Source organism: Heloderma suspectum, chromosome 6, assembly GCF_057233095.1.
Source record: "Heloderma suspectum isolate Gila_16-S chromosome 6, 16-S_ref, whole genome shotgun sequence".
Taxonomy (NCBI): domain Eukaryota; kingdom Metazoa; phylum Chordata; class Lepidosauria; order Squamata; family Helodermatidae; genus Heloderma; species Heloderma suspectum.
In genome coordinates this window covers 119,189,294-119,261,005 of record NC_139463.1, presented here as the reverse complement: position 1 = coordinate 119,261,005, position 71,712 = coordinate 119,189,294, and the positions used below count along the sequence as shown (strand labels likewise).

The window sequence follows — 71,712 nt, the reverse complement described above, 5'->3', positions numbered from 1 at the left end:
TCCTTTCATCCAATTTGTCTCTTGAATCTGTCTTTCTGATCTTTCTGGTCCTGCATTTCTTACATTCCCCATCTGGTTCCAGAATCTGAATAATTACCATGATATGATCTTCTACCAGGTTTGGAAGTGTCGTAAAATTGACAATGCAAATCAATGTCTGATTCTTTACAGAGTAATTACATGGTCATGGAATAGTGGAAATGTGAAGATCATTGACATTTCAAGGAGTTACTGCTGAACAAGAATTGCTCCTTTCCATGCCTAGACCTCTGGCTGTGTCTTCATCTTTAAGCAGCCAGAGCCACCTAACGATTTGAGATGGTACAACTTGAGAGGCTATTATTTACCTTTAGATAGTCCTTGGAAAGACTTTGATGTCCACCACTGAGTACAAACAGGCAGGAGTGTCCGTGATGGTCATATAGCTATGTATGCTGTCTGCTTGCCACTTGCTAGATCTCATCCTTTCGCTTTTCATGAGTGTCTAGTTCTCAAAGTCACTGGAGTATGGCCAGGACATGGCTGGGATTACTATGTGCATAATATTATATATATGAGTCTCTGAGATACTCCCAGGGGGAAATCTCAATGCAAGTTGACCCGAAAAAGTTGATGTATACCAAGCTGTTCTTGGAGTCCATCCATTGCAATTCTAAGGGGGTTCACAGTAAGAGTAAGTACATACACCTTACAATCTTGCTCTGTAGTTTTTTTCTACAAATATTGCTCTGTAGTGTTTTGCTTTCTTGCTGTATTAGTTTGTTTCTTTAAAAAAAAAAGTTAGCCTTCACCCCTCGGTATGTCGATCTTTTCTGAATAATAATGAGAACCACTGCCTCTTGGCAGCTCCATCTTCCAAAATGGTATTGCAGTATTAAGCCTATTTGCTGGAATATTTGGTGCATTACATCCCCTACCTGTTTGGTTTGAAATCTTCCCTTCTGGACATGGATTACAATCATAGCAACAAAACTTCTCCCCTTCCTTTTTTGTCTTCTCATAACCAGGTTGACAAGAGTCACTACAGACAGAAAGGGGCTGGACCTATCCATAAATAAATATGAAGAGTGTTGAAGATGAGAGATACTAGGGGGGAAAAAAACCTTCAGCTAGTATAGAAATAAACACGTGGTCATTTGACATGGAATAATGTAGAACATGGTGCATGCAACTATCTGTTAGATAATTCTTGAACATGGCAGAGCTTTTTTTTGAATACAGTATGTTGGCTCGCTGAGGAATATTTGGGGACTGAAGAAATGAAATGGCTGACTCAGCTGAGTGTTTCAATCCACAAAGGTAACGATTAGGGATGTTAGAGTGTTCCGCCACGGATCCCATGGGGGCGAATTCCAGTGAATTCAGCCCCCCGGAATCCATGGTGGAATGGAGCAACCCGCCCCAACACCCCTCAAAAGCCCTGTGAAACGGAGCCTACCTGACTGCGGCTCCAGCTGAGGCTTCGGCTCCGATGGCGGATCTGATGGCGGAGGTGGCTCCAGCTGCTTTCGGGCTGCTGCAGACGCAAATGGCATCCTGAGTAGGGGTCGCCATTTGCATCCCTATGGTAGCCCGTGATAGGCAACGTAAATATTTAGGTAGCCTATCACGGCTAAAGCGGGAACGCAAATACTGTCCCCTACGCCATTTGCGTGGCTGCCTTTACCGTGATAGGCTACATAAATACTTACATAGCCTATCACGGAAAGAGCAGCGGTGCAAACGGCATAGCGCCTGCCATTTGCGTCCCTGCTCTTTGCCATGATAGGCTACGTAAATACTTACATAGCCTATCACGGCAGCCTGGCAGGACGCAAATGGCGGCTGTTACGGCAGCCGCCATTTGTATCTGCAGCAGCCCGGCCACAGCCGGGACTCCGGCTGTGGAGTGCCCTGCCCGGCGGCTCCGCAGAGCTGCCGCAGAGCAGAACCGGCCAGGGAGGATTCTGGGGGGAGGGATGTAGTGCCTCCCCCCCACCGCGAATCACACCTGCGAAAAGGTAAGTGACTTTTGTACATTCCTAGTCCCAAGTATGTCAATTCAGGAATTTTCACCAAGGACTAACACAGGCCTTCAACACAGTAACAATACTAGGACTCAGGCCTACACAAATACATTATAGCCTTTCAGAGGTTACACAGAAAATTCAAATTTTACACAACATCAGCAGTCATTTATTTACATACATTTCTTCATATGGATTATAGCTTAATTGACAGTTATGGCTTCATTTGAGGGGTCTCTTTGTCATTCCCCCTTTTCTTGAGGGCTAATTGCAGTGCTGAGACCACAGCCTTCATTTCTTAAGAATGTCTCAGAGACCCACATGAAGGGAAGAGACATTGATGGGAAATGGAGATGACTGTGGCTAGACCTATTGATTTCACTGTGAAGTAATCCCAGCTGCCAGTAAGAAAATACATTATTTGAAATCAGAAGGGGAAGGGTGCTTGGGAAGAAGCAAGGAAGGTGCCTTGGGCTGCATTGGTGCCATATTGGGACCACCTGGCCTACTTGTAGCAGCACAGTATTTCTTAAGAACTATTGGGTCCAGGGTAGATCTCCTTTGGAGTGGCCAGCTCACTACCTCCTTATGGGGTCCAGGCACCAGTCCCCCACTTAAAGACGCGTTCAGCACAGAACTGACCTACTCTGTCATTCCGCTAGCTTTATTGAGGTATTTGGGGAAGAATCATTTGAGCTCATGGTTGGATGCATTACTGCAGGGGTAGGGCACATGGGCATATTTGTATTTGGGAGGGGGGTTCCATGGGCACATTTGTAATTTTGGAAGCAGAGATTCCCTCCCATCATGCCCCTTTGCCTGGGTTTTTATCCTACCAACACTTGGAATCTCTCAGTTTTCACACACACGCGTGCAGAGAGGGAGAGAGAGAGAGAGGTAATTAGAGGATGCAATGGAAACAACAAAATAAGCCTTCTTTGCTTCCCTCATTGCCATGCAATAGGTGCAATTATGTGCTCTACCATGTGTTCGCTCAGCTTCAAAGTGGATCTTGCACCGTTGGTGCTTTAGTCCTTGCCCAGCTCATTTCATTGTTCACACCTTCCTGGGATGCCAGGAGATGAACGGGCCCCACAATGTCAGGTAGGGCACTCAGAAGTTATCTTCTTGGTAGCTCTGTTTATCTCACCATTCCATAGTGACACCAGGGCATCAAGTGGATTGCCAGCACGGTCCAATGGAAACTTGTCCAGCACACTCAGGGATCTGTCGGTTCCATTAGTCTCTGGAGGAAGAACACCCAAGCTGGTCCACCACCCCTGCAGAGCATGCAAACGGGAATAATGGGTCCAAAGACCACCTGAAAACGGTCTGACCAGAACAAAGGGATTATTTGGACCCCTCCCCCTTTCCCGACCATCCATGTCACAACATGGGGCAAATACAAAACTGAAGGTATGTCCTGGTCTGTGAGCAGGGCTGACAACAATTGAGGCACCCCCATGGTTGCCATGGGGGCCATGAAGTCCCAAGATAATCCCCTAGAAGCAGCCCAGATGTGAATGTTGAAATCCACCAGGATCACTCTCCTGGGTTCCTCCGGCATCAAGGCAGAGAACACCTCAGCTTACAGAGGGAGGGATGCTGCTGGTGTACCACCCATCCTGATGCCCAGCAGCCTCCCTAACTGTATCTTCGACCTAGCACCGCATATAGGCCTTTCAGTCTATCCACGAAACAGTGGTATGCTAGAGAGGAAAATGGAACTACTATGGATGATGGCAACACCCCCTGTTCAAACAATCTCACCTGAACTGATGTCACAAGGAGCACCCAGGACAGTGGGAAAGGCTCGGTAAGCCGAAGTCCACACAGCTCAGCCACCAAGTCTCAGAAATATTCAACTGGTCAATTCCTTCCCCACAGCTAAATCATGGATGGCCAAGAATGAATTATGAACTGCAAGGAATTCAGATATTTGGGATGTTAATGTTGCATCTCCCTTTGTTTTGGGATGTGAAGATGGCTATGGCCTCATTACATAGCCTAGTCACCCATGATGATAGGGTCGGCTTAGTCATGAAAGGATGTTTCTGAGTGCTGACTCATAATGATGTGCCCACCACAGGGATGTATGAGGATTAGGGATGGTGGAGAATTTCTCCCCGAATCTTCGGGGGGCCGAGCGCCAACGCATTCGGCCCCCAAAAATTGGTGGTGAAATTCTCCGCCACCCCCTGCCAACCCCCGCCCCCCCCCGGGATGGGACTTACCGTAGCCGAATGTCCCTCCCGGAGGCGGGTCTCGGCGGTGGTTCGGCGGGCTTTCGGTGGGGGCGGGGGCTGCCGCTGCCGCCATTACAGCTGAAGTAAAAAACAACAACAACCATGTGATAGGCTACATAACGATTAATGTAGCCTATCACGGCTAGATCTCCAAAGTCAGCTGTGATAGGCTACGTTAATCGTTACATAGCCTATCACGGGTGACTTTGAAAAAAAAAAAAAAGCGCGTACGCAAATGGTGGCCCCCATGGAGCGCCACCATTTGCGTTCCTTATTTGGTCCCTGTAGTCTACGTAAAGATTTACGTAGACTATGGTGAAAATAAGGGCAACGCAAATAGCGTTGCCCTTATTTTTGCCGTAGTCTACGTTAATCTTTACGTAGACTACCGGGACCAAATAAGGAACGCAAATGGCAGCTCCCCATGGGGGCCGCCATTTGCGTACATGCTTTTTTTTTTTTCAAAGTCACCTATGATAGGCTACATAACGATTAACATCGCCTATCACGGTTGACTGTGCAAATCTAGCCGTGATAGGCTGCGTAAATCGTTACGTAGCCTATCACGGGGACTTTTCTTTCTTTTTTTTACTTTCATAGTTCGCAGCCGGGGAGACAGGGCGATTCTCCCTGGCCTGAATTTCGGCCGGGGCAAGGCGGCAAGCCTCCCCCCCCTGGCCTGAATTTTAGCCGGGCGAGGCAGGACGGCTCCCCCCCCTCGCCTGAACTTCGGGGGGAGAAGCGAACCGCCTCCCCCCCACCGCGAAGCAAGCTGCGAGACCAGGTAAGTGACTTTCGTACATCCCTAATGAGGATTCCATTTTGAGGGTGAAATCTCAAGGGATCTTACCAGTTCAGTCCTGGCAAATTTCATTCCATTTCCTCTTGCTGGCATTGACTTCATCTGTAGTCAGTCAATCCAAGATGCAGATTTTCGATCTTGTTTTAATGGTGATGGAAATCAGTGCAAATGGGATCACATTTTGTTGTTATTGTTGTTAAATGTGGGTTTTTAAATTTGCACCAATGGAGGTGCATATATATGTATAATAGAATCCCAGAATAGTAGGATTGTAAGGGACCTACAAGGCCATCGTGTCCAACCCCCTGATCCATGCAGGAGTCCAAGTCAGAGCATCTCTGACAGATGGCTGTCCAGCCTTGTCTTGAATGCCTCCAGTGTGGGAGAGCCCACTACCTCCCTAGGTAATTGGTTCCATTGTCGTATTGCTCTAACAATCAGAAATTTTTTCCTGACATTCAGCCGGAATCTGGCTTCCTGTCACTTGAGCCCATTATTCCATGGCCTGCACTCTGGGATGATCGAGAAGAAATCCTGGCCTTCCTCTCTGTGACAACCTTTCAAGGACTTGAAGAGCACTATCATATCTCCCCTCAGTCTTCTCTTTTCAAGGCTAAACATGCCCAGTTCTTTCAGTCTCTCTTGATAGGGCTTTGTTTCCAGTCCCCTGATCATCTTTGTTGCCCTCCTCTGAACCCTCTCCAGTCTGCCTGCATCCTTCTTAAAGTGTGGTACCAAGACATCTCTTTCTCTCTCTCTCTCTCTCTCTCTCTCTCTCTCTCTCTCTCTCTCACTCACTCTGTCTATCTTGCACAAGTCTGCCTATCTGCTATGCATTCCTACTATAAGCATCCTTGATTTTTTAATCCTCAGCACACACTATTTCTTTTAGGCCAGCGGAGCCATTTTCCATACTTGTTGAAGAACTTGTCAGTTTCATCCACCACTTTGGCCCTCCCCACTTCAATTCCATTGAATCCACACCTGATTATAGCCCCTATGCCAAACAATCATATCTTCATTAATGCTGAATAATTTCCCTTCCAGAGCATTGGGATCTACCCATCCAATCTTCACTTTAAGGAACGACTTGTTTCGAAATGTAACCAAGTTCATTATATCAAATCCACCTTCCATTTCCCTGTTATCATTCAAAGATACTTTTTCTCCAGCAGAGTTGTTAAATGAAATGCCTTGAAGAAATGGATGGAGCTAGTTAAACAAAACAAAAAAAAGTGGGGGGGAGAAAAAAAAAGAGAGAAAAAAAGAGAAACAATAATAATGTTGAACACTTGATACCAGAAATCAATCAAAATGTCTTAACCTGGTAATATGGGGTTGGATCCAGACTTAGACACTGATAGAATAAGCCTACTAAAAACAATGGGACCAGTTGGGCAGGACTAACACATCCCATTGGTATTACTCACTCTACTTTTAGGTTGACTATTACTGGATTCTCTCTCTCCCCCCCACCATTATTTTATGCAAATTTATCTAACAAAGTTCCAGTCTGAAGCATAGTTTTGAGTGACAAACTGATAATAGTTTGCTGTTTCCTATTTTGTAGGCTCAAAGGGCAGAGAGAGCCCATAATGATGAATGCCTGTGACCTCATTCAACAATAATTTGGGGAACAAAAAGTTAGATGCTGCCTAAGTTTGGGCTTATCTATTCATTTAAATAAAGTCATTTCATTGTGAAGATGTTACCTCCCAAGGCTGTAGTTCCTGAAGTTCACCATTTTTGCCTCCCATCATTGTTCTGCGACTGGATCTAGATGAGTACCGGGCATGTAAAGCGTGCGCCACAGCATAGACGGCATTATAAATACTGTAGCTGTGGCCAGTCATGCGCATTTCAAAAGAATGCCCAAGGAGGGTGTCCAGCCTCTCTTCCCCAGTACATCTTCCAGCAACCTTGTACGGCACCAGGGGATCTGGAACCGAACAGCCAAATGCTTGCTCCCAGAACTCTTCCAGAAAATCATCTGCTTGTGTCCAATCTGGTTTTAGGATCTGAAGATATTTCTGGAACCCGATAGGTTCATTTGAGTGAATCGAGAAGTAAATGGCACCTTGGAATACTTGCAAATCGGAGTCCCGGCTTATGCCTCCTAGTATAAAATCAATCTGGGCTGTTATAATCCACACCTTTCCAACAAATGTATTTTTCTTATGTTCAGGAATTCCGATACCATGTGTAAAAAACCACAGATACATAAATGTAAAAGTTTCACCATAGATGACAAATATTCTGGATTTCCTAAAATTGATAAGTTGATAGATATTATGGGCCATAACATTCACTTCATGTGTAGGATGCAAACGCTCTTGCCTGGGGATTCGTTCTATGAAGTCTGAACAGATTCTGTTCTTAGAAAGCAATGGCTCCAGGGCCTGCATGAAACGTTCTCCCTGATCATCATCCACCACAAAGAGCCCAATCCATACCCATCCAAAATGCTTAAGTAGGCTGATAATTCCCATATACTGATGGGCTTCATTTGGGACCATGCGATAAACAGAAGGGAGCTGCATCATCTCATACACTGCTGGTGAATTGAACCATATGAGAGCTGAAAGAATAAAATGATAAAATATTATGAAGTGTTTGGAAGAAAATGCTAAATTCAATAAATCTTCAGATATCTTTTATGTAACACAAACACTGGGAGATAAGTTAGAATCATTAATCTACACACAGTATTAGTTACCAAATGACAAAAGCATGTTATTTTATTTATTTAATTGTAGGACTCTTATATACAAGCTATTTACCCATAATAGCATTCAAACAATAGATTTGCAGGTTTCTGACTCTGATCCCCAGAAAGTCAGTGGCAGCAAAGTGTCAGCGGTGAGGGTCAGTTGTCCATCAGTGTCCCATCTCTTTCCCATCAGCTTTCCCTGCTGCCACAACTACTGCTAATGAAAGCTTGTAGAGATGTTGATTGGCCCCCGTGCAATTTTCCTACCTGTGGAATCTTGAAGGTATTTAAGATTGTTGCCATGTACAGTGTAGTATCAAAGCCAAGTGCCCCAATGACAGCTATTTGTTTTCTGTGGGTATCACATTCATAGTTGAGGACAAATCTAGATGATCTGAAGAGAAGATCCAGGGTGTTACGATAAGTCATCAGTGCATCATTGTAGCTGTCATAGATGTGGAATCCAAGTGTGACATTCAGTAAGACCTTAGGATTTTCATTGATCTCATTGACAGCAAAAGCCAAGGCCAAGATGTGCTGGTAGAATTTTGTCACAACGCTGCAAATAACCATCAACTGTTATTGGAGAATTCAACAACCCACACAGTTTTTGTATCACGATATTGGTCTCTTCTCCTCCATTTTAGATGCCTTATTGTAAGAATACCCCTCTGTCTCTTACTTGGAAGTAATATATAGGTCACCTTCTTATGTGTAATTCCAATTTTCCCATGCATTGTCCCAACGCCTCAGTGCATCTCCGTGCCCCCCCTTGCTCCTTCTGCTTGAGGCAAGTGTCACACTCTGACTAACAGTAGGGGTACCCCTGAATAGAGCCTAACCATTTTGCTACATCATCATTGGTATATTGTAGTACGGAACCTAAGCTTCAGGCTCATCCACACCAGGATTTTATTCTGGTTCTGCTCCGTACCCAAGTCAGTCATGTGAGATGGCACCCCCCCTCCCCATAGCTAATGCAGCATTTCTTGCCCTACATCTTTGTGTATGTGTGTTGGTCTGTGTGCATTTAAACTCTATTGTTGTGGGGTTTCCAGTCACGGTGGCTTCAGTGCAGTTTGGGAGTCTGTGGGAGCTCACTTGGCTTCAGCGCGGGCTGGTGGAAGTGGCACTGATCTGTCGAAGGGAAGCGTTGCATGGGGCGGGGGCTTATGCCTACCTGGAAGTAACTAATTGTCTTGGGGATGGGAGTCAGCCTTGCTGCGTTGAAAAGACTCTGTTTTGACCCTGCACTCAATTGCTGCCTGTCCTTTTAAATATTCGCAGAGTGCAGGAGTGGGGAGGGGAGCATAACGAGGCTGTTACATATGGAAATGCTAAGGTATGCAGAGCCTTACTGACTTTAAAAGCTTCACTGAGTGCAGGGGCAGCCGGGGAGAAGGGGCAGAGAGCAAGCCTCCTCTCTTCCTGCACCTCCCATCTGACCACGTTCAGTTCTACTCATTTGCCCCAGGCAAACATTTGTTTTTCAATGTATACACTGCATTACAGGCTACCATTGGGCACGGGAGGCGCTAACCCAATTTTATGAAAATCCATACTTAAACAGAACCACCTCAAAACCCACTTCCATGTAGGTTAGCTCTGTGTCACAGAGTTTTGATGCAGTGCCAGAAATCATTCTCCCCTTTCTGGTCTTCTTGAAAATACATCAGTTTCATACAGCATCTTTACATATTTACTCCTGGGAGGGAGAATGTGTGGATTTCCATATATTGTTGGGCTACAACTACATTATCCCTAAGCATTTGCCATTCTGGCTGGGGATGATGGGAGTTAGAGATTAACAATGTCTTGAGGGACACAGCTCCCCCTCTCATGCTTCAGTGTCTGTGCATCAAATCCATGCAGCCATGCAGAGGTACGCATAAAAAATAATGCCTATGCCCTTGTTCCAGTTGTCCTTTAACCATGAAATCAGGTGTGTGTGTGTATGTCTCTGTGTGTGTGTATGATCATTGTCAATATTAAGATCACAGAAAGTGGACAAGATGCAATTTTCAGTACAAAGATATTATGAGAACATTATGCCAACGAGTGGGAAAGTAGCACAAAAAAATAAATAACTTGAGGCCAAATGCCAAAAACATGAGCTTCCATTCTATCTAAAATGCTGGAGAAAATATTAAAGTGTCCCAGCAGCAGAGATAAAACTGCCATGAAGACTGTGAAGGAAGGAGCAAGAGAGAGAAAGTGCACAGTCATGCCAGAGGAGAAAGGGTGCAGAAGTTAGCCTGGTGAGAAAAAGGTCTGGATTTGTGCACACAGTTGAAAAGAGAATAATGGCTGAATCAAGGAAAAGGCATAGGAATACTTTCTACAGTCTAAATGCATTGCTGGAGCTGTGTTTTTAATCTCTATAAGTAGTTATTGAATAACTAGTGGTCCTCATTCTGTACATCAGTTGTGTCCCATTAAATCCTGCTCTGTTTTCAGGTCACTGACATGCATGAAAAAAGCCAAAACAAAAGACAAGTATAGTACTCTGCGAGTCTGCTACCAGCGGGAACCTCCCATTCTTTGGCAGTAACGTTTGTCATTTGGAGAAACAATTGGTCCCTGTGATAAAACACTGCAGTGTCCTCTCACCTCCTAGCAGGAGTGTTCCAGTTCAGTAAGGAACCTTGCCCTCCTCAAGAGTACTGTAAAATGTAAGAATCTCAAGCAGGCATTATCATCTATCCCCACCCCACCAGCTTTTTTCCCTGTTCTTTTTTCCAGGGGATACTTGACATGCCAAGTGAACACACATAGTCCTCATTGGGCTTCGGTGTTTCCCCCCCCCCTTAGAATTTCTGTATTTAAGGTTCTGGGTACTTCTGCAAACCTTGGTGCTCTGCTCTCCCTACTATGCTATCTCCTCTAGACTTTTCTCAGTAGCAAGCACCACATTGGCTCCATTTCTGTCAGCATACTTTTCTGTTTAGTATGAAAGGGATTGGTTTTCCTCCTGGCCAGTATCAACCTTGGGGTTTCTTTGCTCTCCCCCACCCCCATTTCAACATGGTTTGAAACTTCTGTATAAACTTCTCCTTTATACCTCATTAACCTGGTAACTAAGGTGAAGGCGTACGAATGACACCATCACTTGAGATAAGATAATAAAAAATAACAGGCTTGTATTGGAATTATTTTCATAAAGTAATAAGGTTCCTCTTTTGTAATGATAGCTTATGATGGCTTCACTTACTGAGTTACTGAGTTGTTTTCTGTATGAAGAAGCAGGCCTTACTGGTTCTTTATAGGAACAACATTATTAATGAACAAGGACAGTTTGCAGTTACTGTGCCGCATGAAGCAGGGCTGGGATCTCCTTCCCTGGAACTACCCATACCTGGTCTTCTGACGAGTCTGAACCAGGTCCTTGTGAACATCACTAGATACATTACAAGCCTTAAAGAGATAGTGCACTATTCCCACAGTTACCATTCTGAATAAGAGTGACTTCCCTGCTAATGAACTCTATCAAGCTTTTCCCTCAGATCAGATTTCCCTAAACTCCAACCCAGTGAAACCCTCACAGCCAAGAACAGATGCTGTACAACAGCCGTCCTCTGCCTCCTCTTCATGTTCTTTCTGGCTTCTAGAAGGATATTAGTTTCAAAGACTCTCACTGATGATCCCTCTGGCCAGACCTCAAACTCAATCCTTCTGGTGCTCAGCTCAGCTACCTGCTTGGGGCTGACCACTGCCTACCTGCATGGCCTCCTTCTCCACAGCAATGGGGATGTACTACAAAGAAAGACACTGAATGGCCATTGAAATGCATTGGTTCATTCTGAATCTTTGGAAGAGGTTAGGGATCATCTTCAAATCAAAATACCTAAAAGTGATAAACGTCTATTTTTCATAGAAAACAACTCAGAATCAAAATAGTTACGAACAGAGTGGTTTTGGGGAACAACTCCTATGACCCCAAACACAGCAGTTCCTGGGGATCATCTCCAAATACAGAAAGAAAGTGAATGCAATAAAGAGAAGGGGACTGCAGTCTCACATAATGATCTGTAAGCACCAGTTTCAAATGACCTTAACAAGTGGTGTGGTGGTGGTGGTTTCCCAAAAAAACTGCTGAACATTATTTCAGTGCTTGCATATCCCCCCACCCCCCGGCAACCTCCTCTTACAACAGGCTTGTATTGCCGAATGGCTATAGGAATACAACAGAATTATAAGAGAAAAACTGGAGGCTAACATGTCGGGGTCCCTGGTATTGGATACCTAGGAACCCTTATTTAAACAGCCTCAGCTTGGCCCTGATGTTGTAGGTGAGGTTCCTTTGGGGACTGAGACAGAATTCAGATTCACTCAGATTTATTGAAATTCTACAAATAAGGACTAGAACAATGGCATAAGATAAATTCATTTATTAAAGAAAGATAAAGAAAGATAAAGTTTAACGAACACACAAGCCTTCCACTTAGCTGTATGCCTACCACTCACACTGGTATTTACCAGCAAGGGGATTCTCCTTTTTCTGGCAAAGATTTTGAAGTTTCTTTACAAACAGGATCCCCCCACCCCCCTCATGCACACACACAAACACTGGAGGCCCTATAACCAGGAGAAAGACACTCCTGTCCCATTCTGCATGGACTTAAATACTCTTTGAATCATAGAACAGTAGGGTTGGGAGGGGCCTATAAGACCATTGAGTCCAGCCCTCTGCTCAGTGCAGGAACCTTCCAAACTTGGTGAACTCTTTCTTCTTACACGTTCTAAAATCTTTGTATCTATTGGTCTATGTTACATTATAGGTCATCCTATTCCCAGAAAAGCCACCCTTTTGTCCTCAAAACCACTTCTGTCCTTACCGTAAGGTGCTGACTACAAAACAGGTGTAAGTTTTCCTTTTATGTGGTCAACAGTTCCTTTTTTTCTTCCTTTTATCTCCAGACAGGGGAATCCCCAAACCGCAACGTGTTCTTATCTATGACCGCTTACTTTTTACCCAAGTTTCTTATATGGAAGAGGAGTTGGTAAGGTTGGAAGGTTATCAAAACATGTCTTGTCAGCATCTAGCAAGCCTCTAAGACAGTGGATTTTGCTCCCCTACTTGCCCCATCACACATTAGCATTAACCCCCTATATACACCGTCTCTTATCCCTCAAACTCTAAACTCACTAGACCCCATATGTACCCAAATGTAAATTGCAAGGCCCAAGAAAATCATCATCATCATCATCATTTTTATTTATTTGTTTATTTCATTTCTATACAGCCCAATAGCCGAAGCTCTCTGGGCAGTGCACAAAAAAAATGAATAAAACCAAAAGCCTATACAGGCCAATATCCTCGACTTCTTTCCTAAAACAAAACAAAACAAAACAAAACAAAACAAAATGCAGGAAATCTGATCAGGGCTGTTCCGATTTCACACCTTCGTTGTTGTCGCTGAAATGGAAGAGCCCATGCGTTGGGAACTAGGCCCACATTTAGGAAGCTGTGTAAGATCCGTCTTTCCAACCGGCCTTTATTTTCTGCTCTCCTTCTGTTGCCACCTTTGTCATTGGACTGATCTCAGTCAAATGCTCTTTTACTGAGTACACGCCAATTACTTGTATCCTATTTACCGTGGGTTCAGTGTCCTGTCTTTTTTTTTCCAATGTGAAAGGAGCTTTAAAGGCAGGTGGATGTTTTAAAATAAATACATCTGTGTTTTCTGAACCTGCTGTAAGGGTACCAGCGGTCTACGCTCTGCTGCCGAGGCACATGATTTCCTCAGGTCCAGACACTGTTCCCTTGGAAGAACAGGCGCAGGCAGGGAGCCCTTCATCGCCTCCCTCCATGGACTGCCCTATTCTGGCAAGGACGTTCCAGGCAACGAGACCCCCCTGCACTGTCCACCAAGGCACATCCGCCCAAGTGTACGCAAGGGGGAGTGTCTGGGCTGCTGCCGTCTGCAGCCTCCTGCTCCTGCCTGTCTGGCGCGGACAACCACTGCGGGGCCGGGCTGTGGGATGCCACCTCATTCCTTGCATGTAGCTGGGAAGGAGGGGCCGCGGCGGCGGCACTTGATCCTCTTCTGTGGGTGCAATCAAGGGCACGTGTAAACACTCTGAACAGCTGCCGTGGGGTTCCGATGAGGGTTAGCTATGGGTCAAGATCCCCTTTTGTTTTGGCATTCTGGCGGGGTGTGTGTGTGTGCGTGTGTGTGTGTGTGTTGGGGGGTGGTCAAGCCTATTGATGCCTGAGGACATTAATAGGGATCTCTTCTCCAGCCGCTTCCATTTCAAGCCAGCTTCCTCCTTTTGCACCCGCCTACTGGCTTGTAGTTATATCCCGGGACGGGCTCCCATGTAAGAGCGGGAGAAGGCTGCAGCTGGATCGTGACATACTTACTTGCAATGAGCTTCGGGGGACTTGCGTTCAAGTAAGAGTTGTGCATTCCAACCCCTTTCAAGGGTGCGCCATGCGTTGATCTTCTCTGTGCTGGTAGAACTTCGTTACCACACTGAAAATAAAGATAAATAGTCTTTCACTGGAACATTCTACAACACACAAAGTTGTATCACAGTCTTGGCCTGTTCTGCTCCATTTCAGTTGCATGATTTTAAGAATAGCCTTCTATTTCTTACTCTGAAATAATATTAGGGACTTATATGCAAAAAGTGCCATGATGAATCTTGAGTATTTGGGCAATTCACAGCACTTTTTGCATACAGGTCTATGTGTGCACATTGACATGTAAGCAAAAAGTGCTGTGAATCGCCCAAGCAGGAGAAGGAGGTGAGGTGGACGTCTCTGCCATTCGTTAGCTGTCTCCTCCTCACGAGCAGGAGATGGCCAGCAGCAGGGGACACCTCCTCTTCTCTCCTCAGCTGTCAAGGACAGCCAATCAGCAGTGCAACACCCCCCCCCCCCGCAGCTTGCTAGAGGTCTCCTCCTTGTGAGCAGGAGACACCTACCAGTCTTTGGGGGTGTTTCCATCAGCATTTACCCCCTCAATTGCCAAGGCACAGCACCCCTTCATTATAGAGATCCTGAGGTTAAAATGGGGGCTGGTTTCCCTCTTTGTGTTGGAAGAAAGTAAAACAAGGATCCATGAAATCAAAAAGGGACCCTCATGATTTCATGTGATTATTAAAGGGAAGACTCCCCAAACCACCATCCAATCACAGAGCACATCTGCCTCCACAGACTGATCCTGAAAAATCATGGATCTGCCATTCATGGGTGGAGGCACTGCACAAAAACAGGGATTCAGGGCAGGGATCTTCCTGATTTCACATGTTTTTCTTCACACCGTTTATGAGGTGAAGCAGCAGGACTGGGATTCTTAGTGTGCATACTTGGACATAGATGAGTTCTGTGCTTTGATATGTGGGGGGGGGGAGGTTGGGCAGGCAGGACCCAATGTAAAAATTAAGTGAACCCATATTAAGTGGACCCATATTGAATCTTATACATTGGTTTGTAACATGAAGTGCTAAGAAGCCCCCAAATCTATGTTGTATGTCACTGGGTCCATGGGCATAGATATGTAGGGATGTACGAAAGTTCCGCCACGGATCTCGGGGAGGCCGAATGCCCGTGCATTCTGCCCCCTGAAATTGGTGGTGGAATGGCCTGCCCCCCCGCCCCCCCGGGACGAGACTTACCTTGGGTGGATCTTCCTGGCAGCGGCAGCTCCGGTGGCAGCTCCAGCGGCGGCAGCAGCTGCGGAGGCCGGTCTTCCGACCGGCTGCCGCTGCCACCATTTCCAGCAAAAAAAAAAAAATGTGATAGGCTACCTAAAGATTAGGGATGGATGAAAGGGACTTACCTGGTCCTGCAGCTTGCTTCGCAGTGGGGGGGAGGTGCTTCGGTTCTCCCCCCAAAGTTCAGGCGAGGGGAGGGAGGCGCCCCGCCTTGCCTGGCTGAAATTCAGGCCCGGAGGGAGGCGCCCCATCCCTCACCACCAAAATTCAGGCCGGGGAGGAGCGCCCCGTCTACGCGGCCGTGAAAAAAGAAAGTAAAGTAAAAAACACACACACACACACCCGTGATAGGCTACGTAATGATTTACGTAGCCTATCACGGCTAGATTTCCAAAGTCAGCCGTGATAGGCTATGTAAATCATCACGTAGCCTATCACGGGTGACTTTGAAAAAAAAAAAAGTGCGTACGCAAATGGCAGCGCCCATGGGGCGCCACCATTTGCGTTCCTTAGTTTGGCATGTCTAGTCTACGTAAAGATTTACGTAGACTACGGTGAAAATAAGGGAACGCTATTCGTGGAGAAATTATCCGACATCCCTAATATATCATGACAACTGAAAATGTTATGGCCATTTGTGTTTCCCCATGCAAGTCTATGTCCAAATCTCACTTTGGATCTGGAACCGAGTCAGAACAGAGGGACTCTGAATTGGTCTGAGTCAAAGCGGGGCTGATTTGGAGGGTCCATAGTGGCATCCAAAGCAAAGCAGGGTCTCCATGCACAGCCATAATTAAAACAAAAAGGTGCAGCATAAAACAATATAAAATATGAAACCTTAAAACAGAAGCCTCAATACTTCTCACAGCTGACAGAGGGAGTATCTCTAAAGGCCCCAAGTGTCATGATTCCATTCCCTTTCCATAGTGATAACCTCTCCATGTTTATGGCCATGATATTCAAATGTCTTTCTGAATGGCCATAGGAATGCCCTGGGTTGAAACAAGAAGTCCAAGTCCCACAGGAAGAAGCGGGAGCCCCAAAATTATCCATGGGTGATTGATGCAATGTCGTATAGCCAGGAGATCACTAGGATTGACTGGCTGCCCTAACTTCGAAGCTTCAGATGTTCGCTTGGAAGTGACTGTTCTTTAGCACCACCCAGGAGACACGTGTGACTTAAGGAATGTCACGGACGCGAACAGTCATTGTCCCCCTCCACGGGTGATGATGACGTTAGTACGCCAAACATCCTAAGAGTCTCTGCGTGATGCATGCTCCATAGGAATGGCCCTTACTTCTGCATGACCATGACAATCAGGTGTCCTTCAGAATGGCCGTGGGAATGCATTGGACTGGGACAAGCAGCCTAACCTGCTACTGGAATGCAGTCCTTGAAAGCTTCTCCAAACTGAAATGCAGCTCTTGGGCTGAAAGAGGTTCTGCAGCTTTCCATGATGCAGCAAACCTACCAAGAGCTAAGAGGGAGCGGGATCCCTGCTGTTATCTTCAAATACTGATGGGAGATAAAGGTGGGGGTTCCTCTGTGCAGCGTGTCCCCTCCCAGTTTGGGTGGGCACTGGCACACAGCCTCCTGGGGCCCATGGGAGGGATGGCTGTGGGGGTCATCCGGCTCGTCAACCAAGCCAAGTGCCCCATTCCTGCCTTATTGTAACCTCTTGTCTTGCTAAGCTGCTGCAGGCATTGATTTGCAGGCTTTTCATAACTTATGCCTTATATTTCTATTTCTATACTAAACTCAGTCTATGCTACACGGGCGGGGGGGAGGAGTATATATTTATCTAATACATAAATTCCATGGACGATAATGCACATACACTAGAAAACATGAATTCAAATGCACAGAAGCCACATTCTCCCATCAGACCTAGGTCAGTTTCTGGTGAAACAGATCAGTTTACCTTAAGAATTTGACTGCTTTGTTAATTTGAATTCAGGGTAATAAGGAACCTGGCAATCTTCGGCTTGCTCTCACCCACTCCAGATAAAGCAGGAAGATGCAACCATGGACATGGGTTAAGATTCATCACCATATTCAAGATATGGGAAGCTGAAGAGAAAAAAATCTCCAACCTGACTAAACTGGGACTTTAAGTTTCTTTAAAATGATGGTCATCAATCCTAAAAGATGGATTGCACTTTGTAAATATATTCCATGGCTTTCTCCAGGATCTCCTGTTCCTTTTGCTTTGATTCCACTTCCAGAGTGGGGTGAAGGACTACATACTAGGCTGCTGCCTCCCCCAAGCAACATCATTGCTTTCAGAAAGGAGTAAAGATCTTGAACAGGAATTCCTGTACTGAACTGCGGTAACTACCATGAGATTTTCTTCACTGTGTCTAGTAGGGTGTCTGCGCATCTGTACATGAAGGCCATCATGGCTGTAAATCACGTAGGGATGGACGAAAGTCCCTTACCTGATCCCGAAGCTTGCTTTGCGGTGGGGGGGAGGCGCCCCGTCCCTTCCCGCCGAAATTCTGGCCGGGGGGGAGGTGCCCCGTCCCTCCCTGCCGAAATTCTGGCCGGGAGGGAGGCGCCCCGTCCCACCGGCCGTGAAACCTCGTCTCCTGCTGGGACGCAAATGGCGGCGGCCATAGCCACCACCGTTTGCATCCCTGCAGTCAGCCGTGATAGGCTACATAAATGTTTATGTAGCCTATCACGGCTGACTTTGGAAAAAAAAAAAGCGCGTACATAAATGGTGGCGCCCATGGGCGTTTCTTGTTTTGGCATGTGTAGTCTACGTAAACATTTACATAGACTACGGCGAAAATAAGGGCAACGCTATTTGCATACGCGCTTTTTTTTTTTTTTCAAAGTAAGCCGTGATAGGCTACGTGAACATTTACGTAGCCTATCACGGTGTTATTTAAAAATCTAGCTGTGATAGGCTACGTAAATCTTTACGTAGCCTATCATGTTTGTTTTACTTGGAAATGGCAGCAGAGGCAGCTGCTGAACCACCGCCGAACCGCCGCTGGAGCCGCTGCTGCCAGGGACATTCAAGCAAGCTAAGTCCCGTCCCGGGGGGGCGGGGGGGCAGACCGTTTCTCCACCAATTTTGGGGGGCCGAATGTGCTGGCATTCTGAGGTTGCTATTTGGTATGTAAATGATGAGCAGTTACATAAATAGCAGGATTTGGGGGAATCAATCTCTAAATGACTAGATCAGGTAAGAAGGTGAAAAGTAAAAGTAAAGTCAGATTAGGGATGTACAAAAACCCCTTACCTGGAGTCCGCTGGGGGTTCTGTCAGAGGGGAGGCAATCCGGTCCTCCCCCCCAGAATGCTCCCCGGCCAGCTCCTCTCCACGGCGACTCAGTGGAGCCGACAACAGTGGGCCAGCCGCAGCCGGACTTCCAGCCTCAGCTGGTATTTGGACACGATTGGCGTCCGGACTAGAGGACGCCATTTGTGTCCCTTCCCTTTCCCGTGATAGGCTACGTAAATCTTTACGTAGCCTATCACGGGAAGGGGAAGGGACACAAATGGTACCCACTAGGCAGGATGCCATTCGCATCCGAAGACCGGCCGCAAATGGGCCCGGCCGGACGCGCACCCAGCGGTGCCAAGTAGGATCCGGCCGGGTTGACTTTGCGGGATGGCAGGGTGGGGTGGTCCATTCCACCACGGACTCTGGGGGGGGGCAGATTCCAAGAATCCGCTGCCCCGGAGTCTGTAGCGGAATTCTCCGCCATCCCTACTAGATCAATGGAAAAGGTCTTGGTGTCTCACCTCTCCCTATGATGATACACAGAGATGATATGTGAAAAAACAGCATGATAGCAATGTCTGGTTTCTTAAACTGATAATTCATTAGAGTAATCTCATGATCTCTATGGAACGAATACATTTAATTGGACAGATTGATGCTTTAATTCTTTCTCCTTATGAGCTGTTCCCTGCTGTTCAGCTCAGGCTTGAAAAGAATAATGTAACATTTGGGGGGAAAGATGCAGCCTAACAATCCAGCACTGGACGCTAAGATAGAGAAAATCTCCACAGCTACCATGTATTTGCCCTTGGTGCTTAAATAGGCCGGAACAAAAGACAACCAAACACTGCAAAACGTCAGCATGCTGAAGGTGATATACTTGGCTTCATTAAAACTGTCAGGCAACTTCCTGGCAAGGAAAGCCACCAAGAAGCTAATGATAGACAGAAGTCCAATGTACCCCAGGACAAAATAAAGCATGATGGCAGACCCTGCATTACATTGCACAGTGATTTCTTCAGTGACTGAGTGCATGTCTACGTCTGGGAATGGGGGAGAGGTTTTGACCCACACAACACAAACACCAGCTTGAGTAAGGGAGCAAGAAAGGACAATGGAGGTGGCCAGCCTTTGTCCAACCCACTTCCTGATGCTGGACCCTGGCTTGGTGGCCATGAAAGCGACAACCACAGTGATGGTTTTGGCTAACACACAAGAAACAGCCACTGAGAAAATCAAACCAAACATTGGTTGTTGGAGAAGGCAGCTCAGTTTCCCAGGCTGTCCAACGAATAACAGAGAAGAGAGGAAGCAGAGCAGGAGAGAGATGACGAGAGTGTAGGTGAGGCCCCGATTGTTGGCTTTGACTATGGGGGTATCTCTGTGCTTAATAAATGTTTGCAGCACCAAGGCTGTGATCAATGAAAAAGAAAGGGCAACTGAAGTTAAACCTTTCCCCAATGGTTCTTCATAGGACAGAAAGCTTATAACTTTAGGGATGCATCTGTCATGGCCCTTATTTGGATAATGAACTTCTGGGCATTTCAAACAGTCATCAGTGTCTGAAAAAAGGAAGAAAGAGTGCTCATCACAATGGGACGTTCTATGTGAACTGGAACCATTTCCACAACTAACTTGAAAAACTGACTGCTTCTGCTGACGACTATCTTGTAGTTTCAAATTTGGAGTTTGTCTTGTGAGAAGACAGCTTGATATACCAGAGGGATACTACAAACTCTCCTTTCATCCAATTTGTCTCTTGAATCTGTCTTTCTGACCTTTCTAGGGATGGCAGAGAATTCCGCCATGGATCACGGGGAACTCCCTGAACTCCATGGCGGAAAGGCCTGCCCCCCTCCCCCCCCGCGGATCCCTCCCAGGACGAGACTCACCTGGGGCAGATCTTCCTGGTGGTGGCGGCGGTGGCTGGGTATTCTGGCCGGGGGGGGGGAGATTTTTTTTTTTTTTAACCCAGAGTCCTCCATGGCTAGAAATCCAGCTGCGGACGGCTCTGGCCTAGCTGGGCCTGGCCGGCTGCTCCACGGAGCTGCCGTGGAGCACAGCCGGCTGTGGAGTATTCCAAGGGGGAGGAACGGAGCGCCTCCCCCCCCAGTCGAGGATTCCGGATGGAGGGGCAGAACGCCTCCCCCCACGCATCAACATAATCCGCGAACAGGTAAGTGACTTTCGTACATCCCTAGATCTTTCTGGCCCTGCATTTCTTACATTCCCCATCTGGTTCCAGAATCTGAATAATTACCATGGTATGATCTTCTACCAGGTTTGGAAGTGTCATAAAATTGACAATGCAAATCAATGTCTGATTCTTTACAGAGTAATTACATGGTCATGGAATAGTGGAAATGTGGAAGATCATTGTCATTTCAAGGAGTTACTGCTGAACAAGAATGGCTCCTTTCTGTGCCTAGACCTCTGGCTGTGTCTTCATCTTTAAGCAGCCAGAGCCACCTAACGATTTGAGATGGTACAACTTGAGAGGCTATTACTTACCTTTAGATAGCCCTTGGAAAGACTTCGAGGTCCACCACTGAGTACGGGCAGGAGTGTCCCTGATGGTCATATAGCTATGTATGCTGTCTGCTTGCCACTTGCTAGATCTCATCCTTTCACTTTGCAAGAGTGTCTAAACATTCGCAAAGTCACTGGAGTATGGCTAGGACATGGCTGGGATTAATATGTGCATAATATTATATATGAGTCTCTGAGATACTCCCAGGGGGAAATCTCAATGCAAGTTGACCCAAAAAAGTTGCTGCATACCAAGCTGTTCTTGGAGTCCATCCATTGCAATTCTAAGGGGGTTTACAGCAAGAGTAGGTACATAGGCCTTATAAGCTTGCTCAGTAGTTTTTTTCTACAATGATTGATCTGCACTAAACCATTCAGGTATGACCTAAATCATATCCCTTATAAATATACAGTGGAGGTGACTAATAGTTTTAAAGGATTAGACCTGATAGACAGAGTGCCTGAGGAGCAATGGATGTAGGTCCGTAACATTGTTCAGGAGGCAGCAACTAAATCCATCCCAAAGAAAAAGAAATGCAAGAAAGCAAAGTGGCTCCTCTGATGAGGCTTTACAAGTAGCTGAGGAAAGAAGGGAAGTGAAAAGCCAGGGAGAAAGGGGAAGATATATCCAACTGAATGCAGATTTCCAGAGAATTGCAAGGAGAGACAAGAAGGCCTTCTTAAATGAACAATGCAAAGAAATCGAGGAAAACAATAGAATGGGTAAGACCAGAGATCTCTTCAAGAAAATTGGAGCTATCAAGGGAACGTTTTGTGCAAAGACGGGCATGATAAAGGACAAAGCAGGCAGGGACCTAACAGAACCAGATGAGATTAAGAAGAGGTGGAAAGAATACACAGAAGAACTATACAGGGAAGATCCTAATGTCCCTGATAGCCATGATAGTGTGGTCACTGAACTTGAGCCGGACGTCCTCAAGAGTGAAGTCAAGTGGGCCTTAGGAAGCATTATTAACAACAAAGCTAGCGGAAATGACAGTAGAGATGTACGAAAGTGACTTACCTTTCGGGGATTATGCTGATGGTGCAGGGGGAGGTGTTCCATCCCTCCCCCCGGAACCCTGGCCAGGGGGGAGGCGCTCCGTTCCTCCCCCCCAGATTCCTGGCCGGCCGGCTGTGCTCCACAGCGATTCTGTGGAGCCTCTGGCCGGCTCTGCCAGCAGCCGGACATCCGGCCGCTGGCTAGCAGGGAGGCAAATGGCAGCGGCCGTAGCTGCCGCCATTTGTGTCCCTGTAGTCAGCCGTGATAGGTTACGTAAATCTTTACGTAGCCTATCACAGCTGATTAAAACAAAAACAAAAACACGCGTACGCAAATGTCATACGCAAATGCGTTCTTTATTTTGGCACGTCTTAGTCTACGTAAACATTTACATAGACTAAGACGGCGAAAATAACGGGAACACAAATAGCGTAGCATCTACGCTATTTGCGTTCCACTTTTTTTTGCCGTCTTAGTCTACATAAATGTTTACATAGACTAAGACGTGCCAAAATAAGGAACGTAAATGACGGGGGCCATGGCCGCCGCCATTTGCGTACGCGCATTTTTTGAGTTTTTTTTTTTAAGTCAGCCGTGATAGGCTGCGTAAACATTTACGTAGCCTATCATGGTGTTTTTTTAAAATCTAGCCAAGATAGGCTACATAAAGATTTTAAATCTACGTTAATATTTACGTAGCCTATCAAGTTTGTTTGTTTGTTTGTTTGTTTTAACTGGAAATGGCAGCGGCGGCAGCCAGTCAGAAGACGGGCCGCCTCACCTCCGCCGGAGCCGCCGCCACCGCCAGGAAGATCCACCCAAGATAAGTCCCATCCCAGTGAGGGGTGCGGGGGTGCGGTCCGTTCCGTCACCAAATTCGTGGGGCCGAATGTGCTGGCATTTGGCCTACCCGAGATCCGTGGCAGAATTCTCTGCCATCCCTAGATGACAGTATTCCAGCTGACCTATTTAAAATCCTAAAAGATGATGCTGTTAAAGTGCTGCACTCAAAACACATTTGGAACACTCAACGGTGGCCACAAGACTGGAAAAGGTCAGTTGACATTCCAATTCCAAAGAAGGGCAATGCAAAGAGTGTTCAAACTACCATACAATTGCTCTCATTTAACATGCCAGCAAGGTTATGCTCAAAATCCTACAAGCTAGGCTTCAGCAGTATGTGAACTGAGAACTACCTAGGGATGGGGGAGAATTCCTCCCCGAAACTTCGGGGGGCCGAGTGCCAACGCACTCGGTCTTCTGAAGGTTCAGGGAGAAATTCTCTGCCACCACACCGCCACCCCCCCGGGATGGGACTTACCTTTTACGAATGTCGCTCCTGGCAGCGGGTCCCAGCGGCGGTTCGGCAGGTCTTCGTCAGGGGCGGGGATGGCAGCCAGTCTTTCGACCGGCTGCCACCGCCGCCATTACAAGAAAACTTAAAAAAAAAAAAAACACGTCCCTGTGATAGGCTACGTAACGATTAACGTAGCCTATCATGGCTAGATTTGCAAAGTCAGCCATGATAGGCTACGTTAATCGTCATGTAGCCTATCACGGGTCACTCTAAAAAAAAAAAAAAAAAAGGGAGTACGCAGATGGCGGCCCCCATAGGGAGCCGCCATTCGCGTTCCTTATTTGGTCCCTGTAGTCTACGTAAAGATTTACGTAGACTACGGTGAAAATAAGGGCAACGCAAATAACGTTGCCCTTATTTTCGCCATAGTCTACGTAAATCTTTACATAGACTACAGGGACCAAATAAGGAATGCGAATGGCAGCTCCCTATGGGAGCCGCCATTTGCGTACGGGTTTTTTTTTTTAAAGTCACCCATGATAGGCTACGTGAAGATTAACGTAGCCTATCATGGCTAGGGGTGCACGAAAGTCACTTACCTGGTCTCGCAGCTTGCTTCGTGGTGCAGAGGAGGCGCTTCGCTGCTCCCCCCGAAGTTTAGGCGGGGGGGAGGCTTCCCTCCTCGCCCAGCCCAAATTCAGGCCGGGGGGGAGGCTTCCTGCCTCGCCCGGCCGAAATTCAGGCCGGGGAGGCGGCGCCTCGCCTAGCCCGGCCACAAAATAAAAAGTTAAAAAAAAATAAAAAGTTAAAAAAAAAATAAAAAGTTAAAAAAATCTTTACGTAGACTACGGCGAAAATAAGGGCAACGCAAATAGCGTTGCCCTTATTTTCGCTGTAGTCTACGTAATCTTTACATAGACTACAGCGACCAAATAAGGAACGCGAATGGCGGCTCCCTATGGGGGCCGCCATTATCCGTACGTGCTTTTTTTTTTTTTAAAGTCACCTGTGATAGGCTACATGACGATTAACGTAGCCTATCACGGCTGACTTTGCAGATCTAGATGTGACAGGCTACGTTAATTGTCACGTAGCCTATCACGGGGGCGTTGGTTTTTTTTTCTTTTATTGGAATGGCGGCTGGACCCACCGGCTGGACCCGCCGGCTGGACCCGCCTCTGGGAGGGACATTCGGCAAAGGTAAGTCCCGTCCCGGGGGGAGTGCGGGGGGCGGGGGGGCGGAGAATTTCTCCCCGAAACTTGTTCGGGGGGCCGAACACATTGGCGCTCGGCCCCCCGAAGTTTCGGGGAGAAATTCTCCGCCATCCCTATACCAGACCACCTTAACTGTCTACTGAGAAACCTGTATGAGGGTCAAGAAGCAACAGTAAGAACCAGAAATAGAACAACCGATTGGTTCCAAATTGGGAAAGGAGTACAGCCAGGCTGTATATTGTCACCCTGCTTATTTAATTTGCATGCAGAGTACATCGTGAGCAACGCTGGGTTGGTTGAATCACAGGTCGGAATTAAGATTGCCGGCAGAATTATCAACAATCTCAGATACGCACACGATACCACTCTAATGGCAGAAAGCAAAGAGGATCTAAAGAGTCTCTTGTTGAGGGTGAAAGTGGAGAGTGCAAAAGCTGGTTTGAAACTCACCATTAAAAAACAAAGATCATGGCATCTGGCCCCATCACTTCCTGGCATATAGAAGGGGAAGAAATGGAAGCAGTGACAGATTTTATTTTCTTTGGCTCCAAGATCACTGCAGATGTACGGATGTATGAAAATCACTTACCTTGTCCCGCAGCTTGCTTCACAGTGGGGGGGAGGTGCTTCGGTTCTCCCCCTGAAGTTCAGGCTGGGGGGGAGGCGCCCCGCCTCGCCCGGCCAAAATTCATGCCGGGAAGAAGCGCCCCATCTCCCTGGCCGCGAAATACAAAAGTGAAAAAAAAACCACCCGTTGCCCTTATTTTTGCCATAGTCTACATAAATCTTTAGGTAGACTACCCGGGACCAAATATGGAACGCAAATGGCAGCGCCCATGGGCGCCGCGCTGCTGCCATTTGCATACGCACTTTTTTTTTTTCCAAAGTCACCCGTGATAGGCTATGTAATGATTTACGTAGCCTATCATGGCTGACTTTGGAAATCTAGCCATGATAGGCTATGTAAATCGTTACGAAGCCTATCACGTGTTTTTTTTTTTTACTTTATTTTGTAATGGAGGCGGCGGCAACTGGTAGGAAGACCGGCCGCCACCCCCGCCGAACCGCCGCCGAACCGGCACCGGGACCTGCCGCCGAGAGGGACATTCGAGGGAGGTAAGTCCCATCCCGGGTGGGGGGGGAGCAGAGAATTTCACAGCCAATTTCGGGGGGCCGAATGCGTTGGCATTCGGCCTCCCCAAGTTTCGTGGAGAAATTCTCCGCCATCCCTACGCAGATGGTGACTGCAGCCATGAAATTAAAAGATACTTGCTCCTTGGGAGGAAAGCTATGGCAAACCTAGACAGCACAGTAAGAAGCAGAGATGTCACCTTGCTGACAAAGGTCCGCATAATCAAAGCTATGGTTTTTCCAGTAGTAATGTATGGCTGTGAGAGCTGGACTATAAGGAATGCTGAGCGCCAAAGAACTGATGCTTTCAAACTGTGGTGCTGCAGAAGACTCTTAAGAGTCCCCTTAACTGCAAGGAGGTCAAATCAGTCAATCCTAAAGGAAATCAACCCGACTGCTCATTGGAAGGACAGATACTGAAGCTGAAGCTCAAATATTTTGGCCACCTAATGTGAAGAGAAAACTCCCTGGAAAAGACCCTGATGCTGGTAAAGATTGAAGGCAAAAGGAGAAGGGGACAGCAAAGGATGGGATGGCTAGATAGCATTACCGATGCAATGAATATGAACTTGAGCACACTCCGGGAGAGAGTGGAGGACAGGAAAGCTTGGCATGCTATGGTCCATGGGGTCACGAAGAGTCGAACACGACTTAATGACTGAAGAACAACATACAAACTATTTACTCATAAAAAAAGGTAAAGGTGTCCCCAACCAGTCATGTCTGACTCTAGGGTGTGGTGCTCATCTCCATTTCTAAGCCGAAGAGCCAGCGCTGTCTAAAGATGCTTCCATGGTCATATGACCGGCATGACTGAACACCGAGCTGCATGGAACACTGTTACCTTTCCTGCCGAAGCAGTACCTATTTATTTAACTGCAATTTCTTGCTTTCGAACTGCTAGGTTGGCAGGAGCTGGGATTGAAGACCGGAGCTCACTCCGTCACATGGCACTCGGGTCTCGAACTGCTGTCCTGCTGATCTTCCAGTCTGCAATTCAACGTCTTAACCACTAAGCCACCGTAGCCCCCAAATTTACCCATAACAACATTCAAACAATAGATTTGCAGGTTCCTGACTGCTCCCCAGAAAATCAGTGGCAGCAAAATGTCAGGGGTGAAGGGCAATTGTCCATCAGAGTCCCATCTCTTTCCCATCAGCTTTCCCTGCTTCCACAACTACTGCTATTGATAGCTTGTAGAGATGTTGATTGGCCCCCGTGCAATTTTCCTACCTGTGGAATCTTGAAGGTATTTAAGACTGTTGCCATGTACAGTGTAGTATCAAAGCCAAGTGCCCCAATGACAGCTATTTGTTTTCTGTGGGTATCACATTCATAGTTGAGGACAAATCTAGATGATCTGAAGAGAAGATCCAGGGTGTTACGATAAGTCCTCAGTGCATCATTATAGCTGTCATAGATGTGGAATCCAAGTGTGACATTCAGCAAGACCTTAGGATATTTGTTGATCTCATTTACAGCAAAAGCCAAGGCCAAGATGTGCTGGTACTATTTTGTCACGACGCTACAAATAACGATCAACTGTTATTGGAGAATTCGACAACCCACACAGTTTTTGTATCACGGTATTGGTCTCTTCTGCTCCATTTTAGATGCCTTCTTGTAAGAATGCCCCTCTGTCTCTTACTCTAAAGTAATATATAGGTCTCCTTCTTATGTCTAATTCCAATTTTCCCATGCATTGTCCCAACGCCTCACTGAATCTCCATGCCCCCCCCCCGCCCGCTTCTTCTGCTTGAAGCAAGTGTCACGCTCTGACTAATGGTAGGGCTACCCCTGAACAGAACCTAACCATTTTGCTACATCATCATTAGTGTATTGTAGTTGGGAACCTAAGCTGCGGGCTCATCCACACCAGGATTTTATTCTGGTTCTGCTCCTTCCCCAAGTCAGTCATGTCAGATGACACCCCCCCCTCCCCATAGCTAATGCAGCATTTCTTGCCCTACATCTGTGTGTATGTGTGTTGGTCTGTGTGCATTCAAACTCTATTGTTGTGGGGTTTCCAGTCACAGTGGCTTCAGTGCAGTTTGGGAGTCCATGGGAGCTCACTTGGCTTCAGCGCGGGTTGGTGGAAGTGGCACTGATCCGTCGAAGGGAAGCGTTGCATGGGGCAGGGGCTTATGCCTACCTGGAAGTAACTAATTGTCTTGGGGATGGGAGTCAGCCTTGCTGCGTTGAAAAGACTCTGTTTTGACCCTGCGTTCAATCGCTGCCTGTCCTTTTAAATATTCGCAGAGTGCAGGAGTGGGGAGGGGAGCATAACGAGGCTGTTACATATGGAAATGCTAAGGTATGCAGAGCCTTACTGACTTTAAAAGCTTCACTGAGTGCAGGGGCAGCCGGGGAGAAGGGGCAGAGAGCAAGCCTCCTCTCTTCCTGCACCTCCCATCTGACCACGTTCAGTTCTACTCATTTGCCCCAGGCAAACATTTGTTTTTCAAAGTATACACTGCATTACAGGCTACCATTGTGCACAGGAGGTGCTGACCCAATTTTATGAAAATCCATACTTAAACAGAACCACCTCAAAACCCGCTTCAATGTAGGTTAGCTCTGTGTCACAGAGTTTTGATGCAGTTTCAGAAATCATTCTCCCCTTTCTGGTCTTCTTGAAAATACATCAGTTTCATACAGCATCTTTACATATTTACTCCTGGGAGGGAGAATGTGTGGAGGGAGAATGTGTGTATAAGGTGCTGACTACAAAACAGGTGTAAATTTTCCTTTTTTGTGGTCAACAGTTTCTTTTTTTCTTCCTTTTATCTCCAGACAGGGGAATCCCCAAACCGCAACGTGTTCTTATCTATGACCGCTTACTTTTTACCCAGGTTTCTTATATGGAAGAGGCAGTTGGTAAGGTTGGAAGGTTATCAAAACATGTCTTATCAGCATCTAGCAAGCCTCTAAGACAGTGGATTTTGCTCCCCTACTTGCCCCATCACACATTAGCATTAACCCCCTAGAAACACCATCTCTTACCCCTTAAACTCTAAACTCACTAGACCCCATATTTACCCAAATGTAAATTGCAAGGCCCAAGAAAATCATCATCATTATTTTTTTGTTTGTTTGTTTATTTCATTTCTGTACAGCCCAATAGCCGAAGCTCTCTGGGCGGTGCACAAAAAAAATGGATAAAACCAAAAGCCTATCCAGGCCAGTATCCCCGACTTCTTTCCCAAAACAAATCAAAACAAAACGCAGGAAATCTGATCAGGGCTGTTCCGATTTCACACCTTCATTGTTGTTGCTGAAATGGAAGAGCCCATGCATTGGGAACTAGGCCTACATTTAGGAAGCTGTGTAAGATCCGTCTTTCCAACTGGCCTTCATTTGCTGCTCTCCTTCTGGCTCACAACCTTATGGGGCCCATGGGAGGGATGGCTGTGTGGGTCATCCAGCTCCTCAACCAAGTTAAGTGACCCATTCCTGCCATATTGTAACCTCTTGTCTTGCTTAGCTACTGCAGACACTGATTTGCAGGCTTTTCATAACCTATGCCTTATATTTCTGTTTCTACACTAAACTCATTCTATCATACACAGGGCAGGAGGGAGGAGTATATATTTGTCTAATACATAAATTCCATGGAAGATAAGGCACATACACTAGAAAACATGAATGCAAATGCACGCAAGCCACATTGTCCCATCAGACCTAGGTCAGTTTCTGGTAAAACAGATAAGTTTATCTTAAGAATTTGACTGCTTTGTTAATTTGAGTTCATGGTAATAAGTAATAAGTAACCTATTTCTGCTTCATTGACTACGCTAAAACCTTTGATAGTGTAGATCACAGCAAACTGTGGCAAATTCTTAAATAGATAGGAGTACCAGACCACCTTACCTGTCTCCTGAGAAACCTGTACAAGGGTCAAGATGCAACAGTAAGAACCGGACATGGAACAACCGATTGGTTCAAAACTGGGAAAGGAGTACGACAAGGCTGTATATTGTCACCCTCCTTATTTAATTTATATGCAGAGTACATGATAAGAAACGCCGGGTTGGATGAATCACAGGTCAGAATTAAGATTGTCGGGAGAATTATCAACAACCTCAGATACGCAGACGATACCACCCTAATGGCAGAAAGCAAAGAGGATCCAAAGAGCCTCTGGTTGAGGGTGAAAGTGGAGACTGCAAAAGCTGGTTTGAAACTCAACATTAAAAAAAATGAAGATCATGGCATCTGGCCCCACCACTACCTGGTATATAGAAGGGGAAGAAATGGAAGCAGTGACAGATTTTATTTTCTTGGCCTCCAAGATCACCGCAGACGGTGACTGTAGCCATGAAATTAAAAGACGCTTGCTCCTTGGGAGGAAAGCTATGGCCAACCTAGACAGCATAGTAAGAAGCAGAGACATCACCTTGCCGACAAAGGTCCGTATAATCAAAGCTATGGTTTTCCCAGTAGCAGCATATGGCTGTGAGAGCTGGACTGTAGGGAAGGCTGAGCACTGAAGAATTGATGCTTTTGAACTGTGGTGCTGGAGAAGACTCTTACGAGTCCCCTGGACTGCAAGGAGGTCAAATCAGTCCATCCTAAAGGAAATCAACCCTGACTGCTCAATGGAAGGACAGATACTGAAGCTGAAGCTGAAATATTTTGGCCACCGGATGCGAAGAGAAAACTCCCTGGAAAAGACCCTGATGCTGGAAAAGATTGAAGTCAAAAGGAGATGGGGACGGCAGAGGATGAGATGGCTAGATAGCATCACTGATGCAATGAATATGAACTTGAGCACACTCCAGGAGAGAGCGCAGGACAGGACGGCCTGGCATGCTATGGTCCATGGGGTCACGAAGAGTCGGACACGACTGAACGACTGAACAACAACAAAATAAGTAACCTGGCAATCTTCGGCTTGATCTCACCCACTCCAGATAAAGCAGGAAGATGCAATCATGGATGTGGGTTAAGATTCATCATCACATTCAAGGTATGGGAAGCTGAAGAGAAAAAAATCTTCAACCTGACTAAACTGGGACTTTAAGTTCCTTTAAAATGATGATCATCAATTCTAAAAGATGGATTGCACTTTGTAAATATATTCCATGACTTTCTCAAGGATCTCCTGATACTTTTTTTTTTTTTTTAGGGGTATACGAAACCCCACTTGCCTGGCTCCGCTGGGGTCCGCAGGTGGGGGGAGGCGATCTGTTCCTCCCCCCCCCCAGAATCCTGCCTGGCTGGCTCCGTTCCATGGCCAGTCTCGGAGCCGCCAGCTGGTGTGACCCTCAGCGGGACCTCCACCCACTGCCAGGCTGCTGTGGACGCAAATGGCGTCCTGCGTAGGGGACACCATTTGCGTCCCTGCTTTAGCCGTGATAGGCTAGGTAAATATATACATAGCCTATCATGGGCTAGCGTAGGGACGCAAATGGCGGCTGCTACGATGGCCACCATTTGTGGCCACAGTAACCTGGCAGCGGCCAGAGCCGCCGCCGCCGCCACTTCAGCCGCTGCCAGAGCCGCCGCTGGAGCCGCCACATCCGTCACCAGGTAGGTCCATCCTGGGGGATTCCGCGGGGTGGCAGGGGGAGAGGCCATTCCGCCACGGACTCCAGAGGGACTCACTGGAGTCCATGGAGGAATTCTCCGCCATCCCTACTTTTGCTTTGATTCCAGAGTTGGGTGAAGGACTACCTACTAGGCTGCTGCCTCCCCCAGGCAACATCATCCCTTTCATAAAGGAGTAAAGATCTTGAAGAGGAATTCATGTCCTGAACTGTAGTAACTCTACCCTGACATTTTCTTCACCATGTCTAGTAGGGTGACTGCACATCTGTACATGAAGGCCATCATGGCAGGAAATGATAGAAACGGCCTGAATGTAGTATTTTTAGAAAGATTTTTATCACATGCACAATCTCAGATGAATACACAGATCCAAAAATGTGCTGTGGTTGCTATTTGGTATGTAAATGATGAGCAGTTACATAAATAGCAGGATTTGGGGGAATCTCTAAATGACTAGATCAGGTAAGAAGGTGAAAAGTAAAAGTAAAGCCAGATCAATGGAAAAGGTCTTGGTGTCTCACCTCTCCCTATGATGATACACAGAGATGATATGTGAAAAAACGGCATGATAGCAATGTCTGGTTTCTTAAACTGATAATTCATTAGAGCAATCCCACTATCTCTATGGAATGAATACAATTAATTGGACAGATTGGTGCTTTAATTCTTTCTCCTTATGAGCTGCTCCCTGCTGTTCAGCTCAGGCTTGAAAAGAATAATGTAACATTTGGGGGGAAAGATGCAGCCTAACAATCCAGCACTGGAGGCTAAGATGGAAAAGATCTCCACAGCTACCATGTATTTGCCCTTGGTGCTTAAATAGGCCGGAACAAAAGACAACCAAACACTGCAAAACATCAGCATGCTGAAGGTGATATACTTGGCTTCATTAAAACTGTCAGGCAACTTCCTGGCAAGGAAAGCCACCAAGAAGCTAATGATAGACAGAAGTCCAATGTACCCCAGGACAAAATAAAGCATGATGACAGACCCTGCATTACATTGCACAGTGATTTCTTCAGTGACTGAGTGCATGTCTACGTCTGGGAATGGGGGAGAGGTTTTGACCCACACAACACAAACGCCAGCTTGAGTGAGGGAGCAAGAAAGGACAATGGAGGCGGCCAGCCTTTGTCCAACCCACTTCCTGATGCTGGACCCTGGCTTGGTGGCCATGAAAGCGACAACCACAGTGATGGTTTTGGCTAACACACAAGAAACAGCCACTGAGAAAATCAAACCAAACATTGGTTGTTGGAGAAGGCAGCTCAGTTTCCCAGGCTGTCCAACGAACAACAGAGAAGAGAGGAAGCAGAGCAGGAGAGAGATGAGGAGAGTGTAGGTGAGGCCCCGATTGTTGGCTTTGACTATGGGGGTGTCTCTGTGCTTAATAAATGTTTGCAGCACCAAGGCTGTGATCAATGAAAAGGAAAGAGCAACTGAAGCTAAACCTTTCCCCAATGGTTCTTCATAGGACAGAAAGCTTATAACTTTAGGGATGCATCTGTCATGGTCCTTATTTGGATACTGATCTTCTGGGCATTTCAAACAGTCATCAGTGTCTGAAAAAAGAAAGAAAGAGTGCTCATCACAATGGGACGTTCTATGTGAACTGGAACCATTTCCACAACTAACTTGAAAAACTGACTGCTTCTGCTGACGACTATCTTGTAGTTTCAAATTTGGAGTTTGTCTTGTGAGAAGACAGCTTGATATACCAGAGGGATACTACAAACTCTCCTTTCATCCAATTTGTCTCTTGAATCTGTCTTTCTGATCTTTCTGGTCCTGCATTTCTTACATTCCCCATCTGGTTCCAGAATCTGAATAATTACCATGATATGATCTTCTACCAGGTTTGGAAGTGTCGTAAAATTGACAATGCAAATCAATGTCTGATTCTTTACAGAGTAATTACATGGTCATGGAATAGTGGAAATGTGAAGATCATTGACATTTCAAGGAGTTACTGCTGAACAAGAATTGCTCCTTTCCATGCCTAGACCTCTGGCTGTGTCTTCATCTTTAAGCAGCCAGAGCCACCTAACGATTTGAGATGGTACAACTTGAGAGGCTATTATTTACCTTTAGATAGTCCTTGGAAAGACTTTGATGTCCACCACTGAGTACAAACAGGCAGGAGTGTCCGTGATGGTCATATAGCTATGTATGCTGTCTGCTTGCCACTTGCTAGATCTCATCCTTTCGCTTTTCATGAGTGTCTAGTTCTCAAAGTCACTGGAGTATGGCCAGGACATGGCTGGGATTACTATGTGCATAATATTATATATATGAGTCTCTGAGATACTCCCAGGGGGAAATCTCAATGCAAGTTGACCCGAAAAAGTTGATGTATACCAAGCTGTTCTTGGAGTCCATCCATTGCAATTCTAAGGGGGTTCACAGTAAGAGTAAGTACATACACCTTACAATCTTGCTCTGTAGTTTTTTTCTACAAATATTGCTCTGTAGTGTTTTGCTTTCTTGCTGTATTAGTTTGTTTCTTTAAAAAAAAAAGTTAGCCTTCACCCCTCGGTATGTTGATCTTTTCTGAATAATAATGAGAACCATTGCCTCTTGGCAGCTCCATCTTCCAAAATGGTATTGCAGTATTAAGCCTATTTGCTGGAATATTTGGTGCATTACATCACCTACCTGTTTGGTTTGAAATCTTCCCTTCTGGACATGGATTACAATCATAGCAACAAAACTTCTCCCCTTCCTTTTTTGTCTTCTCATAACCAGGTTGACAAGAGTCACTACAGACAGAAAGGGGCTGGACCTATCCATAAATAAATATGAAGAGTGTTGAAGAAGGGAGATACTAGGGGGGGGGAAACCTTCAGCTAGTATACAAATAAACACGTGGTCATCTGACATGGAATAATGTAGAACATGGTGCATGCAACTATCTGTTAGATAATTCTTGAACATGGCAGAGCTTTTTTTGATCTATATATTGAACTATATATATTAATGTTCTATATATTTTAAATTGTTTTATTGTGTGTTGTTTGGTTTTAATTTTTGTGAACCACCCAGAGAGCTTCGGCTATTGGGCAGTATAGAAATAAATAAATGAAAGAATAAATAAATAAATAAATTTTTTTTTGAATACAGTATGCTGGCTCGCTGAGGAATATTTGGGGTCTGAAGAAAAGAAATGGCTGACTCAGCTGAGTGTTTCAATCCACAAAGGTAAGGATTAGGGATGTTAATTCCAGTGAATTCGCCCCCCTGAATCCATGGCGGAATGGAGCAACCCGCCCCAACACCCCGCAAAAGCCCCGTGAAACGGAGCCTACCTGACTGCGGCTCCGGCTGAGGCTTCGTCTCTGGCGGCGGATCCGACGGCGGAGGTGGCTCCAGCTGCTGTCGGGCTGCTGCAGACGCAAATGGCATCCTGAGTAGGGGTCGCCATTTGCGTCCCTATGGTAGCCCGCGATAGGCAACGTAAATATTTAGGTAGCCTATCACGGCTAAAGCGGGAACGCAAATACTGTCCCCTACGCCATTTGCGTTCCTGCTTTAGCTGTGATAGGCTACCTAAATATTTATGTAGCCTGTCACGGGCTACCATAGGGACGCAAATGGCGACCCCTACTCAGGACACCATTTGTGTCCACAGCAGCCCAGCAGCAGCTGGAGGACGTCCTGTGGTTTGGCCCTGCTGGCGGCTCGGCGGCCTGGCTGCAGAGCGGAGCCGGCCGGACAGGACTCCACAGGGGAGGAACGGATCGCCTCCCCCCCATCAAGGATTTTGGGGGGAGGGACGGAGCACCTCCCCCCCCCACACCGTGGATGTCCCTGGACGAAACCAGGTAAGTGTTTCGTACATCCCTAGTAAGGATAGCCAAGTAGCTGTCAATAATCCTACTGTACTAAAGCTTAATAAATTTATTTGTTCATTCATTTATTCATTTCATTTAATTTCATTTCTAGACTGCCCAATAGCTGAAGCTCTCTGGGAGGTTCACAAAAATTAAAACCAAAACACACACAATAAACAATATAAAATATAAAAACATTAAACCCACAATATAACAATACAACCAGTATAAAGCCAGAATAAAACCCAGACTGTTGAGTGGGGCTGGTTACAGGGAGCATACAACTCCCTTGTTAAAACAGCTTCACTGGCTCCCAGTCTGTTTCCGGGCACAATTCAAAGTGCTGGCTATGACCTATAAAGCCCTATATGGCTCTGGTCCAGGTTATCTGAAAGACCATATCCTCCCTTATGAACCTGTCCATGCCCTGAGATCTCCTGGGGAGGCCCTTCTCTCAGTTCCACCACTGTCACTGGCACGTTTGGTGGGAACCCAGGAGAAGGCCTTCTCAGTGGCTGCCCCACGGCTGAGGAACATCCTTCCCAGCTAGGCTAGGATGGCTCCCTCCTTGATGTGTTTCTGGAGGCTCGCTAAAACATTCTTGTTCCAGCAGGCCTTTGGGACATAGTTGGAACCTGGTGGTAAGTTGCTAAAATGCTGTTTTAATGTTTTAATATAATTTTAATTGTATTGATGTTTAATTTGTATTTTAACTTTTGTATATTTTCATATGTTTTAATTGTATATGTTTTAATTGTTGTAAGCTGCCTTGTGTCCCAGTCCTGGGGAAAAGGTGGGGAAGCAATGTAGAGATTTAAAATACTGATTTAGAACAGCAAAGCTAAAAGACTAGAAAGCTAAACTGCTAAAATGCCTGGGCAAATAAAAAGGTCTTCACCTGGTGGCAGAAGGAATACAATGTATGTGCCAGGCGAACCTCACTAGGGAGCTCATTCCACAGCCAGGGTGCCACAACAGCAAAGGCCCTCCTCCTAGTAGCTACCCGCCTCACTTCTTTTGGCAGGGGTTCACGGAGAAGGACCCCAGAAGATGATCTTAGGATCCAGGCAGGCACATATGGGGGAGGCGATCCTACAGATAACCTGGCCCCAAGCCGTTAAGGGCTTCGAATGTTAATGCGAGCACTTTGAATCAGGTCCAGAAATGGACTAGCAGCCAGTGCAGCTGGAAAAGTACTTTTGTAATGTGATCTCATTGGCCAGTTCCTGTTAACAATCTCGTTGCCCTATTTTGGACTATTTTGGAGATTGTGGACTGTTTTCAAAGGCAGTCCCAAGTAGGGATGTCAGAGAATTCTGCCACGGATCTCGGGGAGGGCGAATGCCAGCGCATTCGGCCCCCTGAAATCAGTGGTGGAACAGTCTGCCCCCCCCCGCTGCCCCCGGGACGAGACTTACCTGGGGTGGATCTTCCTGGCGGCGGTGGCTCCAGCGGCGACTCCGGTGGTGGTGCGGCAGTGGCGGCTGCGGCAGCTGGTCTTCCAACTAGCTGCCACCACCGCCATTTCCAGTTAAAAAAAAAAAAAGCCGTGATAGGCTACGTAAACAATTACGTAGCCTATCATGGCTGACTGCAGGGATGCAAACGGCGGCGGAGCTGGCCAGCGGCTCAGCAGAATCCCTGCGGAGCACAGCTGGCCGGCCAGGATTCCGGGGGGGGAGGAACAGAGCGCCTCCCCCCCATCCAGGTTTCCGGGGGGAGGGACAGAGCCCCTCCCCCCCACCATCAACTTAATCAGCGAAAGGTAAGTGACTTTCATACATCCCTAGTCCCAAGTAGGGATGGCAGAGAACTCCACCACGGATTTCAGTGAGGCCGAATGCACTGGCATTTGCCCCCCCGAAACCCATGGAGGAACGGCCTCCCACCGCCACCACCCCGCGGAATTCCCCCGGAACAAAATTTACCTGGGGTGGCGGCGGCGGCATCTGTTCTTTCGGCCGGCTGCTGTGGCCGCCATTTGACTCCTGCCAAGCTGCCGTGATAGGCAACATAAGTATTGACGTAGCCTATCATGGTAAATGTAGCCACGCAAATGGCGGCCACTATGCCATTTGCGTGGCTGCCTTTACTGTGATAGGCTATATAAATACTTACGTAGCCTATCACAGAAAGAGCAGCGGCGCAAACGGCATAGCGCCTGCCATTTGCATCCCTGCTCTTTCCCATGATAGGCTACATAAATACTTACATAGCCTATCACGGCAGCCTGGCAGGACGCAAATGGCGGCTGTTACGGCAGCTGCCATTTGTATCTGCAGCAGCCCGGCCTCAGCCGGAACTCCGGCTGTGGAGTGCCCTGCCCGGCGGCTCCACGGAGCCGCCGCGGAGCAGAACCGGCCAGGGAGGATTCTGGGGGGAGGGATGTAGTGCCTCCCCCCCCACCGCGAATCACACCTGCAAAAGGTAAGTGACTTTTGTACATTCCTAGTCCCAAGTATGTCAATTCAGGTATTGTCACCAAGGACTAACACAGGCCTTCAACACAGTAACAATACTAGGCCTCAGGCCTACACAAATACTTTATAGCCTTTCAGAGGTCACACAGAAAATTCAAATGTTACACAACATAAGCAGTCATTTATTTACATACATTCCTTCATATGGTTTATAGCTTAATTGACAGTTGTGGCTTCATTTGAGGGGTCTCTTTGTCATTCCCCCTTTTCTTGGAGTGTAATTGCAGTGCTGAGACCACAGCCTTCATTTCTTAAGAATGACTCAGAGACCACATGAAGAAAAGAGACATTGATGGGAAATGGAGATGACTGTGGCTAGACCTATTGATTTCACTGTGAAGTAATCCCAGCTGCCAGTAAGAAAATACATTATTTGAAATCAGAAGGGGAAGGGTGCTTGGGAAGAAGCAAGGAAGGTGCCTTGGGCTGCATTGGTGCCATATTGGGACCACCTGCCCTATTTGTAGCAGCACAGTATTTCTTGAGAACTATTGGGTCCAGGGTAGATCTCCTTTGGAGTGGCCAGCTCACTACCTCCTTATGGGGTCCAGGCACCAGTCCCCCATTTAAAGACGCGTTCAGCACAGAACTGACCTACTCTGTCATTCAGCTAGCTTTATTGAGCCATTTGGGGAAGAATCATTTGAGCTCATGGTTGGATGCATTACTGCAGGAGTAGGGAACTGCAGTCACATGGGCACATTTGTATTTGGGAGGGGGGTTCCATGGGCACATTTGCAATTTTGGAAGCAGAGATTCTCTCCCATCATGCCCCATTGCCTGGGTTTTTATCCTACCAACACTTGGAATCTCTCAGTTTTCACACACATGCGTGCAGAGATGGAGAGAGAGAGAGAGGTAATTAGAGGATGCAATGGAAACAACAAAATAAGCCTTCTTTGCTTCCCTCATTGCCATGCAATAGGTGCAATTATGTGCTCTACCATGTGTTCGCTCAGCTTCAAAGTGGATCTTGCACCGTTGGTGCTTTAGTCCTTGCCCAGCTCGTTTCATTGTTCACACCTTCCTGGGATGCCAGGAGATGAACGGGCCCCACAATGTCAGGTAGGGCACTCAGAAGTTATCTTCTTGGTAGCTCTGTTTATCTCACCACTCCATAGTGACACCAGGGCATCAAGTGGATTGCCAGCTGGGTCCAATGGAAACTTGCCCAGCACACTCAGGGATCCGTCGGTTCCATTAGTCTCTGGAGGAAGAACACCCTAGCTGGTCCACCACCCCTGCAGAGCATGCAAACTGGAATAATGGGTCCAAAGACCACCAGGAAACAGTCTGACCAGAACAAAGAGAGCTTCGGCTATTGGGCGGTATAGAAATGAAATAAATAAGTAAGTAAGTAAATAAATAAATAAATAAATAAATAAATAAACAAACAAAGGGATTATTTGGACCCCTCCCCCTTTCCAGACCATCCATGTCACAACATGGGGCCAATACAAAACTGAAGGTATGTCCTGGTCCGTGAGCAGGGCTGACAACAATTGAGGCACCCCCATGGTTGCCATGGGGGCCATGAAGTCCCAAGATAATCCCCTAGAAGCAGCCCAGATGTGAATGTTGAAGTCCGCCAGGATCACTCTCCTGGGTTCCTCCGGCATCAAGGCAGAGAACACCTCAGCTTACTCAGGGAGGGATGCTGCTGGTGTACCACCCATCCTGATGCCCAGCAGCCTCCCTAACTGTATCTTCGACCTAGCACCGCATATAGGCCTTTCAGTCTATCCACGAAACAGTGGTATGCTAGAGAGGAAAATGGAACTACTATGGATGATGGCAACACCCCCTGTTCAAACAATCTCACCTGAACTGATTTCACAAGGAGCACCCAGGACAGTGGGAAAGGCTTGGTAAGCCGAAGTCCACACAGCTCAGCCACCAAGTCTCAGAAATATTCAACAGGTCAATTCCTTCCCCACAACTAAATCATGGATGGCCAAGAATGAATTATGAACTGCAAGGAATTCATATATTTGGGATGTTAATGTCGCATCTCCCTTTGTTTTGGGATGTGATAGATGGCTATGGCCTCATTACATAGCCTAGTCACCCATGATGATAGGGTCGGCTTAGTCATGAAAGGATGTTTCTGAGTGCTGACTCATAATGATGTGCCCACCACAGGGATGTATGAGGATTCCATTTTGAGGGTGAAATCTCAAGGGATCTTACCAGTTCAGTCCTGGCAAATTTCATTCCATTTCCTCTTGCTGGCATTGACTTCATCTGTAGTCAGTCAATCCAAGATGCAGATTTTGGATCTTGTTTTAATGGTGATGGAAATCAGTGCAAATGGGATCACATTTTGTTGTTGTTGTTAAATGTGGGTTTTTAAATTAGCACCAATGGAGGTGCATATATATGTATAATAGAATCCTAGAATAGTAGGGTTGTAAGGGGCCTACAAGGCCATCGTGTCCAACCCCCTGATCCATGCAGGAGTCCAAGTCAGAGCATCTCTGACAGATGGCTGTCCAGCCTTGTCTTGAATGCCTCCAGTGTGGGAGAGCCCACTACCTCCCTAGGTAATTGGTTCCATTGTCGTATTGCTCTAACAATCAGGATTTTTTTCCTGACATTCAGTCGGAGTCTGGCTTCCTGTCACTTGAGCCCATTATTCCATGTCCTGCACTCTGGGATGATCGAGAAGAAATCCTGGCCTTCCTCTCTGTGACAACCTTTCAAGGACTTGAAGAGCACTATCGTATCTCCCCTCAGTCTTCTCTTTTCAAGGCTAAACATGCCCAGTTTTTCTTTCAGTCTCTCTCCATAGGGCTTTGTTTCCAGTCCCCTGATCATCTTTGTTGCCCTCCTCTGAACCCTCTCCAGTCTGCCTGCATCCTTCTTAAAGTGTGGTACCAAGACATCTCTCTCTCTCTCTCTCTCTCTCTCTCTCACTCACTCACTCTGTCTATCTTGCACAAGTCTGCTTATCTGCTATGCATTCCTACTATAAGCATCCTTGATTTTTTAATCCTCAGCACACACTATTTCTTTTAGGCCAGCGGAGCCATTTTCCATACTTGTTGAAGAACTTGTCAGTTTCATCCACCACTTTGGCCCTCCCCACTTCAATTCCATTGAATCCACACCTGATTATAGCCCCTATGCCAAACAATCATATCTTCATTAATGCTGAATAATTTCCCTTCCAGAGCATTGGGATCTACCCATCCAATCTTCACTTTAAGGAACGACTTGTTTCGAAATGTAACCAAGTTCATTATATCAAATCCACCTTCCATTTCCCTGTTATCATTCAAAGATACTTTTTCTCCAGCAGAGTTGTTAAACGAAATGCCTTGAAGAAATGGATGGAGCTAGTTAAACAAAACAAAAAAAAGTGGGGGGGGGGAGAAAAAAAAAGAGAGAAAAAAAGAGAAACAATAATAATGTTGAACACTTGATACCAGAAATCAATCAAAATGTCTTAACCTGGTAATATGGGGTTGGATCCAGACTTAGACACTGATAGAATAAGCCTACTAAAAACAATGGGACCAGTTGGGCAGGACTAACACATCCCATTGGTATTACTCACTCTACTTTTAGGTTGACTATTACTGGATTCTCTCTCTCCCCCCCACCATTATTTTATGCAAATTTATCTAACAAAGTTCCAGTCTGAAGCATAGTTTTGAGTGACAAACTGATAATAGTTTGCTGTTTCCTATTTTGTAGGCTTGAAGGGCAGAGAAAGGAGAGCCCATGATGATGAATGCCTGTGACCTCATTCAACAATAATTTGGGGAACAAAAAGTTAGATGCTGCCAAAGTTTGGGCTTATCTATTCATTCAAATAAAGCCATTTCATTGTGAAGATGTTACCTCCCAAGGCTGCAGTTCCTGAAGTTCACCATTTTTGCCACCCATCATTGTTCTGCGACTGGATCTAGATGAGTACCGGGCATGTAAAGCGTGCGCCACAGCATAGACGGCATTATAAATACTGTAGCTGTGGCCAGTCATGCGCATTTCAAAAGAATGCCCAAGGAGGGTGTCCAGCCTCTCTTCCCCAGTACATCTTCCAGCAACCTTGTACGGCACCAGGGGATCTGGAACCGAACAGCCAAATGCTTGCTCCCAGAACTCTTCCAGAAAATCATCTGCTTGTGTCCAATCTGGTTTTAGGATCTGAAGATATTTCTGGAACCCGATAGGTTCATTTGAGTGAATCGAGAAGTAAATGGCACCTTGGAATACTTGCAAATCGGAGTCCCGGCTTATGCCTCCTAGTATAAAATCAATCTGGGCTGTTATAATCCACACCTTTCCAACAAATGTATTTTCCTTATGTTCAGGAATTCCGATACCATGTGTAAAAAACCACAGATACATAAATGTAAAAGTTTCACCATAGATGACAAATATTCTGGATTTCCTAAAATTGATAAGTTGATAGATATTATGGGCCATAACATTCACTTCATGTGTAGGATGCAAACGCTCTTGCCTGGGGATTCGTTCTATGAAGTCTGAACAGATTCTGTTCTTAGAAAGCAATGGCTCCAGGGCCTGCAAGAAACGTTCTCCCTGATCATCATCCACCACAAAGAGCCCAATCCATATCCATCCAAAATGCTTAAGTAGGCTGATAATTCCCATATACTGATGGGCTTCATTTGGGACCATGCGATAAACAGAAGGGAGCTGCATCATCTCATACACTGCTGGTGCAATTGAACCATATGCGAGCTGAAAGAATAAAATGATAAAATATTATGAAGTGTTTGGAAGAAAATGCTAAATTCAATAAATCTTCAGATATCCTTTATGTAACACAAACACTGGCAGATAAGTTAGAATCATTAATCTACACACAGTATTAGCTACCAAATGACAAAAGCATGTTATTTTATTTATTTAATTGTAGGACTCTTATATACAAGCTATTTACCCATAATAGCATTCAAACAATAGATTTGCAGGTTTCTGACTCTGATCCCCAGAAAGTCAGTGGCAGCAGAAAGTCAGAGATGTTGATTGGCCCCCGTGTAATTTTCCTACCTGTGGAATCTTGAAGGTATTTAAGATTGTTGCCATGTACAGTGTAGTATCAAAGCCAAGTGCCCCAATGACAGCTATTTGTTTTCTGTGGGTATCACATTCATAGTTGAGGACAAATCTAGATGATCTGAAGAGAAGATCCAGGGTGTTACGATAAGTCATCAGTGCATCATTGTAGCTGTCATAGATGTGGAATCCAAGTGTGACATTCAGTAAGACCTTAGGATTTTCGTTGATCTCATTGACAGCAAAAGCCAAGGCCAAGATGTGCTGGTAGAATTTTGTCACAACGCTGCAAATAACCATCAACTGTTATTGGAGAATTCAACAACCCACACAGTTTTTGTATCACGGTATTGGTCTCTTCTCCTCCATTTTAGATGCCTTATTGTAAGAATACCCCTCTGTCTCTTACTTGGAAGTAATATATAGGTCACCTTCTTATGTGTAATTCCAATTTTCCCATGCATTGTCCCAATGCCTCAGTGCATTTCCGTGACCCCCCCTCGCTCCTTCTGCTTGAGGCAAGTGTCACGCTCTGACTAACAGTAGGGGTACCCCTGAATAGAGCCTAACCATTTTGCTACATCATCATTGGTATGTTGTAGTTGGGAACCTAAGCTGCGGGCTCATCAACACCAGGATTTTATTCTGGTTCTGCTCCGTACCCAAGTCAATCATGTGAGATGACAGCCCCCCTCCCCATAGCTAATGCAGCATTTCTTGCCCTACATCTGTGTGTATGTGTGTTGGTCTGTGTGCATTTAAACTCTATTGTTGTGGGGTTTCCAGTCACAGTGGCTTCAGTGTAGTTTGGGAGTCTGTGGGAGCTCACTTGGCTTCAGCGCGGGCTGGTGGAAGTGGCACTGATCTGTCGAAGGGAAGCGTTGCATGGGGCAGGGGCTTATGCCTACCTGGAAGTAATTAATTGTCTTGGGGATGGGAGTCAGCCTTGCTGCTTTGAAAAAACTCTGTTTTGACCCTGCACTCAATCCCTGCCTGTCCTTTTAAATATTCGCAGAGTGCAGGAGTGGGGAGGGGAGCATAACGAGGCTGTTACATATGGAAATGCTAAGGTTTGCAGAGCCTTACTGACTTTAAAAGCTTCACTGAGTGCAGGGGCAGCAGAGGAGAAGGGGCAGAGAGCAAGCCTCCTCTCTTCCTGCACCTACCATCTGACCACGTTCAGTTCTACTCATTTGCCCCAGGCAAACATTTGTTTTTCAATATATACACTGCATTACAGGCTACCATTGGGCACGGGAGGCGCTAACCCAATTTTATGAAAATCCATACTTAAACAGAACCACCTCAAAACCTGTTTCCATGTAGATTGGCTCTGTGTCACAGAGTTTTGATGCAGTGCCAGAAATCATTCTCCCCTTTCTGGTCTTCTTGAAAATACATCGGTTTCATACAGCATCTTTACATATTTACTCCTGGGAGTGAGAATGTGTGGATTTCCATATATTGTTGGGCTACAACTACCATTATTCCTAAGCATTTGCCATTCTGACTGGGGATGATGGGACTTAGAGATTAACAACGTCTTGAGAGACACACCTCCCTCTCTCATGCTTCAGTGTCTGTGCATCAAATCCATGCAGCCATGCAGAGGTACACATAAAAATAATGCCTATGCCCTTGTTCCAGTTGTCCTTTAACCATGAAATCAGGTGTGTGTGTGTGTGTATGTGTGTATGTCTCTCTGTGTGTGTGTGATCATTGTAAATATTAAGATCACAGAAAGTGGACAAGATGCAGTTTTCAGTACAAAGAGATTATGAGAACATTATACCAACGAGTGGGAAAGTAGCACAAAAAAAAAAAAATAACTTGAGGCCAAATGCCAAAACCATGAGCTTCCATTCTATCTAAAATGCTGGAGAAAATATTAAAGTGTCCCAGCAGCAGAGATAAAACTGCCATGAAGACTGTGAAGGAAGGAGCAAGAGAGAGAAAGTGCACAGTCATGCCAGAGGAGAAAGGGTGCAGAAGTTAGCCTGGTGAGAAAAAGTTCTGGATTTGTGCACACAGTTGAAAAGAGAATAATGGCTGAATCAAGGAAAAGGCATAGGAATACTTTCTACAGTCTAAATGCATTGCTGGAGCTGTGTTTTTAATCTCTATAAGTCGTTATTGAATAACTAGTGGTCCTCATTCTGTACATCAGTTGTGTCCCACTAAATCCTGCTCTGTTTTCAGGTCACTGACATGCATGAAAAAAGCCAAAACAAAAGACAAGTATAGTACTCTGCAAGTCTGCTACAAACTGGAACATCCCATTCTTTGGCTGTAACATTTGTCATTTGGAGAAACAATTGGTCCCTGTGATAAAACATTGCAGTGTATCCTCTCACCTCCTAGCAGGAGTGTTCCAGTTCAGTAAGGAACCTTGCCCTCCTCAAGAATACTGTAAAATGTAAGAATCTCAAGCAGGCATTATCATCTATCCCCACCCCACCAGCTTTTTTCCCTGTTCTCTTTTCCAGGGGATATTTGACATGCCAAGTGAACACACATAGTCCTCATTGGGCTTCGGTGTCCCCCCCCCCTTAGAATTTCTGTATTTAAGCTTCTGGGTACTTCTGCAAACCTTGGTGTTCTGCTCTCCCTACTATGCTGTCTCCTCTAGACTTTTCTCAGTAGCAAGCTCCACATTGGCTCCATTTCTGTCAGCATACTTTTCTGTTTAGTATGAAAGGGATTGGTTTTCCTCCGGGCCAGTATCAACCTTGGGGTTTCTTTGCTCTCCCCCACCCCCGCTTCAACATGGTTTGAAACTTCTGCATGGGTGACTGTTCCTTTAGGTCTTTCTTGCACCAAATACTTCCCCTAAATTCTTCTCAGCCTGCAAATCATTACACTACAAACATCTGACACTTATACAAATATGATCTGAAGAAAGAAAACACTACCCCCCCCACCCCACACACACACCCTTCAGAAGGAGATCTCTCATTTCAGGAGGAGAAAGTCATTTGTAAGCAGGGTAGAATACATAAACATGTTAACCATTGAAAATTAACGTGCCTAGAACAATATCAATGTTCCTTCGGCATTATGTTGTATTTACACTATGCAGTGTTTATGATTTGGCCAGTTTCGCATGAGGCAGAAAGGAGAGAGAAAAATAATTCCTTACATTCTAAAGTCAGAGAACTGCTGCCAAGGAACTTCCTTGAATGAAAATGCTGAGGAATAGGAAGTGATCTGAGAAACCATCCCACCAATAAGGAAGTCCCCTGACTGATATGCCTCATATACAACAGGGGCAGGTTCCATTGTCTGGCAATTTGTTGTATCTACTTCACACACCCAATGAAAAAGCAAAAGCAACAACAGAAACACGGACAACCCAGTACTCAGGCAGCAAAGCTTCTCTCTAGATAGAAGCCCTCCTGTATCCATCTACAGCCTATGCTTAGTTTAAGGAGGCTCCCCGGGCTGGCACCTGATTTTGCTGATATACTTCCTAGAGGGAGACTTCTCCCACTTCTCTAGAACAGCAGCATGGCTATTAACGTATGTCTTACAAAGCCCACACAGTTTAGCAATTCATTGATGGAATCTGGCCTAAAAAGCAGAAGAGAAGCAACTGTCAGAGATCAAAGTCATCATGGAGTCCTGCCTCCTGACCTGAATGGCAGAAGTGGAGGGGTTTATCTAACCACTTCCCTACTTGCTTCAGTATTGTTTTCGGCTTTCTGAAAATCCACTGGGCCATTCTCAGGGGGAAAACAAAACCAAACTAAACAAATTATCCTGTATTGGATAATGACAGGGTAGATTTTTTTTTCTTGGCTCCGAGCTGCAACACGAATTGCGTTTTCCAGGTCTGACAACAAGGTTTCTTTGCTCTTCAGTAGGACAAGGAACAGATGGGTTCCAGGTTTCCATACAGAGTAAGTGCCAGTGGCAATTTCTGGCCAGAATACGAAATCATTAACTGAGTGTAGTGCTCCTTGCTGAACTGAAGGCCACAGCCCAGCTCCTATTTTCTAAAGGAGTTGGGAGTCAAAGTTTATCAGAGTGACTGATAATAAACGATGGTGCCTCATAACATTTAGTCAATGAACCCAAGAGGAAAGAAGACCCTTCATTTATTCTGCTATCCTGTCAAGCTGCAACCACATAGGTTTTCCCACCACTGCCACTGTATGTGATGCTACTTCCTCATTTTTCCCCACTGCTGTTCCCTCTTTTTTTAAAAAAGTGTAGACTTTTGGACTATGGAACTCCCTGCCACAACTGTTAAAACCTGTTGCCTCCAAAATAAACCCTCTGTATCTTTTGCGCCTCAGCAACCTGGTAACTAAGGCATAGGCATATTATAGACAACACTTTTTTAAAGAAGATAATGAAATCTAACAGGTGTATTATGCTAATTATTTCCATAAAGCAATAATATTCTTCTTTTGTAATAATAGCTTATGTTGGCTTGTCTGTAGGGTAAATATTCTTAGGGTGCAATAGTATGAGGATATTTAGCCACTTCCGAACTCAGTGGTGGCCGACTATCCAATGCAGGGCAGGTGGGGCGCAGAGAGGATCTTCTCCTCCACGCTCTGGTCACTGCATTTGCGACTAGATGGATTATTTTGGCTGTCTAACTAGGGATGGCGGAGAATTTCTCCCCGAAACTTCGGGGGGCCGAGCGCCAACGTGTTCGGCCCCCCGAACAAGTTTCGGGGAGAAATCCTCTGCCCCCCCCGTCCCCCCCCGGGACGGGACTTACCTTCCCTGAATGTCCCTCCCGGCGGCGGGTCCGGCTGGCGGTTCGTCCGGTGTTCGAGCGGGGAGGGAGCGGCAGCCGGTCTTTCGACCGGCTGCCGCCCCCGCCATTGCAATGAAAGAAAGAAAAAAAAACATGTCCCCTGATAGGCTACGTGACGATTCACGTAGCCTATCACGGCAAGATTTGCAAAGTCAGCCGTGATAGGCTACGTGAATCGTCACGTAGCCTATCACGGGTGACTTAAAAAAAAAAAAAAAAAAGTGTGTACGGATAATGGCGGCCCCCATAGGGAGCCGCCATTCCCCTTCCTTATTTGGTCGCTGTAGTCTACGTCAATGTTTACATAGACTACGGCGAAAATAAGGGCAACGCTCTTTGCGTTGCCCTTATTTTCGCCGTAGTCTACGTAAACATTGACGTAGACTACAGCAACCAAATAAGGAACGCGAATGGCGGCTCCCTATGGGGGCCGCCATTCGCGTACGCGCTTTTTTTTTTTAAAGTCACCCGTGATAGGCTACGTGACGATTGACGTAGCCTATCACGGCTGACTTTCCAGATCTAGCCGTGATAGGCTACATGAATCGTCACGTAGCCTATCAGGGGACTTTTTTTTTTTTTTTTTTACTTTCGTGTTCGCGGCCGGGCGAGGCGGGAAGCCTCCTCATGCTCAAGCCCCCATGAGCTCGCCGACCTGACTGCACTCACCCTGGATCTCATTTGCAAGTGCCTGCAATGTTCCCGAGCTTGTTTTTATGAAAAAAGGAGGTCTTTAAACATGTGCATATTTAAATATGCACAAATTTAGGTTGGGAAAAGGTGATATACACAGTGGGCCATTTATACCTCTAATATTGCACAGTTCAGCTTTCCCTGCCTGAATTATTTTAAAGATTTCCTTTTCCATAAAAGCAAGCTTGGGAAAATGGTGGGTGCTTGCGGATGGGTCCAGGTGAGTGCTGGGAACGTCTGGGAGGGGGCGAGTGGGGGCAAGCAAGGCCAGAGGCTCGGCGGGTGCAGTCCAGGGGCGTGGGCATGGGGAGCCTTTCAGACGCCCAGACCCAGTCAAGCGCCCATGCCATCCCTAGATTTCCCTAAACTCCACCACAGTGGAACCCCCACAACCAAGAATAGATGCTGTATAGCAGTCTTCCTCTGCCTCCAGCTTCATGGTTAGGGGTGGACGAAAGTCACTTACCTGTCCTCGAAGCTTGTTCGCGGTGGGGGGGAGGCACTTCGCTGCTCCCCCCACGAAGTTCAGGCTGCGGGGGGAGGCTTCCCGCCTTGCCCGGCCGAAATTCAGGCCAGGGGGGAGGCTTCCTGCCTCGCCCGGCCGAAATTCAGGCAGGGGAGGAGGCGCCTCACCTCGCCCGGCCGCGAACTCCAAAGTTTTTTTTTTAAAAAAAAAAAACGCCCCTGTGATAGGCTACGTGATGATTAACGTAGCCTATCACGGCTAGATCTGCAAAGTCAGCAGTGATAGGCTACGTTAATTGTCACGTAGCCTATCACGGGTGACTTAAAAAAAAAAAAAGCACGTACGCTAATGGCAGCCCCCATAGGGAGCTGCCATTCGCGTTCCTTATTTGGTCCCTGTAGTCTACGTAAAGATTTAAGTAGACTACGGCGAAATAAGGGCAATGCTATTAGCGTTGCCCTTATTTTCGCCATAGTCTACATAAATCTTTATGTAGACTACGGCGACCAAATAAGGAACGGGAATGGCGGCTCCCTATGGGGGCCGCCATTATCCGTACGCGCTTTTTTTTTTTTAAAGTCACCCGTGATAGGCTACGTGACGATTAACGTAGCCTATCACGGCTGACTTTGCAGATCTAGCCTTGATAGGCTACGTTAATCGTCACGTAGCCTATCACGGGGGTGTTTTTTTTTCTTTTATTGGAATGGCGGGGGCGGCAGCCGGTCGAAAGACCGGCTGATGCTCCCGCCCCGGACGAACACCCGCCGAACCGCCGGCTGAACCCGCCGCCGGGAGGGACATTCGGCAAAGGTAAGTCCCATCCCAGGGGGGGTGCGGGGGGCGGGTGTGTGTGTAGAATTTCTCCCCAAAACATGTTCAGGGGGCCGAACACGTTGGCGCTCGGCCCCCCGAAGTTTCGGGGAGAAATTCTCCGCCATCCCTATTCATGGTCCTTCTAGCTTCTAGAATGATTTTAGTTGCAAGTCCCCTCTGGTCAGACCTCAGACTGAATCCTCCTGTGCTGTGCTGTGCAGGCTGCTTGGGGTTTACCATAGCCTAACTGAATGGCTTCCTTGGCTCCAGATTCCAGGTGTCCTTCTAGAAGAGTTTTCTCAGACCAGCTTTCTCTTTTTCCAAGTCCAAGCTCTCTTTTTTCAGCCACCAACCCACTTCTAATCTACCCAAACCAACTGACTTTAGCTGTCTCTAACTGACCTTTTAAAATCTCCTGGCCAGTCATTCTCCTAATGCACCTTCTACCTGCCCACCACCTTTGTTGACTCACTTGATCAATTCAAACACAGACCACTTATCCTGCATGTAACAGTATCAAAGATCTGCTGTATTTGGCCTGGATGGGCTGTGCCTCCCATGGAGGATCCAGGAAGCAGTTGAGGGCAACACCCATTGCTTCTGGCTTAAGGAGAGAATGGCCACAGCTCTGCGAAAAAGGCTTTGTTTAAATAAAACTCAGGTTTGTTTGGAAGAAAGAGGTTTTGTTTTTGTTTTTGAGCCAGTCCACCACCTTTGTAACATGGTGGCAGCAGTGACTGAAGGCTAGACAGAAAAAGAACAAACTGTGAGGAGAGAGAGACAGAGAGAGACAGAGAGAAAGCGGCGGTGAAAATAGAGGGCCTGAAGTAGGTTGACCATACGTACCATTTTAAACGGGACAGTGCCGTTTTTTTCATATTTCCCGACCGTCCCGTCGTTTTAATATAAATGTCAATTTTGACCCGTTTTTAAGATTTTGTTAAAAACTGAACGAGTTTATCATAAGGCTCTATGCTAATCAATGCGTGCAGTAAGACTACTAGTGTGATGAAAGAGGAAGCTCCATTTTCTTTATCGAGTCAGGTCCAGGCTTCTTGAGCTAGCGACGATCAGACGCCGCCCCCTTGCTTGTCTGCGGTGGTGGAGAATTCAAGAGGTGGCCGCTAAGCCCCATTCAGCATGTGGGAGCCAGGAGGGTGAGTCTGACTGTTATTTCTACCATCATTCTGCCCATAGAGATTCTTTCTCTAGTGAAACTTTTGTTATCATCTTACTTTTTCATGAATACGGAATATTACATAACCCCGCCCTGTTTTTGTCATCCCAATATCCCATTTTTGTCTAAAGGAAATATGGTCAGCCTAGCCTGAAGCCATGAAGCATGTTAAGGGCACAATCCTATGTGGATACCCAGCAGCCTCTGAACTCTGAGGCTGTCAAGTATCCAATGCAGGGTGGGAAGCCAGCTGCCCTGCATTTCTGCTAGATGGGCAATTTTGCCCGTCTAGCAGAGGCACCTCAGAGGGGGAGGGAAGGAGGCTGGGGCTGCCACAGGATATGTTGTAGCACAGCCACCTTGGTCTCCTCCCCATGCCACTCCTGGGAACAATCCCTTTTCCCCTTTTCCATGCTCCATTTTCTAAGGGCAGAGTTGTAGCCAGCACAGTTCTCCCCACACTGGCTATGAGGGGGAGGGTCCCTTCTCCAGCCTCAGAGCCAGGAAACCAAACTCTCCTATGCACACACACACTCCACCCCAAGATGCTGTCAGGAGGGCATAGGATTGCTCCCTCCACCTGCAAGCTCAGAACATAGCCCAGACAGGGAAAGCCTGGAAAGAGGAGTTTAATCTCTTTGTGGACATTGCAATGGCATATTCAGTTTCAGTTTGCTTTTTTATCTGGTATTGTATTTAAAATTTTTCCACTGCTGCTAGCTTCCATTGGTTATTTTTATTCTTATGTTGCGGTTGTAAACTTTTAAACTTTTATGTTATATTTTATCCTCTGTATTTTATTGTTTTGTATTTTATGGCTTTAATTGTGATGAAGCACCAAGAGAGCTTCAGCTATTGGGAGGCATACAAATATAATACATACATACATACATAAACAATAAAGAGATGTCTGAGAAAATGAAACTGTTTCTATGTTTGATTGGAGAAAGGGAGGATGAAATTATAGCCGTAAATGGCATATTTTATGCCATTTGCAGCCATACAGCACTTACTTTTACATAAAATGCAGCTGTTTATGGCTGTATTTATGTAAAAAGTAAATGCTTTACAGCTGCAAATGGTGTACAATACGCCATTTATGGCTGCGAGTTTCCTGTGATAAACTAATGGCAGCTGCCATTAGCACATCACGTTTTTTAGAAAGCAGGAGAGCCTCCCTGCAGGAACTCTTGAAGATGTGGAGGTGAGTGTGGCCGGTCTGCTGTGGACTCCAGAGGTCGGAATCTTTGGAATCCAGCCTCATTTGAGTCCACAGCACATTTCTCCAGCATCCCTAGTAGTGCTACCCTGACATATGTGCCTACAAGACCTCCATGTGAGGGAGATCTATGGCCTACCTATACTTCCCACCTTGCATGGAGGAGTTGTATGCATGCATGTTGGTATTAATGGAAGAGGTGTGGCCTCTGGGTGCCTTGGCAGTGTGGTGTGGGGTCAGCCCGTATGCCCCATGACTTCCTCCCACACCCTTTGAAGATTTAGTTGAAGATTTTCTTGGCATGGAAATAATTGGTAGGAAAAATTCTGTGTAATCATAACCCATGCGTCAGTTGTTGCTCCCAGAATTGTTAAAAGAATGGTAAATCTAGCATGCCTGTGTTTTCTGGCACTGGGGGGGGGGGTATTACCCTCCTGCTCCCTTTCTAGAACGAGCTATTCAAGCATGCTCAGGAAGTGCTCTTCTGGGTGGGCTGGCTTCTTTGAGAAGATCCCAGTGGTCCAGCCTTGCTCAAGAAGAGAAAGCTGCTCCAGAGGGAAGGCCCCCAGACTCTATGTTAGTCACAGGCATGCTTTGCTTATTTTTAATAATTTGGTGTTGACTGTTGAGACCAAATTATGAATTAGGGATGAAAGATTATTTGCGGGAATGGTTAGACATTGTTTTGGTGGGATTAATATTGACTTTAAAAGCAGTGTCATAACTTTGTAGTATTGTAAAGTATGTGTATCTGCCTATATTAGAAGACATAGTTAATTATTACTAGATAAATATATTTGAATTATGGATGTAAAGAGAAGGTTCCAGTAGTCTAGCCTTGCTCAAGGAAAGAAAGCTGCTCCAGAGGGAAGGCTCTCAGACTCTACGTTATTCACAGGCCTGCTTTGCTTGTGTTGAGGATACAAGCAACTAAGGATGAAGATTTAGATTCCTGCACAAGAACATTGCATCAACTAGAAAAAGACTGTGAGCTCACTGGTTTTTGTTTTTCTTCCTTCTTCTTCTGTGCACCCTGTTAATGAAGGACATTTGTGACTTCTTTGCTGCTAGTGTTAGAAAAAGACTGTCCTCTTATTCTTTGACTGTCAGGTCTTTGCTGGACCTTTGAGCTATTAGCCATAACTATTGAGCCCACCGGACACACATGTCCAGTGGCAGTGTACATCTGCTAAAAAGGGAAGTCGTAAAACATGGTGAAGACAGTCACATAAGCATAATCACAAAAATAAACATGCCAACATTATCTCATTGTACATCTGCAGGTCACGCTTCTGCTGTGTCAGCTAGTAGCTTAGTCGGTTAAAATGTCTTATCACTAGCAAAAATGTATAGGGGGCGGAGGTATAAAAAGGCTTATGCATGCTTAGCTCGGGGTCCAGACTGCTCTGTACCCGTTTTGCAAAACGACTAATAAAATAATGTTGGATCCACTGCTGCCTGCCTGGCATCCTTTCTTTCAACCGAAAGCAAGAACTTCTTATCTAACAATTTGGTGCCGTGACTCGGATCCTGCTTCGGGGCACATCCCCTTCGTGCTGAACTGAAGGGCCGCAGAGGAGAAGTGGCCACAGGTGGTTGTTTTACACTTCCTTCTCCTCACGTCGGTGGCGGCGAAGGCGCTTGGGGACCAACGCCAGAGGAAGAGGGAGACGTGATCACTCCTTTTAGGCACCGGCAGTGGATCAATAAAGCAGCTGGATGCAGCTGCGGGCGGGACAGAAGAGGCTTTTGGGGTAAGTGAAACAGCTTACTTTAGGGGATAAACGTGGGACGGTGGTGTGTTTGTGATTGTGTGAGACGCCTACAGGCGAAGCGAGTGAGGAGCCCCGATCTGCATTTCCCTACCCCGGCGACGGGCTGGGTCAGAAGAGGGTGAAGTGCAAGATTTGTTGATTGAAATTCCCACCGTCATGGGCGGGTCCCAGTCCAAGCCTGCAGAGAAGTCCCATACGCCCTTGGAGTGTTGTTTGCGCAATTGGTCACATTTTAAGCAGGATTATGGAACTAAGATGACAAAGGATTGCCTTGTCCTTTTTTGCACCCAGGAATGGCCAATATTAGAGCCCAAATGGCCACCTGAGGGGTCTTTTGACCCAACCTTGGTATCTGATGTGTGAATAACAGTAACACAGAGGGGAAGTTGGGACCAGTTCCCTTATATTGATTCATGGGCAACTTATGTGCCCCTTGGCGGCAGACCCGCTCCGTGGGTTGTTGAATGCATGTCCCTGGCCCTTCCCATGGTGGTCAAAGGAAACCACCAAAAGAGGGACCACCTAGGGTCGTGGCCACAGCACCAGAGGACCCATTGCTTCCTCCTCCCTATGGGACAGCTGTCGCAGGGCGACCATGCCCGTTGCAACCACCACCTTTTCCTGAGGGGCCCACCCGGCGGCTAGATGCCCCCGAGGAGGACCCCTTTCACGAAATAGTACCAGAGGACCCCACCCCTCTAGTTGAACACCGGGACACTTTCCAAGATCGTCTGCATTCCCTGGAGGAAAAAATTGGAGGTCTTACAAAGAGAAGCAAAAGGGGGACCTAACTATAACTTGTGAAAGGACCCCCAACCACCGGTGAAGTTCACCTTCCCCATCAGAGAAGTCCCTGACCCTACCGCCCAACATCCTCAAGGGACGATGTTTGTCTATGTCCCTTTCACGACATCTGATTTGTGTAATTGGAAACAATTTAACCCCTCCTTTGAAGAGGATCCCGGCCCACTCCTGTCTCTGATGGAGAATGTGAGGCTCACTCACAACCCCACATGGGACGATACACAAATGCTGTTAAACACCTGTTTCCTCAGCCAAAAGCCAACCATCCTTGCGGGGGCACGAGCCAAGTATAGGGAGGAAAATCCCCAGGCAACTGAAGAGGAGACGGCAGAGGTTCTGCCCACAGGGCGACCCAATTGGGGGGTGGCCACAGCGGCACATAGACGCTTACATGCTGACTATTTTCAGCTCACTTTAGCAGGCATGAAGCAAGCCGCAAGAAGGGCCCCCAATTTGCAAAAAGTCCTGACTCTAAAGCAGGACAAAAATGAACCTCCTGCTGTGTTCCTCCAAAGGCTGAGGGAAACCTTCGCTAAATATACTGACATTGACTTGAATGATCCAAATAATTTAAGGATCCTCACGACTCAGTTTGTGGGAAATAGCTGCCAAGACATCAGAAAGAAGTTGCAAAAGTTTGAAGGAGGGTTGGCAGCTGACCTAGGAGTTTTAGTTGAGGTAGCTCAAAAGGTTTATGAGAGGCGAGAAGAAGAAGAAGAAGGAAAAGAAAAAGACAAGAGGCAGGCAAAGCTCCTTGCTGCAGTTCTTAGACCCGACAAAGGGGGAGCTAAGAAGGGGGGAAAAGGGGGAAGGAAGGGATCTCCCCTGGGGAAGGATCAATGTGCCTTCTGTAAGAAAATGGGGCACTGGAAGCATGATTGTGAGGCTTTGAAGCAGAAAGAGAGAGAGGAGAAGATGGGAGGAGCAGAGAGAGTTTTGTACGAACAAGAACGAGACTAAGACAGACCGCGGCCCGGCTCCCTCTGAGCCGTCTGTGAGGCAAGACGGGACCCCATGGTCAAAATAAAGGTTGGGGGCTGCTCCTACAAAGCCCTTGTAGACACAGGGGCCGCCCTGTCCATCCTCCCCCTCAGTGAGCCCCCAACGGGAAGTGGGGGGTTCACCACCATAATGGGGGTCGAAGGAAGGGCAACCCGAGTGCCTCTCTCTCGTCCCCTGTTCACCAAGGTTGGGAAAGCACACCTAGAACATGCATTGGTCTGTACCCCCTCCTGTCCGGTAGCATTGCTAGGAAGGGACTTATTGACTAAACTCCAAATTGAGATTGCCTTTACCCCTGACGGAAGGATGGAGGTACGGCTCCCTAAACAGCAGAGTAGTAACTACCAAATGGCCCTTTTGAAGGTTGCAGAAGAACCCACCTCAGAGGCCAACGAGGACTGGGGCTTAATAGAAAACAGAGTCAACCCTCTAGCTTGGGCCGGGATTGGAGGGGCCTCTCGTGCCAAGTCGGCAGCACCATACAAAATTCCCCTCAAGGAGGGAGCAAGGCCTGTTCATGTCAAACAGTATCCCCTTTCCCGCCAAGGAAAGGAGGGCCTACAACCAGTAATAACGAAGCTCCGAGAAGAAGGCCAGCTCACCGAGATAATGAACCCCTATAACACGCCTATCCTCGCTGTGTCCAAAGGGGGGGGCAAGGGGTATCGCTTGGTGCAAGACCTCCGCCTCATTAATCAGCAGATCGAGGCCCCCCATCCTGTGGTCCCTAATCCACACACCCTTCTTGTAGGAATTCCAGAAAAGCACGCCTGGTTCACTGTCATAGACCTAAAAGACGCCTTTTTCAGCATCCACAGTGATTCAAGGCCTTTGTTCGCCTTTGAATGGGAGAGACTAGAGGGAGGGTCAAAGGTTCAATTAACATGGACAGTAATCCCTCAGGGGCTCAATCTCTCAGCAGTCGTCTTTGGCCAGCAGCTCCAAAAGGACCTCAAACCCTGGGTCCAGCAGCACTTAGAGGTGCATCTCCTCCAGTATTGTGACGACCTCCTGATTTCAGCTAAGGCCAAGAATACGTGCCTAAGTGGGACGGTTTCCCTCCTCAACCATCTAGCGGGGGGAGGTTATAAAGTGTCACAGGAAAAAGTACAGTTGGCCCAACCAACTGTAAAATTCCTAGGCTACCACTTAACTAAAGGGACTCGGAGCCTAGGGCAAGAAAGAGTCGAAGTCATCCATGACACTCCTGTCCCTAAGTCCCCCCGCGAATTAAGGGCCTACCTGGAGTTGACTGGATTCTGCCAACTATGGATAGCAAACTATGGAGAAATGGCACGGCCGCTGTATGAGGCGCTGCAAAAAGATAGATTGGATAAATGGAAATGGACTAAGGAAATGAATAAGTCTTTCCTCAGTCTTAAAGCTGCCCTTGTGTCACCACCCGCCCTGGCCATACCAAATCCCAGCCGGCCATTTAGACTTTATGTGCATGAAAATAAGGGCATAGCTTCAGGAGTGCTTTGCCAGCAAAAAGGGCCCTCTTGGAGACCAGTGGGATATTATTCCAAGGTCCTAGACGTCGTAGCACGAGGATGGCCAAGTTGCTTGAGGGCAGTGGCAGCAACAGCTCTGATCTGCACTGAGGCCAAGAAGATGACGATGGGAGGACCCACTGAAGTCTGGGTGCCACATGGAGTGCCACAAATTTTAGGATCAGGAGGAGGAAGCAAATTTCTCAACCCGGCCCGGCATTCCCGATATGAAATAGGTTTACTAACAAACAAAAACCTCACTTTTAAGGCTTGCTCTAGCTTTAATATCGCCACACTGCTGCCAACATTACTGGGCACAAACGGATCAGGACTCCCAGATCATGACTGCCTTGAAGTACTGGACCTAGACACTAAAGGTTGACCAGACCTTGAGGATGAACCAATAGAGGGAGCCGAAGATCTGTTTGTAGATGGGTCTAGCTATATGCTGGATGGAAGGCGCTATACAGGAGCGGCTGTTGTTACCCTAGACGAGAGTGTGCACGAGGAAAGACTGCCTCCTCATTTCTCCACCCAATCCGCTGAACTGGTAGCCCTGACAAGAGCCCTGCAAGCCAGCAAGGGAAAGCGAGTAAATATTTATACCGATAGCAAAAACGCCTTCGCCGTTGTGCATGCTCATGGGCAACTGTGGAAGGAGAGGGGATTCCTTACAGCAAACGGATCTCCAGTGGCTAATGGCGGCCTAATAGTGGATCTTCTGGATGCCCTCCAGCTGCCCTCACAAGTGGCTGTTGTCCACGTCCGAGCCCATGGGAAAGAAAAAGAGGAAAAATGGAGACGGGGAAACCAGAAGGCAGATGAAGCTGCAAAAAGAGCAGCCAGAGAGGGAATCCAAGGAACATTCCTCATCTTACCCAAAAGAAAAGAGCGCCCCACATACTCCCCTGCTGAGTTGCAGATGGCACAAGAACACGGAATAAGTCTCTGTGACGACGGATGGATCCAGATGACAGATGGAAGACTGCTTCTTCCACAGACCCTGCAGAGGGCTGTTCTAGAACAAGTCCACCATTCTCTTGGACACCCTGGAGCATCAGCCATGATTGACTATTGCAAGAGGCTCTTTGTTTCCCCTGGCTTAACTGTACGTGCCCACCAACTAGCCGCAACCTGTGAAATCTGCCAGAAAACCAACCCTCTCAGGGCACCCCCTCCTCCAAAAGGAGGGCAACCATGGGCCTACTATCCTTTCCAGAGGGTGCAGATTGATTTTGCTGAGATGCCACCATGTAGGGGTTACAGGTATTTGCTTGTAATAGTGTGTCAAATGACAGGGTGGGTAGAGGCGTTTCCATGCAGAAACTGCCAAGCTAAAACTGTTGTTGCTAAGTTGTTACAGGAGGTGGTGCCCCGGTTCTCCCTGCCCAAAGTTATAGAGTCCGATCAGGGCTCTCACTTCACCTCAGTTATTACATGGGGGCTGGCACAGGCTCTGGGAGTAGAGTGGCACTTACATTGCCCCTGGAGGCCCCAGGCAAGTGGACAAGTTGAAAGAGTCAATCGGAGTCTCAAGGAGACTTTAACCAAACTCCAACAAGGGGTAAAGCTCACTTGGGTTGAGGCTCTGCCAATAGCTTTAACAAAACTTCGAAGGATGCCAAGAAAGGACATAAAGTTGTCCCCCTTCGAGCTGATGTTTGGGTTCCCGCCTCGGGTACACTGCGGAAGGAGGGAGGAAGTCAAGTGGGAGATGGGTGATCAGATGCTAAGGGATCAGTTGACTTCTCTACAGTCTGTTCTTTCACAGCTATGAGCTTATTTCGTTCCCTTCCAGAGATTGCCGTTAGATGCACCTATCCATCTCTTCCAGACGGGAGACGAGGTGTTGCTGAAAAAGTGGAATAAAGAAGCTTTAAAGGAAGGGTGGGAAGGGCCTTATTTGGTGGGACCAACCAGTCACTCATGTGTAAAACTTGTAGGTTCTAGCAAATGGACACATTGCAGCCGGTTAAAGCCATTTAAACGACCCCTGCTTCCTCCTGTCACCCGGAAAGAACAGGAGGACACAGGCAACGGTCCTTTGCTCCCTGGCACCCCTCCGGAAGCTGCCAGGGACACAGGCGAAGAAGCCATCCAGGCGCCACAATCGCCTGTAATATACAAGTCACAACATCTGGGAAAAGCTCGGGTTCGAATTACAAAAAAACTTGTAATATGAAGCAAGTATTGTGGGTGGTGTTGGTAATGTTAGTTAAAGAAATATTAACATGGATGGTGATACCTCAAGGGTTTGGGCTTGACAGCTTTAAAATAAAACCCCAATATGTCACACCTATGCCCCTCAAACCACTTCTGGTACAAATCCCCGAGAAAGAGAGGCATCCCTGGAGAACCAGGTTAGGAATCCCAATAACAGAGGAAACTGATAATGTGTGGTTAGAATGGATAAAGTATACATCCAAGCCTTAAATAAGTCTGACTGTTTTGTTTGTGCCACAGGAAGAGCAGTATCAAAGGTGCTGCCTTTTCCTTTGGGGTGGGACACTCCTTCTCTCCTCACCTGTGTGATCCGTTTGTTCCAACATCCTGATGCATGGGGAGAAGAGGAATGCCAAACCCTTAATAAGTTATACCCCCCAGTCATATTAAAAGATGGTGTTAGACCTTCCACAGTCTTCTTGCAAAGAAGAAACCATACCAGATGCATACACCAAAACCTTGCAGACACAGAGGGGCGCATAGGGAACCTGACGAGTAAAATACGATGTGTTAATTCCACCCACTTTAGGAATAATTCCCTTTCAATCCCACAAGCTGATCTCTGGTGGTACTGTGGGGGTCTAGAGATGTATGAGGTGTTGCCCTCCAATTGGTCTGGAGCTTGTGGGTTAGTTCAGTTGGCAGTCCCCTTTTCAATTGCATATCATCCAGCAGAAAGGACTAGTCAACCCCGGCAGAAACGATCAGTAACCCCTTTTGATGATCGACTATACATTGACTCCATAGGAGTACCAAGGGGAGTGCCAGATGAGTTCAAAGGAAGAAATCAAATTGCTGCAGGATTTGAATCTACCCTGTTTTGGTGGGTGACTATTAACAAAAATGTAGATTGGATCAATTACATTTATTATAATCAACAAAGGTTTATAAACTATACCCGAGATGCTGTAAAAGGATTGGCTGAGCAGCTAGATGCCACCAGCCAAATGGCCTGGGAAAATTGGCGTGTTCTTGATATGATGTTAGAAGAAAAAGGAGGGGTTTGTGTCATGCTTGGTGGATGATGTTGCACCTTCATCCCTAACAACACTGCCCCAGACGGCACGGTAACAAGGGCTTTGCGGGGCCTCACCGCCTTGTCCGAAGAATTAGCCGAGAATTCAGGGATTAACAACCCTGTGACCGCCTGGTTAGAGAGATGGTTTGGAAAATGGAAACACCTAGCAGCCTCAATCCTTATTTCGCTTGTAGTGGTGGTGGGAGTTTTAGTATTATTTGGTTGTTGCATTATCCCCTGCGTCAGGGGTTTATCCCAGCGATTAATTGCAACTGCTTTGTCAAAACAGATGCTCTTGCTTTATTGTGCTGATAAAGAAACTCCGTTCTAAAATGCTTTAAGACATGAGTAAAGACTTAAAGGAGAGAATTGTTAGAAAAAGACTGTCCTCTTATTCTTTGACTGTCAGGTCTTTGCTGGACCTTTGAGCTATTAGCCATAACTATTGAGCCCACCGGACACACATGTCCAGTGGCAGTGTACATCTGCTAAAAAGGGAAGTCGTAAAACATGGTGAAGACAGTCACATAAGCATAATCACAAAAATAAACATGCCGACATTATCTCATTGTACATCTGCAGGTCACGCTTCTGCTGTGTCAGCTAGTAGCTTAGTCGGTTAAAATGTCTTATCACTAGCGAAAATGTATAGGGGGCGGAGGTATAAAAAGACTTATGCATGCTTAGCTCGGGGTCCAGATTGCTCTGTACCCGTTTTGCAAAACGACTAATAAAATAGTGTTGGATCCACTGCTGCCTGCCTGGCATCCTTTCTTTCAACCGAAAGCAAGAACTTCTTATCTAACACACTAGGAAGGAATAGCAACCAGGCTGTCAATAATATCAAGAGTATTACTATCACTTGAATGTGTATTACTGTTCTATGTATCAATGAGAATTATTTCTTTTATATCAATATATGTTTTAAGTTTGATCTCTGTTTTTAGTTTTTGTTTTTTTCTTTTTGCAAATATGGATGGGAATCACACTGTGAGAAAAGACTGAACCTGCCCACTTCTCCTATCTAATGCAGAGATATTGTGGGTTACATAAGCACTCAATGTTGAAGGCACAATAGTAAAGTCAGGTCAACTACAAATATTTCTCCTAACCAAATACTTTTATGCAGACTCCTTGACATTAATGGAGGGAATCAAAGGCTGTTAACTGAGGGCTGAAAAGAACAACACTCCTTTTATTTCTTCCTCCTGAGTATCCCCTTTTATTTGCTACAAAATATCCAGCAAAACTATTCTTTCTCCTATATGCCTCTGCATGCCCAAAAAAGACTAGGAGTGAATTTTAGCTATGTAATTAAGTCACAGTCAAAGGGAGATTAAAATCTTTAGGTGCTGTTTGAGGCACCCTACAACGCTGCCCCACATGGAAATACCTGCTCTTTGGATTGAACAGATCAGCTCATGTATAAAAGAAAGCACACAGACAGGTTACATTTTACAGCATTTGCTGACAGAAAGCAAATATATTCATGACAACTGTGGAAATAAGATGGCATCGTATCACTAGTTAACGGAATACAACGCACGCATGTGAAGACATGACGTATGAGCTTACGTAAGTGCAGTGCATAAATTACCAGTTACAGGATTCGGCTAGCCGAGGTGAGTGAGCACACCTAATATCTCCATTTTACGTTCATACTTTGCACGACAAAGTATATTGTATAAGTTTATACTTTGCACGACAACATGACCTGTGATAGTTACAATGCACTTTCACTCCTACCAGTTCCCATCTCCCCACACCTCCCTTTCACATCATATATATATATATATATATATATATATATATATATATATATTTGATTACATTTATATCCCACCATTCTTCCTTTGTAGAGCTCAACGTCACTGAAGTTCCCAGGCACTGACCAGCCCCAGACCTGCTTAGCATCAGAGGGGTGGCTGCCTCATGTGCCTTCAGACCATGACCTGGGATCGTTTTAATCACCTCTTTCTTCTAGTGACCTCTCTCCATTAAGCACCCCAGCCCCCACCCCCAATTTCCACAACAAAGGGCTTTTACTATATCCATGTGCCCCTGACTTAACCACAAGAGGTCACACATCCCTGTTGTGCTCAGGAGGTACCTCTGTTTAGCACGGTGTTGCAGAATTCAGGCCTAGGGCCAAAACTCATCCCTCGTGGGTTTCCCAAATGGCTATGCCCCAATTCCCCAGCCCCAACCTCCTCCCGCCCAAGACAAATCCTTCAGTGGTTTCCTGGCTTTTTGAGCTCTCTCTCTCTCTCTCTCTCTCTCTCTCTCTCTCTCTCTCACACACACACACACACACACGTAAAATGAAATGCCTCTCCCAGGGGCTTGTTACTGGCAGAAAGAAGTTTGAGATATAACATGCCGATACTTTGGCCCCACTTCTTTCACCTTTGTCCCCGAGCTCTTTGCTTTCAGCGCCATCTATCACTGGCATGCACTCTAAAGTGAAATTTGCCGTGATGCTGCATCGATACCAGCTTAGTTATTGTTTTGTGATTTCTCATTTTCCTTACTATAGGGATGGGAACTCTCCAGACCTTAGCCCCATCTGGCCTACGAGGCAGGTCCCTCAGGCCCATGGGACTGCGGCAGAAGCCCGTACCCCCTCCCTATCAAGGTTAACAAGGGAGAGGGTTCCCTTCCTGCTGTTTGCTTCAAGCATGAGGGATATAACAGAGGGGATTTCCTTGTGCCGCGCTCCCTCTCCCAACTGAGATGGGGAGAGGCATGTAACATCATGTGGCTAGGGTTGGCGGAGAACTTCTCCCCGAAACTTCGGGGGGCTGAGCGCCAACGTGTTCGGCCCCCCGAACAAGTTTCGGGGAGAAATCCTCCGAACACCCCCGCCCCCCGCACCCCCGCCGGGACGGGACTTACCTTCGCCGAATGTCCCTCCCGGCGGCGGGTCCGGCCGGCGGTTCGGCGGGTGTTCGAGCAGGGCGGGAGCGGCAGCCGGTCTTTTGACCGGCTGCCGCCGCCGCCATTGCAATCAAAGAAAAAAAAAACGCCCCCTGATAGGCTACGTAACGATTAACGTAGCCTATCACAGCTAGATTTGCAAAGTCAGCCGTGATAGGCTACGTCAATCGTCACGTAGCCTATCACGGGTGACTTAAAAAAAAAAAAAGTGTGTACGGATAATGGCGGCCCCCATAGGGAGCCTCCATTCCCGTTCCTTATTTGGTCGCTGTAGTCTATGTAAAGATTTACGTAGACTACGGTAAAAATAAGCGTTGCCCTTATTTTCACCGTAGTCTACTTAAACATTTATGTAGACTACAGCGACTAAATAAGGAACGCGAATGGTGGCTCCCTATGGGGGCCGCCATTGGCGTATGCGCTTTTTTTTTTTTTTCAAACATCAAACGTCGCATGATGTTTTAATTCCCATGCACAGGCCTCTCACAATGTATTGCATACTGTTCTTCTCTATGCACACCATATTCAACTAGGGTGGGAGTTCTTAGCGTTGCCCTTATTTTCGCCATAGTCTACGTAAATCTTTACGTAGACTACAGCGACTAAATGAGGAACGCAAATGGCGGGTCCCTATGAGGGCCGCCATTAGCATACACGCTTTTTTTTTTGTTTTTTAAAGTCACCCGTGATAGGCTACGTGACGATTGACGTAGCCTATCACGGCTGACTTTGCAGATCTAGCCGTGATAGGCTACGTGAATCGTCACGTAGCCTATCAGGGGGTGTTTCTGTTTTTGTTTTAAACTTTCGCGTTCGCGGCCGGGCGAGGCGGGAAGCCTCCTCCCCGGCCTGAATTTCGGCTGGGCCGAGGCGGGAAGCCTCCCCCCCCGGCCGGAACTTCGCGGGGGTACCAGCGAAGCGCCTCCCCCCACCGCGAACGTCCTTCGAAGACAGGTAAGGGACTTTCGTCCACCCCTACATGTGGCCCACAGAAGGGATAGGGGACAATCTGGCCCCGTTATCCAAGTTAAGTTCTCCATCCCTGCCTTACTGTGTCCCCTTGCTAAGCTGCTGCAGACACTTTTTTTTAGCAGGATTTTCATAACCTATGCCTTATATTTCTATTTCTATACTGCACTAATTCTAGGCCACACTGAAGTAATTTCTAGTTGTGTAATGCCTGTGTGTGCATACATGACCATATATATCATATACCATAACACTGGTAGACTAAAAAAACATTGATGCAAATGCACACAAACCATTTTTTCCTATCAGACCTAGATTAGTTTCTGGTGAGATTTATTCATTTTTTCTTAAGAATTTGACTGGATTTTGACTTTAACTGAAGGGGAATATATAACCTGAGAAATGATAACTGGCAGCGGTAAAAGATGGAATTGTGCTGTGTAAATTGATTCCCTGGCTTCCTCCAGGATCTCCTGTTACTTTTGATTTTATTCCAGATATGTGTGAAGAAGGACTGAGCTGCTGTCTCCCCACTACCAACAACATTCCTTCCATTAAGGAGTGATTCATACATATATTGAACTTCAGTGACTCTATCCTAAGATGTTCTATGGAGGAGGGCTGCTTCACATCTGTACATGAACTGAGTCTCTGATAGGGCTGTGCAATGATACAAAAAGTCTAAATTTAGAATTCTTAGGAAGGTTTTTTCTTGCCACATACTGGATCTCAGCAGAATATACAGACCCAAAGATGTAGTGTGGTTATTATTTGGTGTGTGAAGGATGGACAATTAAATAAATAGCAGGAATTTTTTTAAAAATTCCTGGACCTCTAAAGGATTAGATCATGTAAGAAGGTCAAAAGGAAAAGTAATGTAAATCCATTTATATTATGAATTATTGTATTGCTGCTTTCTCTATAAAGAAGCAATGCTTAAGATATTTTTTCAAGGAACGTTATAAATTAAATTGTACAGATAACATTTACTGTGATGCATGGAGGTTTGTCTTGAGCTGGTTCCCCCCTCCCATGTGTGTGTGTGTTATATAGATGTCCACTGGGAGCTGCCATCAGGGATTTGGAGCTAAATGCCATCAGCATGCTGATGACATGCAGCTCGATCACCTTGTGACATCTGAATCAGGAGAGGCTGTGCAAGTTCTGAATAGACTCAGTAATGGGCTGGATGAGTGCCAGTTAACTCAAGCTGAATCCTGGCAAGTTGGGTGAGTGAGTGGGTGAGTGGGTCCTGAGTCCAGGAGTCCTCCCGTCATAAGCAACTCAGAGTAAAGTTTGTTGTTGTTGTTGTTTATTCAGTCAGTCGCTTCTGACTCTTCATGACTTCATGGACCAGCCCACACCAGAGCTTCCTGTCGGCCGTTGCCACCCCCAGTTCCTCCAAGGTCGAGTCCGTCACCTCCAGAATATCATCCATCCATCTTGCCCTTGGTCGGCCCTCTTCCTTTTGCCTTCCACTTTCCCTAGCATCAGCATCTTCTCCAGGGTATCCTGTCTTCTCATGATTCTTTAGAATCCGTCCGCATGGAATCCATGGTGGAATGGCCTTCTGCCCCTCGCCACCCCATGGAATCCCCCTGGGATGGAACTTACCTGGGGCAGATGTGGTGGCGGTGGCTCCGCCAGCGGCTCAGGCAGCAGCGGCTCCGGCTGGTCTCCCGGCTGGCTGCGGCCAGGCTGCTGCAGCCGCTATTTGCATTCTTGCAGCCATGATAGGCTATGTAAGTATTTACGTAGCCTATCACGGTAAAGGCAGACATGCAAATGGCGTAGTGGCCACCATTTGCATGGCTGCCTTTACCGTGATAAGCCATGTAAATACTTACATAGCCTATCACGGCAAAGAGCAGGGGCGCTAATGGCGTAGTGGCTGCCATTTGCATCCCTGCTCTTTGCTGTGATAGGCTATGTAAATACTTACGTAGCCTATCATGGTTGCTTGCAAGGACAATGCCATTTGCAGCTGCAGCAGCCCAGCCGTGGCCGGAACTCTGGCTGCGGCCAGCCCTGGCTGGCAGCTCCGCTGAGCCGCCGCGGAGTGGAGCTGGCCGGGGAGTGGAGCCGGCCGGGGAGCATTCCAGGGTGAGGGACGGAGTGCCTCCCCCCAACCATGGATGCCCCGGTGCGGAGCCAGGTAAGGGATTTGTACATCCCTGTCTATCTTCCTTTGCTCAGCCTCCCTTATGGTCCAGCTCTAGCAGGATTTATGCTAGAGGATTTTAAAATCTAGCAGGATTTTATGGTCCAGCTCTAGCCATAGGTTAGGGAGTACCATTGCTTTTGCTACGTGGACCTTTGTTGTCAGTGTGATGTCTCTGCTCTTCACTATTTTATCCAGATTTCTCATTGCTCTCCTCCCAAGAAGTAAACATCTTCTGATTTCCTGGCTGCAGTCAGTGTCTGCCTGTCTGCCTCCATGTTTTCTCCCTCTATTTGCCAGTTCTCGATCAAGCTGGTTGCCATAATCTTGGTTTTCTTGAGGTTTAACTGCAACCCAACTTTTGCACTTTCTTCTTTCACCTTCGTCATGAGATTCCTCAGTTCCTCCTCGCTTTCAGCCATCAAAGTGGTATCATCTGCATATCTGAGATCGTTCATGTTTCTTCCAGTGATTTTAATTCCAGCCCTGGCTTCATCAAGCCCCGCACGTCGCATGATGTTTTAATTCCCATGCACAGGCCTCTCACAATGTATTGCATTCTGTTCTTCTCTATGCACACCATATTCAACTAGGGTGGGAGTTCTTAGCGTTGCCCTTATTTTCGCCATAGTCTACGTAAATCTTTACGTAGACTACAGGGACCAAATAAGGAATGCGAATGGCGGCTCCCTATGGGGGCCGCCATTTGTGTACGCACTTTTTTTTTTTTTCAAGTCACCCGTGATAGGCTACGTGACGATTAATGTAGCCTATCACAGCTGACTTTGCAGATCTAGCCATGATAGACTACGTTAATCGTTACATAGCCTATCACAGGGGCGTTTTTTTTTTTCTTTTGAAGTTCGCAGCCGGGGAGACGGGGCGCTTCTCCCCGGCCTGAATTTCGGCCGGGCGAGGCGGGAAGCCTCCCCCCCCGGCCTGAACTTCGGGGGGAGCAGCGAAGCGCCTCCCCCCCACCGCGAAGCAAGCTGCGAGACCAGGTAAGTGACTTTCGTGCACCCCTAGGCAGTACACAGCCCTATCACACATATATGGTTAATATATATGTTTATAATATATGCATGTGCACCCATGTGTATACATTTCATATATTCTAATACTCCTACAGCAGAAACCATGAATGTAAATGCCCAGAAAGCAGTTTGTCCAGTCAAAGAAAGGTTAGTTTTAGGAGATCTTTATTCATTCCTTTTTAGAATTCAACCACTTGGTGACTTTAAGTGCAGGGTAATAACCAACCTAGCAATCTTCTTCTCACTCACCCAGCTCTAATGAAGAGGAAGATGGAGTTGTGGATATGGGTTAGGCTTTGTCTTCGCCTGTAAGAATTCCTTCAAAATGATGATCAGCAACTTTGCAGGATGGAGTCATACACTTTAACTGATTTCCTGGCTTCCTCCAGCTAGTTTCACTTTGATTGCAGATTTGACCAAAGCAGGATTATTTACTGAGCTGAAATCTCCTGTAAGCAACATCATCCCTGCACTAAAGGAGTTGAGATCGTGCAGAGATCCAACTCTAGACTTTTCTTCACAGTGAACATCAGGGTCCTGGTAATTTTGCACAGGAAGTCCAGCATGGCTGTACAATTATAGAGACAGCTTGAATTTATAACTATTACACAAAGAAAAGTGTCAGATGCAGAACTGAAGATGATTATAAAGACTTTTATGAAGCATAGTTATTACTTGGTAGATGAAGGGTGTACCATTATATAAATGGCAGAAATTTTTAGATCTCAAAAGAGCAAGATTATGGCAAGCAAGGAGGCAACTGACCATACTATGAATTAAACTAACCATACCATGAATTATTGTAGTGTGAATCTCTCTATGAACTGCCCAGAGAGCTTTGGCTATTTGGCAGTATAAAAATGAAATGAATAAAAGAATAAATACAGGAAATAATTAAAAACAATGGAATATTCTTTTTTCATTTTCAAAGAAACACCTTTTATGAAAAAGTAAGAATAAATTTTTGCTCTGGTACATGGAGCTCTTTCTAGAGTTGGTTTCTCCATCTGTATACCAGTTAGCACTATATCAGCTTCAACCAGTTCTTACTGGTATCATGAACATTAACACATCAAGTCTTAAAGTCACAATGTACTGTTCCCACAAATAAGGGGGAGGGGGAGGGAATTGTTAGCTTTGGTTTCACCTGCATTTAGATTTTTTAAAAAAGATACAGCTCATTCCTCCTGAGATATGAAAAAAGAAAAGTGAATTTTGAAAAATCCGTATTTATTTATTTACTTTAAAAAAATAAACTGAAAAAATCCACAGCCATTTGCACCAGCCATTTGCAATCCTTGGACTGATACAAAGGGAAATGGGGGGGGGGGACGGAAGGCAGAGGAAAGCAAGGAAATACAGGTATGTGCTTGTAAGGTAACATAAAGTTACATATTTGATCTGGAAGGAACACTGAAGCAACAATTTGGGGAGAGGATGAGCCAAAATGGTAGTTGAACCTTGGACCTAAGTTGTGTTCCCTCAGGCACAGCCAAGTAGAAATGCTTGCTGACATAACCAGTTTTGGGGGAGGAAGAATGAAACAGCAGTTGTTCCAAACCAGGCTCATGAAAGAACTCCTAGAGAGCAATGCTATGCCCACTAGACAGCATCGGGGAGGTGGGGATAAAAAAAGTTTGGTTTCCTGGTTCCAACCTTGGAGTAGGGATGGCGGAGAATTTCTCCTCAAATCTCCAGGAGGCTGAATGCCAATGCATTCGGCCCCCCGAAATTGGTGGTGAAATTCTCCGCCACCCCCCCGCCACCCCCAGGATGGGACTTAACTCCTTCGAATGTCCCTCTCGGCGGCGGGTCCTGGCGGCATTTTGGCGGTGTCTCAGCAGGGGTGGGGGCGGCGGCCGGTCTTCCGACCGGCTGCCGCCGCTGCCATTACAAAGTAAAGTAAAAAAAAACAACACACACACACGTGATAGGCTATGTAACGATTTACATGGCCTATCACGGCTAGATTTTCAAAGTCAGCCATGATAGGCTACGTAAATCTTTACGTATCCTATCACGGGTGACTTTGAAGAAAAAAAAAGCGTGTACGCAAATGGCGGCACCCATGGGCGCCGCCATTTGTGTTCCTTGTTTGGGCAGGGGTAGTCTATATAAAGATTTACGTAGACTACGGTGAAAATAAGGGCAACGCTATGCCCATGGGTGCCACCATTTGCGTACGTGCTTTTTTTTTTTTTCAAAGTCACCCGTGATAGGCTACGTAAAGATTTACATAGCCTATCATGGCTGACTTTGAAAATCTAGCCGCAATAGGCTACGTAAATCATTATGTAGCTTATCACGTGTGTGTGTGGTTTTTTTAAATTTACTTTTTTTATTTCGTGGCTGGGGAGATGGGGCGCTCCCCCCGGCCTGAATTTCGGCAGCGAAGGATGGGGCGCCTCCCCCCCGGCCTGAATTTCAGCCGGGAGGGGCGGGGCACCTCCCCTCCCTGCCAAGAACTTCAGGGGGTGAACCGAAGCGCCTCCCCCCCACCGCGAAGCAAGCTGCGGGAACAGGTAAGGGACTTTCGTTCATCCTTACCTTGGAGACAGGGCTTCAAGCTCAGAAAAGGAAACCATGCTCCCTTCTCCTCCCATCCCCCTCATAGCCTGCATGGAAAGAACTGTGCTGGCTACCTCACCATGCTTTTGCAAAATGGAGTGCAGAGATAGAGAAAAGGTGTGCTCCCAGGGGCAGGTAGGGGAGAAGACCAAGGTGGCTGCCTTATGCCATTTCCTATTTCCACCCCAGCCTCCTTCCAAGACGCTACTGTTAGATGGGTGAAATCGCCTATGTAGCAGAAATGCAGGGTTGCTGGAGCACAAAACTGCCATTCTCCTCCTGCCCTGCATTGGATCCTCAAAGTTTGGATGCTGCCAACTCTCTGGATAGCATTGTGCCCCTAATGTCTTAATCCTACCTCTCAAGATAGACAGAGGTGATGTGTGAATAAGATGGTTTGATGTGGGATATCTGTTATCTCTTATCTTTATGCCCACTGCCTCAATGTATTAGACAACACAGAAGTAATACATCTAATTGAGCAGAGTGATGCTTAATTTTTTCTCCTCATTAGCTTCTCCCTGTTGTTCAGCTCAGGCTTGAAGAGAATAATATAACATTTTGGGAGAAAGATACAGCATAATAATCCAGCACTGGAGGCCAAGATAGAGAAGATCTCCACACCTGCCATGTATTTGCCCTTGGTGCTTACATAGGGTGGAACAAAAGACAACCAAACACTGCAAAAAATCAGCATGCTGAAGGTGATAAACTTGGCTTCATTAAAAGCATCTGGCAAATTCCTGGCTATGAAAGCCACAGTGAAGCTGATGAGGGACAGAAGTCCCATGTAGCTTAGGACAAGAGAAAACATGATGGCAGATCCTACATTACATTTCACAATGATTTCTTCAGTGATTGAGTGCATGTCTAATTCTGGGATGGATGGAGAGGTTCTGAGCCACACAACACAAATGCCAGCTTGAATTGCAGAACACGTAAGGACAATGGAGTTGGACAACCGTTTCCCCACCCAATTCCTCAAGCGGGACCCGGGCTTGGTGGCCATGAAAGCGACAACCACAGTGATGGTTTTGGCCAACACACAAGAAACAGCTACTGAGAAGATCAAACCAAAAACCGGTTGTTGGAGGAGGCAGCTCAGTTTCCCAGGCTGTCCAACGAATAACAGAGAAGAGAGGAAGCAGAGCAGGAGAGAGATGAGGAGAGTGTAGGTGAGGCCCCGATTGTTGGCTTTGACTATGGGGGTGTCTCTGTGCTTAATAAATGTTTGCAGCACCAAGACTGTCATCAAGGAAAAAGAAAGAGCAACTGAAACTAAACTTTTCCCCAATGGTTCTTCATAGGACAGAAAGCTTATAACTTTGGGGATGCATCGGTCTTGGTCCTTGTTTGGATAATGATCTTCTGGACATGCAGAACAGTCATCCACATCTGGGGGGGGAAGAGTGAGGGATCAGAATGATGAGGCATATGTGAATGGTAGCCAGTTTCCCTGAATAATTTGCACATTGGAATCATTGTTTCTGTTCTGACCTCTCTTGAAGTTTCACATATGATGTCGATAGTGTGAGAAGATATTGTGGTATAGAGAGGGATACCCCAGGCTGCTGGCCCTTCCTAAACTAAACTAAACTAAACTAAAAAAGAAAAGAAAAAAAAGAGGCCCATAAGAAGAAGCGTGCTATGGTCTCTTTCCCTGGGCTTTAATTCAAGTGTGGTAAGCCGAGGAGGCTACAGGCTGCTGGAGAGAGGATTGTACAAAGACAGGGAAAAGATGTGAATAGAGTTGCATCATAAGTAAAGTCCGCACATGAACCCTGAACCCAACCCATAAGAATTTCTTTAAAATTGTCCTCTCCTTTGAATTACTTTATGGAAATATTTTCTTTTCTAT

At 46.5% G+C, this 71,712-nt stretch overlaps 3 protein-coding genes across 3 annotated transcripts in view; all 3 read right to left on the bottom strand.

The window, feature by feature from the left end:
* Window positions 1–19,321: 19,321 nt before the first annotated feature.
* LOC146342869 (vomeronasal type-2 receptor 26-like) lies at window positions 19,322–20,924 on the bottom strand. The gene is made up of 2 exons (XM_084808050.1): window positions 20,888–20,924; window positions 19,322–20,328 (listed from the first exon to the last, which is right to left on the bottom strand). Exons 1-2 carry the CDS (start codon window positions 20,922–20,924, stop codon window positions 19,322–19,324), a joined length of 1,044 nt encoding a protein of 347 aa, XP_084664176.1.
* Window positions 20,925–32,047: 11,123 nt separating this feature from the next.
* On the bottom strand, window positions 32,048–42,491 carry LOC146342868 (vomeronasal type-2 receptor 26-like). The gene is made up of 4 exons (XM_084808049.1): window positions 41,544–42,491; window positions 40,808–41,035; window positions 34,043–34,169; window positions 32,048–32,949 (listed from the first exon to the last, which is right to left on the bottom strand). Exons 1-4 carry the CDS (start codon window positions 42,372–42,374, stop codon window positions 32,048–32,050), a joined length of 2,088 nt encoding a protein of 695 aa, XP_084664175.1. The 5' UTR covers window positions 42,375–42,491.
* A 27,856-nt stretch (window positions 42,492–70,347) lies between these two features.
* The window catches only part of LOC146342867 (vomeronasal type-2 receptor 26-like), an 11,208-nt gene continuing 9,843 nt past the window's right edge, over window positions 70,348–71,712 (bottom strand). Inside the window, exon 4 of the mRNA XM_084808048.1 lies at window positions 70,348–71,249. Coding sequence (XP_084664174.1) covers window positions 70,348–71,249 — 902 coding nt within the window. The remainder of the gene's footprint in view (window positions 71,250–71,712) is intronic.

What these genes read in the sequence shown, in the direction of transcription:
- LOC146342869 (XM_084808050.1), bottom strand. Translation starts at nt 20,924, where the DNA reads ATGGTAATTATTCAGATTCTGGAACCAGATGGGGAAT. An exon ending in TCTGGAACCAGATGGGGAAT is followed by an intron (nt 20,329 to 20,887) that starts GTAAGAAATGCA and finishes TGAAACTACAAG; the next exon opens with ATAGTCGTCAGCAGAAGCAG.
- LOC146342868 (XM_084808049.1), bottom strand. Translation starts at nt 42,374, where the DNA reads ATGATGCAGCTCCCTTCTGTTTATCGCATGGTCCCAAATGAAGCCCAT. An exon ending in AGGAACTGCAGCCTTGGGAG is followed by an intron (nt 41,036 to 41,543) that starts GTAACATCTTCA and finishes TTGTTTAACTAG; the next exon opens with CTCCATCCATTTCTTCAAGG. An exon ending in GAAGATTTCAAACCAAACAG is followed by an intron (nt 32,950 to 34,042) that starts GTAGGTGATGTA and finishes TTCTTTTTTCAG; the next exon opens with ACACTGATGACTGTTTGAAA.